This window comes from Puma concolor, chromosome A1, assembly GCF_028749965.1.
Source record: "Puma concolor isolate L17-30 chromosome A1, mPumCon1.1.hap2, whole genome shotgun sequence".
NCBI lineage: Eukaryota > Metazoa > Chordata > Mammalia > Carnivora > Felidae > Puma > Puma concolor.
In genome coordinates this window covers 140,857,943-140,930,031 of record NC_141667.1, presented here as the reverse complement: position 1 = coordinate 140,930,031, position 72,089 = coordinate 140,857,943, and the positions used below count along the sequence as shown (strand labels likewise).

Here is a 72,089-nt window from a genome sequence, read left to right as displayed (position 1 = left end):
CCCTCCTTTCAAAAAAGAAATCATTCTGAAAACAATCTTGGTTTCCTAAATTCCCTAGTAAGCCAAATAACAGAATTTTCAGAGAAATCTCCAAATCTTCCTGTTTGAAGTATATATTTAAAAATAAATAATTGATAAAATATACAAATGAGCTCAACATTCATGGTAGAAAGCTATTTTCTGCACTGCTATAGATATATAGCACACTCAATACCTGTAATGATTTCAAAAAGGTCTTGGTAAAGATTTGCACTAATTATTGATTCATTTCTGTGCAGGCGCTTTTATATGGATGAAGGTTGCAGTTAGCCCAGTTTTTTATACTTTGAGGAAAGGATTCAACAAACCTGCTGAGTAGCAGCTACCACTGTTTTAAAAACACACATATCTAAACATATCTATGGATCAAAGAATCATAGAAAGGACCGACAAAGAGAAAGTATTCAATTAATTAATTAAACAACAATTCTTTCTGTGAAATCTGAGACAGGTAATCATGTATTCACTCCTGTCCACCTAAACTCTTTTTGTGAAGGGAAATTCATCAAGCTGTGTATTTCACTTTTCAACAGTTCTACTTATTAAAAAGGTTTCTCTTTTATTCTGTGCATTTTTAATCTGGGGTCCATGCAAACTCCTTCCCCATTGTAGTTGATCTATGGGGCTGAAATCCTAAGCAAACATTTGCATACCGTTGGTGTATATCTTCCATCAACTCAGTGACTCAAAACAGGTGCAGAACCATTGATTTACATCATGAATTCCATCCTCATGCAAAAAATCCTTCCTCCTACTTAAGCCATTGGGAATTTTATAGCCTCAAAGTTTGCTACTGCTTCAATATATCAGCTTTCCCATTACTTTGAAAGAAGTAATCCTGTCCTCCCCCAATTGACTGGTCTTCTCTTTCATACATTCAACATTTCCAGTTTTCTCCACCATTCCAGTCTGATGTGCTTTCTGGATACTTGCAATTTTTCTCTCCTCCAGGATTGCTAAATATTTATTTTGAGGCATATTAGTAACCATCACATTTTTATGTGATTGAATTTGTGCAATTAATTTTTTCTCAATGTACATCATACCAAACATAAACTAAAATGCAATCTATTGTTCTGCCATCATTTATGATAAATGAAGATAGCACTTTGAAGGGTAAAATTTTGTATATTTCCTAACGTTAGCACTACTTTCTTTGGTCTAATGCTTAATTTCATGCTGGAAAAACAAATCTTTCAACAATTCCAAAAATATTTCACATTTTCACTTGCTCTGTGTTAACATACTTGTTTCTAAACTCCACATTGTGCTGTGAGGTTTAGTACAACAACACACATGAAGGAAATGAAAATATAAGAGTGCCCAGGGATGACATATATATTGTAAGAACAGATACAAATAAAGGGAAACAAAGAGACTCTAACAACAGAGAGGAGAGCAAATAACCACGTGGACTACAAATCATACTGTTTTCAGGGATACTGATTACAGCGCATTGCCCTCTGGAGAACTATGTGTAAGACATTTATTATTTTTCATATTATTTAAAGGTACTAAAAGGTTGTCTGACATGAAAAAATAATCAGAAAAACCTAAATAAAAATATGTTTAGGTTAACAGTCAATCAGAATTACCCATGAATTTCTCATCATATTCATCTATTTGCTCACTTGGCTAAGGTTGAAAGGAATTCCAAATAGAAGTGAATTTTATTGAGAAAAACTAAAGAGCACAAAAGTAAAATGTGTGATGATGGATCAAATGAAGAATTTTGGCCTGGATTTGCCACCTTTATAAGATTCATGATAATACTAATCATAATTTTACTAAATACCGTAACACCTTTACTGAGGACTCAACAATGTGACAATGAATGTGCTTAGTATATTCAACCAATTACCTCATTTACACTTCATAACCACTGGATAGGTCAGGAGTTGCCAAACTAAAGGCTGGGGGACAAATCTGACCACCAAACTGTTTTTGTAAATTAAGTTTTATTAGAATGCAGTTACTGCTCATTCATTTACATAGTGCCTGTGGCTGCTTTCACCCCACAAAGGCAGAGTTAGGTAGTTGCAGCAGACCATACATTGGGTAAACCTAAAATATTTGCTTATATGGCCCGCTGCAGGAAAAGCCTGCCAATTCCTGAAATAGATGTTATCGATTTTACTTTTATTTTCAGTTGAAAAAACTAAGATAGCCTATTTGACAGGTGATGTTCTGTAATTATCCTTGAATGACAATAAAAATCTAGTGAGTTAAATTCCAAGCCTATCATGAATGACCTTCTCCATGAGAAAGATGTATAGTTCTTATCCTATGGCCCGCATCCTATAGCCAACAGTGAAGTCACAATATGTGAATTTTAGAAAGCTTAAATTAATTGATGAAACTTGGACTTTGGTATGTATTATTTCAAACTGAAGAATAAGAAAAATAAAAGGGACAGAGTATATTTACCTTAAATATCTGCTCCGCAGAGAAGCCTTCCCTGATAGTGTTCTTGGAAGAACTATTGCAATCAATTCCTAGTCCCTGTCTATTACGTCACCCTGGTTATTAAATTAATAGCATTTTCCACAAGTTTCAGCTGTCATGTTTGTTAGCTTGTTGTGTATCTTCTTCCACATAGATGTGAGTTTCATGAGGACAAGGATTCTGTCTTGTTCATCTCTGTATCTACAATGCCTAGTACTATTAGTGCTCAAGTATTTGAAGAATGACAGGCAGTGAAAGAGGGGGGTGAAGGAGACCAAATAGAATAAATTGTATTTTCAAGAGATAAAGAACTGAAAGAAAAGCCTTTTGGGCATAAAAAAAGGAATGCATGTAGCAAAGAAAATGCTTGCTTCGCTCTTCCATTGTTTATTGCTATAAATAGAATAAGTAGAAATAAAATGAGATATCCCCAAAGAAAGAATACAGAAGGAATATTTTTTGAGGAGTTTCATTCTTCTAAATATTGATCAACTTCTTTCACTTAAATCAGTCATTTATGAACAAATTGTAGCATAAAACTATTTTACAATGGAGGGGGAAAAATAAATATGGTCTTAAACCTATAATTCCTGAACATTAGGATTTCAAGGCGCTGGCAGGAATAGATTTCCACTAAGAGCAAACTAAAATTGAACTACTAAATAGGGTTTGGGTCTAAAACTTAGCAGGAGTAAAATGGTTTAATGAGTCATGAAATTTTATGAAACTGGTAAAAATACTCTATCTAAATAGCAGTCTCTGAATCCAAAATGATGTTATCTTGTTTTCAGAAATAATCCAGTTATCTTTGGACATCATCAAAAGTTGCAAGGACAACTTTTGCCTGATAAAGTAATGAAAAGTTTTAAGTGTTTTGAGATTAGAGTCCATGTATGCTACCCCTTGATGTCCTACTACTAACACAGTGCTAATAGAGGTCACCCACTCAACAAATAAATGGATAAGTATTTCTCAGAAATACTACTCTATATGTAGCAAATGCTGTCATACATTGTAAGGCACACCTCCTTCTAGGGTATCTCACTCTCATGGGGAAGGCAGGTAAGCAAACACACTATTTCTCTAATGTAAGAACCAATACAGAAATAATCTCAGAGTGCTAAGAGAGGAAAGCCTTAATAAATATAGACAAGTTAGTTAGCTCTGTGCAACCCATGACAAGCAATGTCTATTTACTCAGTGTACTGCAACCACGGAGTTAACCACCATCACTCATGTTTGGCAGAAACTCAAAGGCAAGAAGAAAAAAAAATAGCTTTATGGTGGAAAAAAATTGAAGGCTTTAGGCCTCCCCATGAAGTTATGGTCATGGGGAATTTGTAGATGGGCTAACTACAAGTGGGCATCCTATGTGATTGGTTAGACATTGCATAGTTGGCTCTTTCCAGTTGGTCCCAGGGTGGAAGCAGGGGCAAAAATAAGGAAAGCTGTCAGTTACATGCGGAACTGGTCACTTTGTGCTGGTTACTACAGGGGTCATTGCTTGTGTACTGTTTGCTGCTGGACTGACTCCGTTGGGTCAAAGTGCTATTTTTATATATCGTGTGGCCATTGCTAGTTGCATATTCAGTCTCTCGAATGCATATTGATGGTGATGAAGAATTTAATTAAAAAGTTAGCTTCACATTCCAACCAATTTGCCCCCTATTTTTTTTTCTTCTCTTATAAGCTGAATGTAACCTACATTTTTAAACATTCATAAAAAGAAGTCATTTGCTAAAGAAAGCTTGTTTGATTTCCAAAAAAGACAGAGTCATAATGTAGAAAAGATTAGTGCTACTGCAGAGAGAATTATAAAATCAACAGATCGGACAGTTCAGATGCTTATAATAAAATTACTTTTCTCAAAATTGTATTTTAATTCAAGTTAGTCAACATGCAGTGTAATATTGCTTTTAGGAGTAGAATTTAGTGATTCCTCACTTACATATAACACACAATGCTCAACACAACAAGTGCCCTCCTTAATACCCATCACCCATTTCGTTTACCCCCTGCCTACCTCCCCTCCAGCAACCCTCAGTTTATTCTCTATAATTAAGAGTTTCTTATGGTTTGCTTCACTCTCCTTTTTGTTCTCTTCCCCTATGTTCACCTGTTTTGTTTCCTAAATTCCACACATGAATGAAATCATATGATATTTGTCTTTCTCTGACTTATTTTGCTTAGCATAATACTCTCTATCTACCTTGTTGCAAATGGCAAGATTTCATTCTTTTTCATGGCTGAGTAGTATCCCATTGTATTAATATAACACACCTTCTTTATCCATTCATCAGTCAATGGACATTTGGGCTCTTTCCATAATTTGGCTATTGTTGATAATGCTGCTATAAACATCGGGGTGCACATGTTCCTTCGAATCAGTATTATTGTATCCTTTGGGTAAATACCTAGTAGTACAATTATTGAGTCATAGGGTAGCTCTTTTTTTAACTTTCAGGAACTCCCATACTGTTTTCCAGAGTGGCTGCGCCGGTTTGCAATCCCACCAACAGTGTAAGAGGGTTCCACTTTCTCCACGTCCTCACCAACATCTCTTATTTCCTGTGTTGTTAATTTTTGCCATTGTGACAAATGTGAGGTGGTATCTCATCATGGTTTTGATTTGTATTTCCCTGATGCTGAATGATGATGAGCATCTTTTCATGTGTCTGTTGGACATCTGGGTGTCTTCTTTGGAAAAAGGCCTGTTGATGTCTTCTGCCCATTTCTTAACTGGATTATTTGTTTTTTGGATGTTGAGTTTCATAATGTCTATACTACCCAAATCAATCTACACATTTAATGTAAACCCTATCAAAATCCCACCAGCATTTTGCACAGAGCCATAATAAACAATCCTAAAATTTGTATGGAATCAGAAAAGACCCTGAATAGTCTTAAATAAGAAAAACAAAGCTGGAGCAATCACAGATTAAATTATTATTTTTTTAATTAAATAAACATGACAGTTCAATTCACAATTGAAGTAGTGGCTGTACTACTACATTAAATGATAACCTTTTAAATTAAAGAAAGTGTTTTCAATTAAGAAAGTAAGAGGTGCCACTAATGCCCAACTAGTCATATTCTTCGTATGTCCCGTTTGTTCCCATAATTTCCCCTTGTATTTTCTAGTGTGGAAAGCCTGTGTTTTAGATGCATAATTCTACCATGTCTTTTTTTATCTTCAGTTGTTTATCTTAATTCTCAAAGACACGATGGTTTACAAAAAAACGAATAAAAAACAGCAGAACAAAAGCCTAGTCAACCACCTAAAAACCACTTACGTCCAGATGGTATAACACGTAGGGTGTGGGGGAAAAACAGTTCTATGTTCCACACACCCTGTTACTTGCCTCAAGAATACTTAAAATGGCAGATTTTTTGCATTCTTGGTATTGAAGATGGCGCCAAAGGCTGATTTAAAAGTGACAAAAAATAATGTCCAAATGTGTTCATAGTGTGCCTTTATGCATGTGTCTCCCTCACCACATATATTTTCTTCCCACTGCTCACGGTTTGAAAATGTAGAACACAATTTAATATAAATTTAATGGATCCTATTCAGTATAGTTGCCCGATTTTATATATGAATTGTGCCAGTTTTTGCTGTCTTGCCTCATAGAGACTCCAGGAAATGTGTGACTTGCCACAGCTCAAGAACTTAAATAAAAGCAAATGTGGTTTCTGATGTAAAGTCCTATACTTCTCAAGTGATTACAAATTCAGAAGAAAATGATTACTTCTGCTATTTAACAAGTTTTAGAGGCATGTCAACTTGCTAGCAAACTCTTTTCAATGTAGGCTGATAAACAATTCTGACTCTAGATCAAAGTCCTCTTCCCTTAGACAAAATTGACCAACTGCCACAAAATATGCCAGCTCATATTCAATGAACTGGGCTTCTCTTTGCAATAACCTTAGGATTTCTGTAGCAGTGGGTATTCGCAGTATGTGATAACTCTCATTATCTCATTTGTTCATAGCTCTCCCAAACAAGGACTGTTAACTTCAAGTTCATAGATATCTTGGAAGGAATCCATTAACTCTGAAATTTTTCAGAAGGGCATATTTTTTTTTCATGGAAAGACGATGCCCATCTATAAATAGATTCCAAAAAGGTATCAGTGACACCCAATTGGTTAAGATATTGGGATATATCTAAATCATAAACAAATACCTTTGGGATTTATACTAGATAACCAACGTATAGAAAAAAAATGGCTTTAGTGGTCTTTGAAAGATGTCACTAAGTAGTTTTCTCATACATCTGGTAGTGACATTTCTTCTCTCTCTGTACATTTTATTTAAGATTTAAACACATTGGTCATTTCAAATAATATTCTATTACTATATTCAACGTTTAAAGTCACCAAAATATTTTGCTTTAATGTTAACATGATTTAACATTTATCTTATGCTTTAATTTGATGTTCCAGTTTTAAGTAAGGTCACAGATTATTTTCAATTATATATTCTTTCATTTACTTATTATCACTACTATATAGATAGGGTTCTTTGTTCCTAACAACAGAATCCCTGCTAAGCAGAAAAGGATGTATTAAGGGCATTAGGTAGCTTAACAAATTTCTATCTCAGCCAAAGAGCCAAACTTGGATGTTAGACAGCAGGAAAACTGCATCCAGAACAGAACTTTGGTCCTGTTCTAGTGAAAACACCACTATGGCTTCTGCTCACCACTTACTCTGCTATGAATCAAATATTTGACAACTACGATGAACCTGAACCACATATTGGCCATTTGATCTTCCATATCTACTCTCAACCCTTTTCTGCTTTGCTCTCTGCTCCAAACGGCTGATCTACCCGATTCTACTAACAAGGTAATGACCCATATGGATTCTCTTTGGATGGACCAGTGGGGATACTGCAAAAAAATTGGAGGGAAGAGAGTGAGTTTATGACATTTATTGATTTAGGTCCCTCCCTAAATCTGTTAGGTTCTGTTAGATTGCCTCAGGATGGCCGTGTTCCTGGAGGCAACTTGCCCTGCATAATTCTCTCTCCCTCTCTACTCCAGTTGAATATCCATTTCTCACTCCTTTGGGATAGGGTTAGAGGGCATCCCTACTGCTGTGAGACCAGGGAAATTGTGGTATTCATTAAGATGGCCTACATACCATGCAGACCTTTACCAATGGTGCCTTTATAAATAGACAGTGTGTCCTTTGTTTCCTGTTGAGACTCAAACTTAACAAAACAATATTTGCATTTTTGTTGCTGAAGACCTGTTTTATAGCTATTCCAGGAAAATCAAAATTCTCCCCTACAGGATGCTCTCTCCCTGTACTCGACTACACAAATGTAACTTAATTCCACCTTACAAATCTCAGCTGTAGATCTCAGATAGTATGAAGAACATTAGATGCGAGGATTTGGGGAAATTTAGTTTTATCTTTTAGGCCTCCACAATTCAAGAAGGTACACCAAAAGGGACAAAGTAGATGTTGCACGAGGCAGCATACCATTACCTGCTTCAAACACTGATATTTACAGATAAAAAATCTATAAAAAGTTGACCTGCTATGAAGTGAGTAGTAGTGTTTTCTACAACTTTGTCATGTATCGACTTGGCCTATGTTGTTTTATACAAATATTTGGATTAGTAATCAAAGAGCACAGCTCGATATTAACCAAGAACATGCATGTATTAATTATCAATAGTACATAAAGCTTAAAAGGTCAGGTAAATATTGGCTTTGTTATGTGTATTCGGAATATATTTTTCATATATGCAATACATACACCAGAGGTTTATTCTATCACTCTACCAAATACATCCTCAAAAATGTAGCTATGACACAAGTATCATTTCCCTTGTGAATTCCATGGGTGCTGAAAATATTACACAGTGGATAGACTATGGTCATAAAGAGTATTTCCAGGATGTGGTAGACTTTTAAAAAAAATGTTTATGTATTTATTTTGAGAGAGAGAGGGAGGAAGAGAGAGGATCCCAAGAAGGCTCCTCACTGTCAGGACAGAGCCTGTCATGGGGCTCGATCCCACGAACCACAAGATCTCGACCTGAGCCAAAATCAAGGGTGAGATGCTTAACTGACTGAGCCACTCAGGCACCCCAAGATGCGGTAGATTTTTTAAATGACCACAGTCTTTCATTTCTCCAATGAAGAGTAAGTACCTATTTCCCCAGCTCTTGAAAATGGATGAGCTTTATGAACTCTTGGCCACAAGGATATAGGCAAAGTATGGCACAAGCAAAAATTTGAAAAGCATTTATACACTGGGACTTACCCATTTGCCATTCCTGGGATCTGTTGTTACCACCATGATATGAATAAGCCTTGGCAAGCCTGCTATATGACAAGAGACACGTGACTCAATTATACCATCTGTTCAGGTAACAGAAACCCAATCACCAGACAAGTTTGTGAGGCCATCCTGGAGAAGCCAGTCTCCAACCAACCTGCCAGCTAACAGCAGATACAAGAACTGGCCCAAATGAGATGAGCCTAGTGCACCTGGAACAAAAAAGCCAGCATTGAGCCCAGCCCAAATTGCAAACCCACAGAATTATGAGCTGAGAAAAAAAAAAAATAGGTTTTTTAAAGGTTTGTCAAGACACTAAGCTTTGTGGGGTTTTTTAAAACACAAACAAGTTAATGCATGTATAAAAAAAGATACCTAGAAGGAATATGCTGCTGTTGTCTAACTGAAAAATATATAGCATTGCATGTAGGACTGGGCAGTAAACTGAAGCTGGAAAAACAGTGAAGAAGCTTGCAAGGGCTGACCTGTGCTATGAAGTAAAGACTAAGTGGCAAAACCATCACCTGTGGCAACGAGGGAGACAAAGAATGTATCTGCTAAGCTTGTTGGGCGTTGACGAGATGGCTTTACAGCAGAATGTTTCAAGTGTCAGTCGGATTCTTTTAGTTTCTAAGAAAAAGTGTGGGAAGTGAGATATGCTAAAAATAAACTATTTTCAAACAGAATTTATTTTTTCAGACAGAATTTAAAAGGAAAATAAAAGAGTGAGACAAGTTGGACTGGAAAACAAAATTGTTTCTCATTTCCAGTACCTTCAACTAGAAAATTATCACTATTATTACTTAGTTTCAGGTGTAGGATTTAGTGATTCATCACTTATATACAACACCCAGTGCTCATCACAAATGCCCACCTTAATACCCCTCACCCAGTTAACCCATCTCCTGCCCATCTCTTCTCCAGCAACCCTAAGTTTGTTCTCTATAGTTAAGAGTATTATTTCTGGTTTGCCTCTCTTTTTCTCCCGCTGCTGTGTTAATCTTTCTTGTTTCTTAAATTCCACAGATGAGTGAAATCATATGGTATTTGTCTTTCTCTGACTTATTTTGCTAAGCACAATACACTTTAGTTCTATTAACATTGTTGCAAATGTCAAGATTTCATTCTTTTTCATGGCTGAGTAATATCCCATTGTGTGTGTGTGTGTGTGTGTGTGTGTGTGTGTGTGTGTGTGTGTGTGTGTGTGTGTATGCCACATTGCCACATATTTATCCATTCATCAGTCAATGGATTTGGGGCATTTTCTGTAATTTGGCTTGTAATCTAAGAAGCCTTAGATTAAAAGGAACTAAGCTGCTAAAATAAAAAAAAAAAAAAATCTTCTGTGTTTCAACTGTCTATGGGAAGAAGCAAGTTAAGAAAGCTACTCAGTTGCAATTAGAGGTAATTTTTGTGAAAAAAAATAACAAACATTTCAGAGACGTGAGCCATGAACTCAAAGGTTGGATTCAAGATCCATAGAAAATGGTGACCAAGTAACCACTCCCAAGGAAAATTTAAGAAGTTTTTACTGGGACCAGTTCTATGGAGAACTGGGACCAAATTAAGAAACATTCCCTGGTCCTAGAAGACATGACAGCATTGGCCCTGTGGGATTCCAGAATTGCATGTATTAGCCCCTGTGATCTGGCTCCTGTTCCTTCCTTTTTTAAATGGAAAAGTCCATTAGAATTATCCTATCCTTGGGACACCTGGGTGGCTCAGTCTGTTGAGTGCCGACTTTGGCTCAGGTCATGATCTCATGGTCTGTGAGTTCAAGCCCCGCATTGGGCTCTGTGCTGACAACTCAGAGCTTGGAGCCTGCTTCAGATCCTGTGTCTCCCTCTCTCTCTGCTCCTCCCTCACTCATGTTCTCTCTCTCAAAAATAAAACACTACAAAAAAATTAATTATCCTATCCTTGTCCCTCCACTGTAGGTGAGGCACACGTGTTTTTAATTCACTGTTTTCTTTAGTTCATGGGATCAAGAGGAACACAACCAAGGAGCAACATTCAGACCTTATTTAAGCAAGAGAAACACATTCAAGGATCTCTCTTTAAATCATGAGATCCTGGACTTCCAGCCGAAAACTGGAATGTAATGAGACTTCTGGGGAGTCTTGGAAGGAGATAAGGGTATTTTGAAAGTGAGAGGAGAGTGAATTAATTGGGATCAACCGACAAACTATAGTAGTTTATTAAAACACAATTATCCCTCTTTCATATAAAGGCTTTCCACTTTCCCACCCCTTGAATCGAGGTTGGCCGTGTAATTTGCCATGTAAATGAGACATTAACAAAAATGATACAAGCGCTTACCTACTTGCTGTTTCTGGGCCTTCTGCCACTGCCACCATGTGAATATGCCCAGATTAGCCTCCTGGTTGATGAGAGACATGCGGCTTAATTACATTTATACTCCATCTGAGAGTGTGACAACAATCAAACATGAACGAAGTTCTCGAGAGTCAGTCAGGCCCCAAGTGGCCTGCCAAGTATTAGAAAGCCCAGCTGAGTTCATCCAATTCCAACCTTAGGAAGAGCCGGCACAAACTGCCAAACTAAACAAAAGGTTGTTTTTTAAGCCACTCTCTTTGTTACACTAGCTTGTTACACAGCAAAGGCAAACCAATATACAAGAGTAATCTACTTCCATGTAAACATCTGGATGGAATCTCGAAAGAACAACATGAAAGTCTTCTATATCTCCTATTGAGAAGTCTGGGAATCTAGAATTACTGAAGATTAGATTTTTTGTTTGCTAAAAGGAAGAGTTGAACCCTCTTTTTAAACTAGGTCTGTACTACCCCTAGGAAGTACTGTCTTAAAAGCCGAAGACAGTACTTTACATTGGGGTAAAAAGAGGCTTCAAATTAGAGTTGAAAGATGTTGGGGGCAGGGGGGAGGGTCATGGAGGGAGCATGACCTCTGGTTGACCTGAGGGCTGGCCTGAGCAATCAGAGGCTCCTTGAAATGTACATTTTGCCCACTCTTCCCACAGTGGGAGCCATTTCCAAGGGTGCGGCCTTGCGAGAGCAGTATGTGGTTAGAACATCTACAGTGTTCATGACTTAACCCATTTAAGACCTTGTTAGATCTTGGGTGGCTGTGGAAATCTACTTGGTTTGCTGCAGCCTAAGACAAGCCTTGAGTAGTTTCCCTTGCTTATCCAACCTGCTGCCAACCCCTCTGGAGTGATCCATCTCTTTCCCTGATGTCTCCTTACCCTCAGATAAAGGGCCCAGTTCTCAAACTAACAAAAGATCTGTGTTACTTTTACCTAGTAACCATTAACTGAATAGTTACATACATATTTACATATACATATACATACATGTACACATACATATATACATATCTAGAGTACATAAGTGGACAGTTCTAGTCCTCTACTGAATAAGTAAAATACAGGGGGTTGGATGAGGTGATAGCTGAGTTTCCATCTAGCTTGAAAATATTTTGGTTTTCTGATTTCATTTCATATTTTGAGGCCAGTCTGACCATTAAACTAATGGTCCATTAAACTAATAACAATGTCTCCCATATATAACTATATTTTTAATCCAAGTGTTTACAGAAGATTTATATAGTTGAAGACAGAAAATAATCACATTCCTAGGTTGCTCGATCAATCTGTCTAGCTAACTAGAGAAATAGAGATTTTTATTTTCTAATATTGTAAAATTGAAAGTTTCACCAATTAGTCCATTTAAAAGTATTTTTTAAATACTAATTACATGTAAAGTATTGTGTTTTGACACCTTCCAGGACACAAGAGGTGTTGTATCTAGAAACTGCCCCCAAAGACCTTACTATTAATTGGAAAAGAAAGATATTTACTTATTAAAAAACAAATCGGGGGGCACCTGAATGGCTCATTGGTTGAGCATCCCACTTTGGCTCAGGTCATGATCTCACAGGTGGTGAGTTCCAGCCCCACATGGGGCTCACTGCTGTCAGCCTGTCAGCGCAGAGCCCAATTTGAATCCTCTGGTGCCCCTCCCCCACTTATGCACTTGCTCTCTCTCTCTCTCTCTCTCTCTCTCTCTCAAAACATAAGTAAAAAAAAGCATTAAAAAAAGAAGCAAATAACAAGCTAACCCATAACAATATATGACAAATACCAGAGACATCATGTAAGTCAAAGCTTAGTGGTGAAGAGGGTAGGCTTTGGAGCCAGATTGCTGGACTCTGATGCTAGCTCCATCACTTACCTGCTGTGCAGCCTGGACAGGTTTTTTTTTTTATTTTGTTTTTGTTTTTGTTTTTACCATCTCTGGGCCAACCCCTTAAATACATATGCACAAAATAGGTATATCAAAGATTGTACCTACCCCAGAGATTATTATAATTAATATATATGAAGTGCCTACAACAGTCTAAATGTTAATATATGCAAAGTGCTAAGCACATAGGAAATGTTATATAAGTGCTATTTATCTAAATGTAGATGGTAAATGGCTAGGAATAATTAGCTACTCCACATGAACTGCTCTAAGAGACAAACTCCAGCCACCTCTAGAAGAAAGGTCAGCCAACTTCCTGACTTCAATTTCATGTTCCATCTGTTTATCAGTTTTCAGAAGTGGACCATGTTTGTTAACATTTTGTTTCCTCACATACTCAAATTCAGTGTGCCAAAGTATCTTTTTACTATGGACAAATTCTAATGACAAGACATATGAAGGGCATGTTTTAATCATAACCCTCATGTTGAGTCTGCTCTGTTTTTCTTTTTAAAATTATTTAATATTTATTTATTTTTAAGAGTGAGAGACAGAGAGTGGGTGGGAAAGGGGCAGAGAAAGAGAGAGGAAGACACAGAATTCCAAACAGGCTCCAGGCTCTGAGCTGTCAGCACAGAGCCCAATGCTCGAACTCAGGAATGGCGAGATCATGACCTGAGCTGAAGTCAGATGCTTAACCGAATGAGCCACCCGGGCGCCCCAAGCCTGCTCTGATTTCAAATGGCTGTTAGAATCAATACAGCAATTGATGCATTCGCATGGAAATATACATGTAAACTCGGTATCTGTGCTGTGCACTAATGCACCTCTCCTAGGAGACTGGCACATAGTATGCATCCAGTGAATATTCTTGAAATAAATTAATGAATATGTTGAAGGTAATTTCAGAGGTAGAATACTAAAGGCAGTATCAAAAAAAAATGCAAAGCTCAGTCGGTACTATTGTTCAACTGAGTTTCCTTTTTTTTTTTTTTTTTTTTTTTGGACTACATGCACCTACACAAAGTTCTACAGGTAAAACAAAAAAACAATAACTCATCTCAAATTAATGTTAGAAAATGCATTTATGTACTAATAGATTTAGATTTCCAGAATTTTCCTTTTGAAGTTATTTGGAGCCTAACAGTTTACAATGCCATAAGAGCCACCTTAGACGTGATTTTCAGTGAAAGCGTTCAGCGCTAGGTGAGAAAGTGTGGTCTCCAAAGGGCTGCATCGGCATCACCTGCATGCTTGTTAGAGATGTAAATTCTCGGGCCCCATCCCTGACCTGGGGAAATTCTGGAAGTGAACACAGCAGTGTGTTTTAATGAAGTCTGCAGGTGTTTCTGTTGCATGCTAAATTGGGAGAACCCTGGCTTCCAGCAACTTTGTGGTCCTCACTGTCTTTTCTTACAGACTTCCAAAGGAATGATATTGTTCTGTCTTCAAAGAGATAGAGAATTCTTGGGTTATTTTAGGAACTGGTTCCAATATTACAAAAATCAAAATACAAAAAGGCAAGCTCACTCTTCTTTTTCTGAAAACAATGGAATGGAACTGTTCTACCGGGGAAATTTTTTCAAACACTTGGATAGGCCTTTTTTTTTTTAATATCTTTTACCACATAACTTATGCTAAGTGTATTTTTGTCCTTTCTTTTAGAAACTGTTGATTTAGTAAAGAGAACAAGAAATATCACATAGTACAAAGTGTAAAAGTCACCAAAGAAAAAAGCCAAAAACTAAAGGTTGAAGAAAAAGTTAATACTGAATTTCATTTCAAATAGATAAAAATTTACAAAGCCATGAAATTCATCTAATGAGAGGGAGCTTGCATAAAATAGAAATAATTTATATGTAAAATGGAAGAACTGATTTTCCCAGTTTGACTTCCATTCAGAGACACATTTGTAAATTATAAGTAGAGATGAGGGGAAAAAAGACAAAGGAATTTAGAATCACAGTCTTAAAATACTGCCAAGGCACTGCATAAACCATTTTTAACAGTAATTGAGTATGTGTATAGGGAATTGCACTGTATTAACCACTTTGGGAATTATAATTTAGTTGAATACAGCTCTTGTTTTCACAGAAGACACAATCTACTGGATAAAGTATCTACTTTGTGATGAAAGTACATGTTAAAAAGCACTAGGGAGAAAAGAGAAATTTCATTTTAACATGTAGAGTTATAAGACTGCGCTCTAAGAAAGAATTCTATAGCCAGTTTTTTAGATGGGCAACAAAAATTAGAGCTCCAGTAAGACAAAATGATGTTGGTACAGGTTTAGTACAGTCCCTCAGACATAGTAAGTAATCTGTAAACATTTGTTATTCAACTTTACAGTAAATTCTATTATCTTTACTTTCATAGTAGAAATATTGCCTCCTTAAATATCTGTATTAATGTACCAACTAGAAGGAGTTAATGAACAAGAAAGAGAGAAGACACAATTGTCAACTACAGCAAAGAGTTTATTTACATTATATGAGAATTTAAGAGACTCAATGAGAGACGAGAGACTATGAGACATATAATAATGAAACTATTAACATAAATCAATGTATCATGAGAACTTATTGAACTCCAACAGTGTGTAAGATACTCTAGAACATGTTATCATGCACTGTCAGGATACAAAAACCTGAAAAGCTTAGATTTCTTGTCTGCTGAATGAGAAGATAAGACATATCTGAGAAGTATATGGAAATGAATACAAGGTGATTAAGTGCCCATTTTATGAGGGACAGTGAAGGTTACAGGGCAATATCAATTAAACAAGAGTTTTATATTGGCAGGTGGTATTGAAGTTTTTAGGTTGGACTGTAATTCCTTGTTCTGCTGTGTTTTGGGTTTTTTTTTTAATTTTATTTATTTATTGAGAGAGAGAGAGAGAGAGAGAGAGAAAGAGTTGGGGCAGAGGGGGAAGAGAGAGACAGAGAGAGAGAGAGAGAGAGAGAGAGAGAGAATCCCAAGCAGGCTCCACGCTGTCAGCACAGAGCCTGATGCGGGGCTCAAATTCACAGACGCTGAGATCATGACCTAAGCTGAAACCAAGTTGGCCTCTTAACTGACTGAGCCACCCAGGCACTCCTGTTGTGCTGCGTTTTTAGGATAAAATCATTACCTCCCTTGCTTCTCCCAAGCAGATGGGGGTAGGGCTGGAGGGGGGGGGGAGGGAAGTAAGTATTCTTTACTCAGTATCAATGGTTCGTCAGAAAAACAAAATCCAAATCTACAAAACTAATGGTAATTGCCACCAAGTTTGCCAATGGAACTGTATTTTTTTTTTTTTACTAACTCACATTCACACGTTCTAAACGGTTTACAGAGTGACTTTGCACACATTCTATTATTAGTTGGCGCAGCAAATATGAGTAGAAACAGGTGCTCAGGAAGCTTGAAAGACTTGAGTAAAGGCTAACAGCTAGACATTGGATGCAGCCAGGACTCAGAGTCAAATACTCAAAATGGTATTGAATACTTTGAAATACTCAAAATGGTATTGAACACTTTGAAAGGCCAGAGATGAAGATGTTTCCTGGTCTAAATTTAATTCAATATCAAGGAAAAAAAACTTCCAACACAGGAGTAACTATCATTTGTTGAGCACAAACCGTGTGATCAGTGTTTTATATCTCTAACTGGGTGATCTCCTTGGCCCAGCCAGAGAATCTTAGAACCCATATATTAGTATATGGGATTTTGCTCATATAATCAATAGTCTCCACCTGTCAATAGTTCTAACTAATAGAAAGAGGAGGGAGTAATGTTCTGTGTCCTCCAAGGCTATTTCAGCTAAGAAAAAACAATACTGTTTCTCCTTCTCTCTCTGTTTCTCTCTGGCATCCCAACTCCTGTGCTCTAAGGAAATCAGGCCATATGTGGAAGCCATATATAATTGTTCGAGAAGGCAGTCCTAGTTGGCAACCCAGCCAACATCTAGCCTCATGACCAGACCTGTGAACAAGTCTTTGCCAGGCACTGACTGCAACATGATAGACCATGAGTGACAGTAGGCTAATTGAACTCAGTCAGCCCTGAGGGCCAAGGGAGACAAAAAGAGTGTTGCTTTAAATTATTAAGCTTTAAGGTAATTTGTTCTACAGCAAAATGACAACCAGAGCCTCATTTTTTTTTGTTTTTTTTTTTTGTTTTGTTTTGTTTTAACCTGGATTATTTCTTTAGAGAAGGCAATTAGTTCAATTTGTAGGCTTTCTGCGGAATCCCAGCCAGGTGATAAATATGTAGCACTTGGTCAGGTCTGAGACCTCATTCTGCAGAGACAGCTACATAAATTGTGGAACCCAGTGCCAAATGAAAATGTAGGGCCCCTTTTTCAGAAAGCAGGAAAAAAGTGTGGAGGCATATATATATATATATATATATATATATATATATATATATATGAAGCTTTTTCCTTTCTTTTATGGTGTCTCCACCTGTTTGTGTTTTGTTGTCTCATGCCATTCCCAGGGAAGCAAAATTTACATTTTAAATCATGAGCGCTTTTTGTGCTATTCGTCTTTATATTATGCAATGCAAGCTTCAAATGCAAATATCAAAACATTCAACTTACATGTGGAATCGCCAAAATTACACAATTCATATTACGTGACTCCTGTCCAAAGGGGACCACAAGCCCACCAAGGGAGAGAAGAAAGGAGAAAGAGAAAGGAGAAGGAGGAGAAAGAGAGAACCTATGTCTAGGGACGGAGCGAGCCTAGGGATTGTTCTGGGGCATAAGGATTGTGAGGAGAGTGCAGACCCTCACAGGTGGCACAAGTGTGGGGCCATCTAGGGATGCAAGGTGTACACATGCTCACTGAGCCTGCTGTCGATACAGGAGCCATGCCTCAGAGAGGGTGGGGTCTGGAGAAGTTCCCTGTCTCACTGGTCTGTGAACAACCCCTATGGATCTTTAAACCTTTGTACTGGGAGGCACTCAAACCTGGATGAAAGGTGGCCACCAAGCCAGATGCAGCATCAAGCAGATAGACCACAAGGTAGGTGTTGCCACTCTGGGGTGGGAGACTGTTAATGTCATAACATTCTAGGTTCTAGGATACCATGGAGTCCGCACGCCCACCCTGTCCCTTTCCTGCACCCGTGTCCAAATCCCTGTTGGGGACAGAGGCTGGCAAAGGCTGTGAGGTGAGGAGTGTGGAGAAGGAGGCTGGAGGGGCCCAGGATTCCAGGGAGTCAGGGAGCTGGGAAGCAGGGACAACCATCTGGGGAGGTTGCAGGGAAGCAGGATGGGTGGGAGGCTCCAGGGGTCCATGCTTGATCCATTGTCCCTTGAGACTTGCAAATCATAATAGCAACATGCAGTGCATGCCATTAGAAAGAGAAAGACTCGATAAGTAGTTACAAATGTAATTGAAATTCTAACAGAAGTCCAAGGTGCAATGGGAGCCAGTGAGGGTAGGAGGGGTCATCTTTGACGTATGTAGAAAGACTTCTCTTCTTTCAAATGACACTGGGAGGATGAGCAGGATTGTGTGTCTTTGTTTCCTCATTTGTGGGAAAGACTGGAACAGGGTTGAGCAGGGACACAGAAAAAGGACAAAAAAAGGGTAGGGCATTCCCAGCGGAAAGAAGAGCATGGACCACAGTGCTGTGTCTGGAACAGATACTAATTTTGTAGGTAATGCGAACCCACTGCTGACATACTAAGGGGACAAGAGAGCAGGTTCTGACAGACATGGGACATTAAAATGCAAACCAACAGCAAACCCTGCTGTCTCAGAAGCAGAGAGGAGCATACAGGGGACAAAACAAGTATTTTTTTTTTTCCCAAATTCAGAGCCTGAGATAGGATTCACATGCAACCAGTTCATTTTGGAAGCTACTGCAGAAAGCGCCACGAAGGAATAGGAATGTAGGACAGAGAAAGGAAGATAACTAATGAAGGCAGTGTTGCTCTGTGGATAACTGTTACTCCCACTGTGGGGCCCCCAGCCGGGAGAGATAGTACAGAAACTTCCCTCAGATTTGTCTCCTGTGGGATAAGGAAGCTAGGGTATTTTGACCAATTCCTCTCCATCACTGACGAGAGACTGCCCAAGGGAATCTAACTCCCTGGGGCTGCTGGTTTGGCCATGTGTGGCAATAGCATACTGCCAGGACCAGAGAATGCTTCAGGCAGAGACCACGGCTGTTACTGGCATTCTTGACAGTGGTGAACTTCAGGGCAGGCTGAGAGGTGTGGGCAGGGTACAGTGTTGGTCACAGCATCTGACTGAGTGGCTCACTGAGCTGAGGTAAGGAAATGGAAACGATAACAGAAGAAAATTCTAGAAAAGACCACGACCTAAGTAGGGAGATAAAATGGTAGCTAGTACTTCCTAGTTCTCCAATTAACTTAATCCATTCACAGAGTTTTGGCGCTCAGTGTTTCAACTGCCATCTTACATGACAAAACTGGGTTTTCCAAGAGCTAACTCACTTGTCCAAAGTTTAACAGCCACTAAGAGGATGAGCTTCATAGCATTGATTCCAATCTTTTTTCTACTATTACATACCTCTTTACTAACATGGCTTTCACCTTGAAAAGGAAAAAAAAAAAAAAAAAGAATAAATGGGATTGGCATAATCATCTTCATGCACCAGGACATAAGCAGCTTCTAGAAAGTGGATTTACAAGCGAAGTCAAAACAGCAGCCAGTATGAGAAGACTTCCACCTTATTGAAATGTATATAAAATTTTCCCCCAAGAACTCGCCCTTTCTTCATCTTCATATCCTCTACAGTTTTGGAGAAGAACAGAAAATTTTGCACAGAATATTGCTAACGTGCTCTATATGTGTATTAAGGTATATAATATGTATAAGTAAAAAAAACTAGATTTCCCCTGGTTTAGTAAAAAAGAGTAAGACTCAACTATTGAGGGTAGTCATGCATCAGTAATCATCCAAGGAATAAGTTAACATATACCAGAGGAACAAAATTCTACTAAGCTCAAATACATCACAGGCTTCTAAGAAACAACTTAAAGAGCTAAAAAGAAAAAATCAATATTAACACAATAAATTTAATCATTTATAGGAGGACAGTGTTCTTGGAACTGTACCTTAATAGCAGTCTAAAATTATATCCCCTACTATAAGAACATGGCTTTAGCCACTGGAGTGATTCAGCTGGCACAGTGATTTATTCAGGGTATAAAAATATTTGAAATATTAAAACCTTAAATTTGAAAGGTTATCTTCTCTGCCTGGACAATAGCTACATATAAGGGTAAAAATATGATGTAACTAATAATAGGACACTTAGAAATGAACGATGCCTTTGAAGGTGAACAAAAATTTTAAAATAAGGTGAATAGAATTTTTCATTAAAAATATTTGACATACTGAATATGTATTTGAGGCCAAATGCAGGAATAAGTCACTGTCATCACTGCCATGAGCAATTTTAAAAATCAAAATGCTACAGGGAAGTTATTTTAATGATAGTTAAATCTTCTAGAGACCCAGGTGAGCTTTTGACATAAATCTCAACTGTCCCTAAAAATCTTCCCAAAATGATACACGATGCCCCAATCTTTCCATTCAAACAGCTTCAAAAGATCAGAGTCTCACACAGCTCATACGTTTTTTAATTCAACTTTTGTCAAATTGATTTATGATCTCAAATTGGACTTATGTCAATTTGATTTATGTTCCTGCTCTCGGTCGATGCCATGCGTACTTACCATGACGGAGTTGTCACAGAGGGAAGGGGACCCACAGGGAGAGAGATGATACACCTCCCAAGGGGCCATTAACTGGAAAGAACAGAGCAAGCCTTGCCCTTTGCTCTCAATGGTCCATGAGCTTCAAGAAGCATGTGTCTTGCACTTCCAGGCACAGATTAGAAGCCGGGACTCCACTGAGATAAGCAAACAGATATAATCCAGTGCTTTCTGGGAAAGTAACATCTCCCATAAAGTTCTTTTGTACTTTTAAAGATTAGCTGAGTTAGGAAACCGTTTAAAACTCGTTACCTATGACCATTAGGTGATAATACATTTCTGTTCAACTTGTCTTGCTACAGAAGGAAAGCCTATGTGGTTGTCTCAATTTTTCCCACCTTAATATAGACATTTTGCCTGTCCCAGGGAGAAACGGGTTTCAAGGTTTGGTGAAGAAAAAAAGATGTGTGAAATAATATTGCACCTCACCATTCACACAAAATAAAGTTCCTAGCCAACACACTTAAGGACTTAATGGTTAATTATCTGCCCTTTTAGGCACAAGATTGTGATTTCGCTATTAACACCTATTGGCCAAGATATATGGTCCTATTTTCTCCACGTGTGGTCTGCCATTAGCACACGTATTCTTCAAAACTTCTGATGTCACTGCTAGGTATAATTTAACTCTCTTCTTTTTATTGGTAGTATGGTAACGACCATATTTGACTTCTATAAATCTAAACTAAAAAGTGAAGTATAGAGTAGGTGTCTATCAAGCATGTCAATATTTTCTTAGATCACCACCAAACAGTGCAGTGATAAAATTCCCAAAATGACCTTTTGCTTAACCTTGATTTGCAGAAAACATTCTCTCTTTAACAATTGGGGCATAATTTCCACAAATTGCCACTGTAACTACTTCCCAGGAAATCACCAAAAGTTAGTTTGAAAAATATGTTTTGAAAACATTTGAGAAGAATATTGTTTCTACTGAATATCTGCAGAGAACAGAATATACCGTGATTTCAAGGCCATGTCAAGGCCAGAAAATGTACTTGTCTAAGTAGATCCTCAGGTACAAAACAAGACCATTAAGAGGCACCTAGGTGGCTCAGTCGGTTAAATGTCCAACTTCAGCTCAGGCCATAATCTCACAGTTCATGGGGCTCAGTTCATGGGTTTGAGTCCCACGTCGGGCTCTGTGCTGATAGCTCAGAGCCTGGAGCCTGCTTCAGATTCTGGGTCTACTTCTCTCTCTGCCCCTCTCCCACTCACGCTCTGTCTCTCTCAAAAACAAATAAACATGAAAAATAAAAGACCATTAAAATTTTACATTTTCTGTAAGCTTTAAGTTGTGACCACCAACAACTCTCTGGCCACTTTCTTCCCTCCCTGTAGCAGCATTCAAATAATAGGGTATTCAGAGAGTTATGGAAGTTTACTCTTCATAGATCTTCAGTCAAGAAAACACCCATGTCTTTCACCAGTTTATGAACAGTACTCTAGTTGAAGAGAATGTTCCAAACCAGTCACGGAGATCTAATCTATCCCTAGTATTTTATATAGATTAGATGTCCATTCTATTGATCTTAGAAGATTTCAGGCAGCCTTGAACTCTACGTGTTAGTAAGCCTCTGATGCTATGTAATTAATCTGAGGAACTTTGTATTTCTTCAAATTAGCAAATACCATAGCACCTCAAAGCAATACTGAATTCTAGTAAGGACTGATGAAACTCTCTTAAACTGAAGGTAAGAAAAACTAGGCAAGGCCCCCACAGAAAAGCCAGGGGACTCCTTCTCCACATCTAACATCCTGAGCACACGACTCAAATTTGTGTCTTCATAGGGTGACAAATTATGACAGGTTATAGACAATGTTGTTGGCGCAACAAGTGCCAAAGTTCTCTTGTGATACCTCTCCTGTATCCATGGCTTCGAGCACTGTGCTATTCTCTGTCCCATCAGTGAGATAATAGAGAAGGCCACAAATAGCCTTGGAGGAAAGCAATGATTAAATACAGAATATTGTGACTGTTCCATTTTATTTCATGTTATATCAAGAAATTAATCAGCTATTTAGCTGTTTCTTTCAAGACTGCTTCCTCTGACCTTTTCATAGCTCATGCAGGGCACTGAGAGAGAAGAATAAGAATTCATTGCAGATTCTTCCACACTCTTGCAGTATATCAGGTGTCACAGTGAAAGCTGATTAGCCTGGTTAGGAAAATGTTTTTTCAAAGGAGTGGAAGTGCTCACACTCTGCATGGTGCTTTTCTTTCTCATTAAGCCTGACATTTCAGTGCTTTGTTACAAATCAAAACCCACAACTGCACTAGACCGTCAGTATGAAATTTTGCCTGCTACACAGAACACAGTACATGGAAAGAAACGAGAGGGAAGCAAGAGAAAGAGTTCCTGATACATATTTTGTAGCTATGGTCACTTGATGACCGTTACCAAGCGGCAGCAGTAGCTGAGCCAGTTTACAGACAGCCATGGACAGCTATTAGAATACTGACTACCACAGCAGCCTACACAATTGACAAATCAGAGGGGACTTCAACTGGAAATCCAAGCACATTTGCTTTGTCTACTCTTCATCCCAAATTAGCCTGCCTTTTCCATAGGCAAAGGTTTTGTCGGAATTCCTTGATTTATATTTTGAACTCGATCTCAGTTAAGCATCTGCCTCACTTTTACAAGTGGGAATCTAACCAGAGAGTACTGGCAGCAACAGAGAAACAGAGCAACAGGCTATCAGGGGTGGGATGACTGTTGTATCCAGCTCAACTATCATTATGATCTAAGGCTTGGGTTTTCTCTCTAAGTTGAGAGGTTGCAATTATATGCATAAGTCACTGTGACCTCTTCATACTATGTATACTCTTTGTTTTACTGATAGAAGTTTAAAATTCATGCGCATTTTTTTTTTGTAAAAAGAACAGTTGTTGCCCTATTTAGGAACTGCACCAGAAATGGAAATTCTACTCTGAAAAAAAGACTGAGATCACTTGTGGAAATTAGCGTAATCAATTTGTCACCATCAGTATATTTACATACATAATAAGTTTCCCTTAAGTATACTGATATACATTTATTTATATATATATACAAATGTATAATACTATCTATAACTGTTGATTTCTATAATTAAAACACAATTTTCTCATGTACAATACATATTTATCTCTAGCTTAAGCTCCTGGTAGAGCATACTAGGAAGTATATTTCTACTTTATTTACTTATTTACCTTTAGAAATAATGGGCATGGATTAAGTGAAGCAAGTTATGAGGGAAAGCCAGAAAAATCCTGTTCTGAATATAAACAGCATATCCAACTATATGCAGTAAATAGCTACACAAAATTAATTTTAGATAGATATACCAAGATGGCGTGATAGATACAATTTCTAATCATTTTACAATTAATGGATTTAATCTCATTTTTTATAATTTCTATTTCTATATATTTCCCCTTTCACCTGGATGTGAGTAGGCCTGGAATTTAGGAACCAAATATACGCTAACAAATATAAGACATTCCTATCCCTTTTTAAACATAATTTGTTTCTAAAAAATACCAATAACATGTAACATTAAAAAATGCAAATGTTGGGGCGCCTGGGTGGCGCAGTCGGTTAAGTGTCCGACTTCAGCCAGGTCACGATCTCGTGGTCCGTGAGTTCGAGCCCCGCGTCGGGCTCTGGGCTGATGGCTCAGAGCCTGGAGCCTGTTTCCAATTCTGTGTCTCCCTCTCTCTCTGCCCCTCCCCCGTTCATGCTCTGTCTCTCTCTGTCCCAAAAATAAATAAAGGTTGAAAAAAAAAAATTAAAAAAAAAAAAATGCAAATGCTATGTAGAATATTTGCATTATCTAATTCATGTTGTCTTTAGTAAGAAAGCATTTGAAATTATATCTACTAAAATAAAAGAGTAACAGATTAATAAGCTAATATCATTAGTTAAGGAATTAATAAACACCGTGTCTTGGTTATCTATTGCCACATAACAAAATTAGTGGATGAAAACCACAAGCCTCCCAATTTCTGTGGATGAGGACCTGCAGTTGCAGCTATGCTTGGTGCCTCTGGTCAGGGTCTTCTGTCAAATTACAGCCAAGTTGTTGCCTAGGGCCATGTTCTTACCACAAGACTGGACTGGGAGGGTGCCCTTCCAAGGTTGTTCCCGTGGCTGTTGGCAGAACTCAGAACACGTGCCATCTGTGTGCATTTGTCCCTCCCCACAGGTCTGCCTCACCACTCACCACATAGCAATGTGCCTCTGCACAGAGTAAATGACCCAAGAGAGAACAAGAGAGAACATCCAAGATGGAAGCCATAGCATATTCTCACCTGATCTTGGACATAACATCCCATATTGTTTATCACAATTGTTTATTGTTTTATTCATTAGAAAGTCAGTAAGTCCAGCTCACACTCAACGGAAGGGGACTATACAAGAGTGTGGATATGACAAGGTAGGGACCATCCAGGTAAAAGCAGAGGCTGCCTTTCACATATTGTGTTGAAACTCTCTTGGAAAATATCCCTTTAGGTCTCAGTTCTGTTTAATCAGCAGCTATTACTCATTTGTAATAATTTATTCAAATATTCTATATCAATATGATATCTGGCTAATTTGGTTCTTTGAACCTCTTGGACTGAAGGCTCCAATAAGCACATTTAAATATAATTTAGTCCTCCAAAAAGAATGTCTTCTGATATGGCCCATTTTAGACCCTGTAGGAAACCAATTTAAACTTTTTACACTATTTATAATTGCCTTCAAATGTTAATTTCTTTTTTTAAATTTATATTTTAGTTAATTAATATACAGTGCAATGTTGGTCTTAGAAGTAGAATTCAGTGATTCATCAATTACATACAACACCCAGTGCTAATCACAACTGCCCTTCTTAATACCCATCAAATGTAATTTCTAATTATCAAATAATTGTTAAATGCCATTAGATTGTTTGGAAATGAGATTATGAAATCCTCTGGTAAAGTATTAGTAAACTCCAATTTGAATCATAAATCAAATCTGATGAAGAATAACTTCTGCTTCAATTTGGCAAGAATATTTTTCTGGTTCAGCAGAAGGGGATTAAATTATGGACAGAAACAGACAAAAAATATAAAAGACTTGGAAAGCTTGATTCATTCCAGATCTACCATTGCCTCAGTTTTTTTTTTAATAAAAAAGGGAAAAACAAGAGCATCAATCAAAAATAGGTATAGCATCCATACCTGCCTTCATATAGCTATCATTCAATTCATTATTTGTCAAGGTAAAAAATGTTATTCAAATCTTGTTCCAAATTACTTATATTATTTTTATATAAGCATTATCAAGGATTAAATTTCAATTCCAATAATGAGTCACCATTTCTGTCCCTTCACCGTTTACTCAAGGATATTTTTTTATACATTCTGTATGAGGCTGTTACATTTTTGGCTCTCTTTCTCGAGACAGAAGTAAGGATATCAGATTATCAGGATCAGATTGGATCCTTATTGCTTATTACCTTTTTTTAACTAAGAAAGGGTCAGGCCAATCCTGTGACCCATTCATATTCTAGAGGATGTCATGGTGAAGAACTAAATCCTTTCAGAGCATCCGTCTCCCTGACCTGGCTCTTGCCCATGGTTGGCCCTAAATCGAAACATTTGGATGTGACAAAAGACAGATGCCAATGATCATGCATATCTGCAAAAATCACACCTCATAGTACAATAGTCTTCTCAAGGCTTTCAGAATACCCTCCCCGTCAATGTGATTCATCACTTTCAAGAATGCCATTTTAAAATATTTCTGGCAATCACATAAGGCACGTGCCGAGAATGACATGAATTAGATCATTTTAAATACATAGAGGTAACTTTATTTCCCTAACTGCCTCCATTATGTAAGTAGAAGATATTACTCCCAATTTAGAGGTTATTCATTAATGACAATGCAAGTTCACATAAGAAATGCCCACAGAGGGGCGCCTGGGTGGCGCAGTCGGTTAAGCGTCCGACTTCAGCCAGGTCACGATCTCGCGGTCCGGGAGTTCGAGCCCCGCGTCAGGCTCTGGGCTGATGGCTCAGAGCCTGGAGCCTGTTTCCGATTCTGTGTCTCCCTCTCTCTCTGCCCCTCCCCCATTCATGCTCTGTCTCTCTCTGTCCCAAAAATAAATAAAACGTTGAAAAAAAAAATTAAAAAAAAAAAAAAAAAAGAAATGCCCACAGAAAGACACACACACACACACACACACACACAAATACACACACACATACACACATGGTATATTCAGGCTCTCACATACTATGAATAATGAAACAACTTGCTATCTAAAATGATGCTAAAATATAGTTTTACCAAAGCATAAAGGGCACTTGTATGAATATATATGCATCAAACTGCTAAGATGTACAAGCTAAGCAATTTTAAAAGGGAATTGAGTACTAAGAACTAGTTTTCATTTAAAAACTCAAGTTCCACAGGCCAAAGGAAAAAAATCTGAGTACCAACAAAGTGACATAAACCTCTATTTTAATTCCTACTAGGAAATAATTCTTTTAACTATTATTTTAATCCATAAGCCTTACATTTCATTTTAATATGGCTGTCCTTTTCTCTGCATATGCTTTCTCAATGTGAAAACAAAGTCTTATTCAAGATCTTTACAAATACAGAAGATATTAGCTTGCCCTGTCATTTAGAAGGCCTACGTTTTGAGAAAGAGTATCATACTAAAAAGATGCCCTTGTGATTTAGCAGTTCTTTATAAGCTCCCCACAAAATAACAACTTTCACATATGAGACCCTATATCACCCAAAGATAAAAGTATCCAGTGAACTTTCTGTTGGACTACCTACTCCCTGTTTTTCTCCATCTTGCCCTTTTGTGTGTCTTGCCTTAACAATATGACTCAGCCATTATTCCCCTTTGACATAAAATAGCACTTAGTGATTTTTCTTATCATAACCAAACTCAGAAAAATGCATACATCAGAAAGTTTTCGAGATACTCTGACATCTTATTTCTATGAAGGTCCTTACATGGCTTTGATGTGTCCATGTTTCAATCATTATCTGTTTCAGTCTCCACAGAGCTCTTGGGAAGGTAAGAGCTTGATGGTAAAAAGGACTACTAGCTGTTTTAGTCAGCTTGGTCTGCCATAACAAAAATGTCAAAGACTGGGTGGTGTAAACAACAGAAATTTATTTTCTCATAGTTCTGGAGAGCAGAAGTCTAAGATCAAGGTACTAGCATGGCTGGCTTCTAATGAGAACTCTCTCCTCGGCTTACAGATGGCCATCTGCTATCTGTGTCCTCACATGCCTTTTCTTCTGGGCAGCACACTCCTGGTGTTTCTCATTGAAACACCAACATTTTAAGACATAATTTACCTAATTAATCCCTGAAAAGGCCTATCGTCAAATATAGTCACATTGGGAGTTAGGACTTCAACATATGGATTTGAGGGGTGGGGGGAAACAATTGAGTCCATAACACTTGCCAGTATGCTGGGATCTTAAATGATGTCTTTAGGGTCCCACAGGAAACTCTATGGTTCATCCAGGGGTCATTCAGCTCTAGAAGGTCTGTGACATTCCATTTGCTAGTCCCATCACAGATTATGAGCTTCCTCTGGATTTGTGTCTCAGTATATAGAACAAGTATTTATGGAGTTGTGTCTGCAGTATTGGAGCAGCCAATGGCAACTCTAAAGGAAACTCTTCTAAACTTTCCTTTACATATTAGGAAATAAAGCAAACCATTGATCAATGACTCACAGTGATCCAGGTGACTGTCTTATAAAGGTGCCATTCTCATGACCTAAATCTCTGTCCTTTTCAGATAGTATTGATCATGACTTAGAGCCATCTGAGAGAATCAATCCTTCTTCATTAATTTATTCATTCATTCATTCATCAACTATTTATCGTTTGAACGTGCTGGTCAATATCCAACACACTGGGATTCAGCAATAAGGAAGACAAGGTCCCAACTCATAGTTGAGAACTGAACTTGAACTTTTAAAATGTGGACCTTTGGACCTAAGTTTGGAGGACATAATCACTATCCTGGTTTCAGTATCATAAAAAAGTGGATCAAAATTAAAATGCTTTCAGGTCGGGACCGCTGCTAGGCCACACAATGCCTTTGTGCAAGTTAAAAAATGGCAGCTTCTCTATGCCCAGATTGGCACATGAACAACACCAGTGTACAACAAGCATCCCTTTCTTCAATGGACACAGGCTAAGCACGATGCACAGGCAGGACTGTGGCCACCTACAGACTCTTCGGTTGTATCCATTTGTCCAAAGAACACAAACTGCACCATTATAAGTGGCAGTTGTCTCGCAGATGGTGGGATTCAGAATATATTGGGGAGCAACACAGGCCGCCAGCAAACATTCCAATTGAACACCACCTCATACACCAAACAGTTAACCTGAGAAGATTAAGTAAGGTCTAGGAGATTTCAAGGCCAATCCAGAGATTCAAGGAGGCTAGTAAGTAGAATCCCAGATCCAAAAAAATGTGAATATATAAATTCCACAACAATGAAATTCCAGAGATCTTTGTGACTGATTTTATCCCCAGGAACTCTTTGATCTTCTAGAGAAAGCAAGAAAGGTAGACTACCTTCATGTCATGCTTGTTCTAGCCATCTATTTTCTGAATTATATTACAAATCAACTATGAATAGGGACCTAAGCTGTGAATGCCATGTACTTTAGAAGTACTTATGAAATGCAAAGCAACACAATCCTATTTTCAACAGAAGTAAAAAAAAAAAAAAAAAAAAAAAAAAAAGGAAAGAAAGAGAGATTGAAAAAAATCAGTTATGTAGGAATGACTAATTTCTAGTTACAGAAATGATTATTGGGTGAAGAGGAACAGTCTCAAGTGTCCTGCATACACTATCCTAAAATATCTTCATATTTCATTTATTTTAGTTAGTGTTTTTCCAGTAGGCATGCATGAATGCATACCATCAATTCAGTGACTGAGAAGTTTGATAACACCATTTTTCTATATCATGAAGATAAATATACAACTTAGCTTTAGGCTTATAATTAAATGAACCACAAAACTCTGATTTATTAAAACTCTTTGCAGATTTTTGGACAGAAATTTATTCATGTTCAAAGGTAACAATAAATTATTATAAACGTTTCTGAACTGAAATTTGTGTTTTTCTGGCCTACAGAAAAGATGTAAGTAAACCCTTTATTCCCTTAATTATATTATAAGTCATACTTAGGTGGACCAAATTAATAATAAGATTGATAGAAGACATTGTTGGCATATATGCTGATAAAATGTAAACAGCATTTTTATTTTTTCTTTGTAAAAAATTTTATTACTGAAATCTAGCTGATAAACAATGTGTATGAGTTTCAGGTGTACAACATAGTGATATGTGGTTTAATCTCAAAACGAGTGCAATGCCTATGACCACACAACAGTCCTAGATTCTAGGGCTATCATCTAGAATCTATATTCTAGATGATCACAAACTGTCATTTCTCCTTTCCTCAAGCACATGTGCTTTTAATTTTTATCAAACCTATTCTATCTTAATTCTGTACTAATATTTCCTAACCTATATTGCCATCTCCATTTGTCCCATGAGGTTTGAAAATTGTTATTTCTTGGGGTGCCTGGTCGCTCAGTTGGTTAAGTATCTGACTCTTGATTTCAGCTCAGGTCATGATCTCATGGTTTGTGGGATGGAGCCCCACATAGGTCTCTGTGCTGATAGCGTGGAGCCTGCTTGGGATTCTCTCTCTCTCTCTCTCTCTCTCTCTCTCTCTCTCTCTCTCTCCCCCTTCCACCACTTGTGCACTCTCTCTCTCTCTCAAAATAAATAAATAAACTTAAAAAAAAGAAATTGTTAGTTCTTATGATCACTCCCACATTTCTCCCACTGTGCCACTGCACTAGCCACTTTCAACAGATGATGACTAGGCTATAGTCATTTCCCTGGTTTAGAGTCTTCTTTATGTACATTTCCTGTCCTCTCTGATTATCCGGCCTCTTCAAAAGCCTCCTTTTATACTTTTTAATTAAAGAAATACTGAAATAGAAATTAAGTAAAATCAGCCATAATCACGTTACTTTAAAATGTATAAAAAGTTAATGTATAAAAAACTAAATCCACACCTTCCTCTTTCCCAATCTATCCAATTGCAAAGGTCAGAAGTTATGGTTAATAGCTCAGTGCCCACCTCTTCTGACACTTTTCTATTTTTATACAGATGTCTTTCTCTCTCTCTTTCATATGTTTGTGTGTGTGTGTGTGTGTTAACACTTAAATGTACACTGTTTTATTCCCTCCAAATATGGGAATGTGCGCACACACACACATTGCTTTTTCCACAGAAAATATCTTATGGATATCTCTCTACATTATAAAGAGAACTACTTTATTTTACTAAAGGGCTGTATGATATCCCATTGTATGACTCCCCTGTAATTTGTCAAAGACAGTTTAGATACAGCTTTTTATTTTTATGTGTAACACTGCAATGAAATTAACATACATCTCTATGTACTCTTTAAGCACTATATTTTTTTCCATGTAATTAATTTCTCAAAGTGAGATGGTGAGATCAAAAGGTTATTCTTTGATGAGATTCTTGAGAATAGGATCCATTTGTAGAATCCCACAGGATTTATATAACACTCCAAGATACAGTGGTCACTAACTGGTGTTAGCAGACTCTAGTTAATTGAGTGGTTGACTCTTCTAAAAATAGAACTGACCTTTGTAAATACCTGAACAAGTACAAGTGATTGACTCTTTCACTTTTTCCTACAGAATAGATTCTACACAGCCATCCAAAGCATCAGTTGAAGAGGTTATGGTGATAGGCAAGTCTTTATTCACAAGAAATTTTTTTTATTGTGTGACTTTGATGCAAATGAAAGCCAACCCACCATTGTCATTGAGAAAGCATTAGCATCTCTCGGTTTTGCTTCTTTCTTTCTTTCTTCCTTCCTTTCTTTCTTTCTTTCTTTCTTTCTTTCTTTCTTTCTTTCTTTATTTATTTATTTTAGAAAGAGAGAAAAAGAGAGTTTAAGCAGAGGAGAGGGGCAGAGGGAGAGAGAGAGAGAATCTCAAGCAGGTTCCATGCTCAGGGTTCAGTATGGGGCACCAAGTAGGCCTGACCCAGGCCCCATGTGGGGATCAATCCCATGATCCTGGAATCATGACATGAGCCAAAATCAAGAGTCAGATGCTCAACCGACTGAGCCACCCAGGTGCCCCAGTTTTACTGCATTCTAATATACTAATCATTACTGGGAAAATACACCATGTATTAGGTTGGTGTAGTATACTTTAAAGACCACTGTCCAAAGGCTGGCCTGTTGCTATCAAAATTTGTAACTGTGTCAATACCCTCTAGCATACAGCTTCTGCATTTGTAAAATAAGATAAATAAAATAGACAAACTCCATGTTCCTTTCTGGTTCTAAATTCTCTACTATAATCCCTGCCAATAAAGACAGCAGTGCCATATTATTTAACTTTCAAAATATTCCTCCCACTTTGATTGAAAATGGAATTATTAGAAACATTTTTCCTAGGTCCGTTGAAATTGTATAAAACTGGAGAAATGTGTTCATATAGCTTCGAATTTGCCAACAAAGTGGACGTACTGATTCCTACTGTACAATGTTTTTTGTGAAAATTCAGTGATCAAATACTCTTAGAATACTTTGTATAGTGCTTAGCATATATGAGTACTCAGTGGCTACTACTTTTTTTCATTATGATCACTGGAGAAGGTTTAGAGCTTGTGTTTAAATGCTATATCATTATATCCTGTTTTAAATCATGAAATTGCTTAAAATAGCAGAATTAAGTAATCATTATCAAAATTTTTTTACACAAATTGGGGAGTGTCTTAGCTTCTTTAATAAAGAATAATTGCAAACATATTTACTCCTGAACTAATATTGAAGGGGCTAAAATATAAAACATAACAAGCAGAAGAGATTACCAAGAACATACTCAATAATCGTCAATCACCATCAGTTGATCCAAGTCCAGCCCATGAACTGAAAGAACCCTCTGTTATGTAACTTGAGTAATGATGGCAAACCACATCCTTCGTGGAAGCAGCATCCCAGGGTTCTAGCACTGAAAATAGCTACTTCTAGCATATATAAAGGCCAGCATATGTATACTTTATGCACTTTATTATTTCATAAAAGTTTAGGCTACAATGTATAACAGCAAGAAAGGACATATGCAATCATTAAATCCTTTAGAGCTAGAAAGAAGGCTCCAAACCTTGACCTTATTCAAGTCAATTCTGTCCTAATGTGCATTACACATACTATCCGTACTCCAAACAAACACCAACAAAGTTTTGCCTACAGCCTCTCTGCTCCAAATTCAACTCCATCCTCCCACCTTTGGAGGTGTTGTTGTTGTTGTTGTTGTTGTTGTTGTTGTTGTTGTTGTTGTTTTCTGCACAGAATCCTTATCCCAAACATCTTTTAAGACCACAGTCAAGCTGACCTTCTGTGCAAGGCACACCATAATCCTCCTGTACTTGGTTTGAGGTCAGATTCAACCTTCTATGATTCAGTGTGGCTCTACCTCTTGATTTCGAATCCACAGAGGCCCTAAAATCCAGGTGTCTTTTACTTTTTCATAGTATGAAGGGCTTCTTACTCATCTGGCATCAGCTGCTCAAAACGTATATTTAGAATTTACTTGAATCAAATCAAATTGAATTGAAGAGGACGGTCGATTCAACCGTTAAGAACATAAGGCTCAAAATTAATATACGTTTACTGGGTTCCACTAGTAGCAGAGATAGAAAAAATAAGCCATTAAATGCACTGCAGCTAAACCATTAAACCGACTACAGTTCCCCTCATCTTTGTTGCTTAAGTGTTATTTAGAACCAGCAAAGTTTGGGGATGTGAAGGAATTTTACTCCCTAGTTAGCTTTATTAACAGTGCTCCTTGGGTGCAATGGATCAGGTGCCATCTAAATGCTAGATACACAAGGGTGAAAAAAGATGGACAAGAATTTTTCAGTTTAGTGGGGTAATAGGCTAAGTAAATAATTAGAAGTTCATCTCCACACCAGGGTAAGTAGAGAAGCGTGGGACTCCTTGAAGGCCTCTAAGAACCATCTAAGATATGATGAGAACAGTGGAAGTGAGTGAGCTGACAAAGATACAAAAGGAGGGGGTGCTAGACACAGCTACATGGCTGTGGAAAAGCAGGTGCACTGGGGTGGGGTGTCAAAAGATAAATCCATGTTAATTTGCTCATTCTTTGTAGCAACCACCAAAGGGCCTTCATGAATGAACTAAACATTCATACCTACAAGCCTGGCATCATGCCACTCAGGATTAAAATAGAAACCACGGTTTACTGGCACAGTAGTATCAAGCATCCTGTTAAGATCCCCATAAAATGGGTAGGAGAGATGCCCTGGCTAAAAAGCCTCATGTCCACAAGAACAAATACCTTTTGTAACAATGCCACAGCTTCCAAAAATCCCAGTAAAGGCGTGCTCAGAGACAAAGTTCATCATACTCAGAGAAGATTAATGTTAATTTGCCAATCAGGGATAATTTTCCCACCAGCAAGATGGCCTGGATGTGTACTCCACATCTGAGCAGAGGCAGACAGTTAACCAGTCGTCATCATCTCTTGCGGAAGGGGAAAGGGTTTGACAAGCATCTGCCCACACTGTCCTGTGGTTAGTTCTGAGTGGAGCAGTGTTCCAGGTAGTGGACACAGCATGTAGAAGCCTATGGGAAAGGAACAAATAGTACCTTCTGGTGCCTAAAGCAAAGTTCATAAAAAGACTGAAGCATACTGGGAGCTGAGAGAGAGTAAGAAGCGCTGGAAATGGCAAGGAAAAGTCACAGAAGCCCGGGAGAATATATTTTACAGGGCTGTGGTTTAATGTGGGACTACTTGACGGTTCAATGCAAGTGGATAATTTAATCATATTTGCTTTTTAGATAGCTGTCTGGGGCTATTCTATGCACAGGAGATTAGAAGAGCACAAAACGGTCTGATGTCTATGTCTGCCTCTACATACCCACCCTGCAAATTTCCTGGCCCTGTTCTCTCCCCAGGGGTCAGTCTGAATGCACTACAGCAATGAGTTCCCTAGCTTCTGACTTTCTGTTAGGGTCAACCTATGCAGAGCCCTAGCAAAAGACCCAAAGGAAGGCAGAGAATGAGGTCATATAATCATTCCCCTGGATTCTTCCCTTCAAGGTTCCTTCCCTGAGATTGGCCATGTCCTTCCACCAGGTGTCATTGCTCCTTTTCAGGTTGCTCTCAGAATAGTTCACTGTCACCTGGGTTCTGATAGCCAGCCACTCCTCTTGAGATCAGCTCCAGGAGTACTGAACTAACTACAACTATTCTTATTTTGAAGTGTTCTATCTATTGTCTCCTAGGTCCTGGTCTGATCACAATAAGACATTAGGTTAGGCAACCAGTTAGGAGTTGTTGGGATCCTGCCCAAGATCTCCTTGGAAACCTTTCACCATGTGTGTGCCCTCTGCCCTGACCCAACCTTCTGTGTGCTCCTTCTAACAAGAGAATCTGTAACACTGGTAGGAAGATGATGGTCAGGACCGGAACTGCTTTTCCAGGACATGCAGACAAGCAGAGAACTTGAGTGTGTACATCTCCCTAGGGTAGGCCTCATAGGCTGTGACTGGCTGGTGCAGGGCTATAAAAGCCCAGCTCCTTGTCCCAGCTCCATTTCTGAGGCATGCCTATCCTCCAGGGGATCCAGAGGTCCCCTGTGGGATCAGTTCAAGTTATCCCATATTCAGGGCCCAGTGAAAATGGTAGCCCATCTTGATGAAAATGCAGGGGAAAGTGATATTAAAGGCACTAAATAATAAAACGTTTTAATCTCCTCTGTGGTCTCTCTTGACTTGTCATGGCATTTTGACCTTCTATTTAATGTCATTTTAAGAAAGAAAAATGCTTAACATCTTACACTGTAAGCCTCAGTTTCACTGTTCACGTTTAGATTTTAGATTGTGCAATGCCTGCTTTAAGTATAAATATAAGAGCAATTTATTGATATAAAAAGTCACTGAAATTACACAATTCATATTTTGTGGCTTGAACATGCATAGGTATTTCATTGTTACCAGAACAGGGGAAATGCTACACAAAAGTAACTGAATTGTTTTTATTTCGTTTTTTGAATGGGCACACGTTCTATTAACACTCCATCTTTAGCTTACTGATAAAGGAAGGACCAAAAGGAAAATGAACTATGGGTTAGTTTACTTCCTAGATTCCATCCGTGTCACCATTTTTAGCATAAATGACTTGCTAAGACAGTGAAGTCTGACACTAGCAAGAAAAGATCTAGTAAGTTTCCTTAGTCCTTCCTGTTTGTTCCTTGGAATGTCAGGGACTTCTTTCTGCATTCCCCGCACATTCTGTTTCAAAAGCAAAGGGCAGCTTGAAAAGCAAATGGGCACCCCAGCTTCCTTGGTCACAGATTCAACACCTCTACCTCCAACTTGCTTTCAGTGATGCTTATCTCCCACTCCTTATGGCTCCACCAAAATTCAACATTCAGGGAGCATTGTAAGCGCTATCTGTGAGCAGGGACGCAAGGGATGAGAAACACACAAATTACATGTGTCTGCTCACCTGTGCACTCCATTGTGCTCCCCCCCCCCACACCAACACACACACACCACAACCGACTGCTCTTAAAAGATACAGGTTCAGAAATCAGATTCTTAATGACTTTCAAGACCGCGGCGGCAGCAAAGCATTAAACCAAGCCCAGGGCTTGACTCAGTTCAGGACACTACCCGTTTGCACAGGCCTTTGAAGCTAGCCTTTTCTGTTCTCAATTTTGCTGAATCACAGCCTTTTATTGTTTCCCCCTTTACACTTCTACTTCCTTACTGGTTTCTCCTGGCGGCATTTCCTTGATAAATCACTTGCAAATGAGACATTTGCTGGAAGTTTGCTTAGGAAACCAACCTAAAAAAGGTTTTATTGGAAATGTTCCTAAGAGGCAAATCTAAGATGAGTTTCAGGAACTGATCACTGGCTGGACAAGTAACAACACGCACCCCACACCTACGTCCCGCAATACTGGTGGTGAGTGGAGGGTGATAGTTCCTGGGGTGTTCCAGCATTGCAGTTACTAAGATTTCCACTTATAGAACTGGGACAGACACAGATGGAAGGAGATGTCCTTATGTGTGCAGTCTCTCTCTTGGGTCAAGGCTGTGGTGGAAATGTGGAATTGACTGGGTTTGACTGAGCACCGCTGATGCGTAAAAAAGAGAAAATGACAGGGGCGCATCGGTGGCTCATTCAGTTAAATGTTGGACCCTTGATTATGGCTCAGGTCATGATCTCACAGTTCCTGGGTTCGAGCCCTGTGTTAGGCTCTATGGGGACAGTGTGGAGCCTGCTTGAGATTGTCTCTCTGCCCCTCCCCCACTCATGTGAGTGCCCTCACTTGCTCTCTTTGTCTCTCTCTCTCTCTCTCTCAAGATAAATAAGGCTTAAAAAAGAGAGAGAGAGAAAGAGAGAGAATGGCAGACTTGGCTGAGTTAATTACCAGAGTAATGAAGTGAATATCAGAAATGCTCCATGGCAGCGTATAAAGAGGTCCTCCTCTCCAGAGCAGGAGTCAGCAAACTCTTTGGGCCAAGTTTGATCCACTACTATCTTTGTAAATAAAGTTTAACTAGAACACGACCACACTTATTCATTACATGTACTCTATGACTGCTTATAGTACACCATAATAGCAGAGTTGAATAGATACCAAAGAGACCTTATGCCCCACCAAGACTAAAATATTGCTCTGGCTCAGTACAGAAAAAGTTTGCAAGTCCCTGACCTGGAGTCTGAGAGCAGCCTGAGCTGCTTGTCACATGGACTTCCTCCTTGTCTGTCTCTGTCTAATTTTTTGTCTCCTTGGAAGAACCCCAATCACTGAAATAGGATACACCTTAATCCAGTATGATCTCACTTTAACTTGGTGACATCTGCAAAGACCCTATTTCTGAATAAGGCCTATTCACAGATCCTGGGTGGACAAGAATTTTACTGGGATACTATTCACCTAGTATACCACGATATCAACAATTAGGTCCAAATCTCAGCATGGCGCAACTAGGGAAATGCTGGCTCTGCTAAGGGATGGAAGGATTATACTTAGAAGCCCAGGAGCTAAGATGTTCATACAGTTCTAGGAGTATAATGGTCTGAGGTATCCCAGACACCTCCTGAAGATAAAGTAGGAGTTACTGTACCTTGTGCCTCTGACCACAGAGGAAAAAAATTAACAAATGAAATGAATTAAAACAGAGTTTGCTAGACCTCTTCTAGTTTTAGAGGCAGCTTGCACTGCAGTTCTGACTCATTTATCGAGTGACCTGGGAGATTTCCCAGTTTTGAATAGATCTGAGAGTGAGGCAAGAACGTGTTCTGCAGCTGAGTGCAACCACTCCCTTTAGAATTTTCAGAGATTTCCTTGTGATAATACACCGAATCACAATACATTTTCCTTTTCCTAAGACAAAATCCTCTACTGTTCTCTGTTCAAAACCCTCGGATATTCCATTAACAGCAAGAACATAATCCAGAATCCAGAATCCATATTCCAGTGATCAGTGGACTTGTCTCCACCCTAGATTTGTCACATTTTGGACTTCTAACAGCAAGCAATTTTGAAAGGGCCAGTATCAGTAATAAAGATGAAGAATTGCTTGTGTGATTAACCATGTTTGAACATTAAAGAAAGAATGAAAAGAAAGAGAAAGAGACAAAGAAGAGAAAAGGAGAAAATATGTCTTCACTACAAGTATGTACAAGTATAAAGGAGTAGACTTACTTTTCATTTTTCCTTTTCCTCATTATTTATGACTCTGCTCCCATCTATTAACGTAAAACGATAGAGTGATGTTTAAATATTTTCCAAGACAGGTAAATTCTATTTTTTTTACATTTATTTAATTTTGATAGACATAGAGAGACAGAACACAACTGGGGGAGGGGCAGAGAGAAGGAGACACAGAATCCGAAGCGGGTTCCAGGCTCTGAGCTGTCAGCACAGAGCCCGACGCGGGGCTCGAACTCACAAACCGCGAGATCATGATCTGAGCCAAAGTCAGATGCTTAACAGACTGAACCACCAGGCGCTCCCCAAGGTAGGTAAATTCTAAAAAAATATTTAGTATTTAAAATCAAATGCTTTGAAGAAAATACCAAAACACAATTCAGTGAATTACAATCCACTTTCATATAGTTCCTAAATCTCCAAGTGGCAAAGCATTTTCACATATAATACAAATACTTTACCCAATACATCTATAAAGAAGAAAATAGAAGACATTGTTATTCCTTTAAAGGCTGAAATCAGCAAAGTACAGAGCTTTTCTAATAACTTAAAGTGAAGCCATCTCTCAATATACTTGACAAACACATGCTAGGCAAGCTGATATGCCATAGGAAATAAAAATCCCTATCCCCATTCTTCTGGGGGATAGAAGCATTGTGCCAAGACTAAAAATTTAAAACTGAGTAGGATGGGTAGCCAGAGGGCAGGAGGGGGGGGCAAAATGGGTGAAGGAGAGTGGGAGGCATAGGCTACCAATTATGGAATGAGTAAGTCATGGGAATGAAAAGTACATCACAGGGAATACAATAATTGTATTGTAATATTGTAATGGTGTTGTATGGTAACAGAAGGTAGCTACACTTGTGATCATAGCACAATTTATAGACTTATGGAATGCTGTGCACCTGAAACTAACATAACATTATGTGTCAACTACAATAAAAAAAATGAGGAGGATGAGAAGCTGTGCCCTTAAGGACACACACACACACACACACACACACACACACACACATATCAACATACATACAAGCATGCACATGTGCATGCCCATATACAACCATATGATATGATATACTCTCAGCATAAACAGTCTTCAACAACAACAACAAAGTAGTGATTAATTCCAAACGAAGTTATCTGAGACCTTACAGAGAAAGTAACATATTTGATGGGACCTAAAAAGATGAGATGGATTTCATGAGGAAGTAAAAGAGGAGAAGACAGCAAGGTGGGGAAGTAGAGGCAACACCAGAGAATCTCGAAAGCTTAGACAGGTGTTCAAGGAGGAGAAGAAGTCATTAAAATGGAGGAAGAAATGACTCGTGAGGAATGGTGGGCCATGATCTAGGTGTGTACTTTTGGTAGAAGACCATTAATTTTACTATGAATACTAGAAATAAAAATGTCCCTCAGATAAGAATCCTTGCATTTTCAAAGTCTAGCAAAATACATGACAAACTTTGTAAGGGAACAAGAAACATTTTTGACAAGTTAACACAGGACGTTTAAGTGTGTATTGTGTTTTATGGCCTTGTTTTGCATTACATTTCATGTACTGCATTTATTTTATATCTATGCTTTTTATTACTTTGGGGAGAAGCATTTATATGAAGAGCATCATTTCTACTAAAACACTGGTAGCAGCAGTTGGCATTTAACACCACTCTAAAGGATCATTTTCAGAACCTCTCTTTAGGGAACTACATTTTAGGAGAAAAAAAACTTTGAAGAAAATACAAGCAAAGATGGATATAGGAAAGCAAAAGTTAGTGGGAAATTTCTTGGTGAATATCAGTCAGATTCTGCCAGCAGAGTTTAAGTGCAGCTAGATCTTAGGTGTCCACCTTTATTTATCGTACACTTTAAGAAGTTCATCTGAGACCAAGGAGCTTCCTACCAAACTACACATTTGATGTGTCCAGATTATAAAAGAATTTCTACCTCACTATTCTTACATGATAACAATATAATGCGGATAAGCATACTTTACAAACTGTATAAGTTTTTCCATATGTAATAATAATAATTACTGCTTACTGAATAATTGAAAATGAATGATTTTGAATAATTAAATAGACACTATGCAACAAGAACTGTTAAAGAATATTTTGAGTGCTTATTCTGTGATAAGCACTGTGATAAGTACCCTGCATAATTATTTTATTGATTCCTTTCAGTAACCCAAAGGAAATAAGTAGGATCTTGGATTTATAACTGAGGAAATTGACCTAGAAAGGTAAAGTGATTTGCCCAAGGAAATATAGGAAAGTAATACAGAGATGGTAACATACAGATAACAGAAAGAAGACCTGAATATAAGCAGCACTAATATCAAAGATCCAGATATTAACCATAAGACATCAAACAATCCTAAGAAATGGCTGAACATGTAAAATGGGCAAAAGCTTTGAATATACACTTCACCAAAGATATATATATGGTTAGCAAAGAAGTATGACCAAATATACTCAGCATCATCAATTAAAATGGGAATTCAGATTAAAGATACAATGTCATACCAGTATACATCTACTAGAATGGCTAAATTTTAAGTTTAAAGTGAAATAAATGACAATACCAAGGGTTGCAAGGATATGAAGGAACTTGAACTCTCACATAGTGCTGATGGCCATATAAAAGGGCAAAACCACTTGGAAAAACAATTGGAAGTTCCTTAAAACGTTAAACCTACACTTACCATATGATCTACCCATTACGAGCAAAATATTCACCCAAGAGAAATAAGCTCATAAAATTACACAAAGACTTGTACAGGAATGTTCACAATAGCTTTACTTGAACAGCCAAAAGCTGTAAACAAGCAGAATATTCATGAGATGGTGACAGAATAAACAGATTGTGGTATCTCTACACAATGGAATATGATTCAACCGTAAAAACTATTAATACACATGACAATATGGATGGATCTCAAAACCACTGTGCTGAGTGATAGAAAACAGGCAGAAAGGTATACACACAGGTTCTATTTATATGAAATTCTGTAAAGTGCAAACCAACCTACGTAGTGAGGAAAAGCAGACCAGTGGATGGCTGGGATGAGGTGGGGCAGAGAGGCAGGAGGGAGTGATTACATAACGAGTTGGGGTACCTGTCAGGCTCAGTGGCAGAACATGCGACTCTTGATCTAGTGGTCATTCAAGCCCCACGTTGGGGGTGGAGTTTACTTAAATAAACAAATAAAAACAAAAATAAAAAATAAAAAAAATACATATAAACAAACCTGAGAGAACTTTGGGAGTTGATGAGTATGTTCATTACCTTGACTCTGATGATGGTTTCACAGACATACCTATGTCAAACCCTATCAACTTCTGTACTTGAAGTATCTGCAGTTTATTTTAGGTCAATCCTATCTCTTTAAAACTGTTAAAAATGTACATGTTAGTTGTTTTGTTTCTATGATTTTTTTAATGTTCCTCTTTTTTTTAATGTTTATTTAGTGTTTAGAGAGAGGGAGAGAGAGAATGAGTAGGGGAGGAACAGAGAGAGAGGCAGACACAGAATCTGAAGCAGGCTCCAGGCTCTGAGCTGTCAGCACAGAGCCTGATGCAGGGCTGGAACTCACAAATCATGAGATCACGATCTGAGCCAAAGTCCATTGCTTAGTGGACTGAGCCACCCAGGCACTCCTAATGTTCTTCTTTTAATCTGTGAGAATTACTATCAACATTTTAACGATGGTTTTTTTCTGGGAGAGAAAGATTAGGAATTTTCGGAATTTTCTTCTCTGAGTTAATACTCATTTTCTCAATACACTACAACAATTACAGATATTCTTTTAAAACCAAATACCAGTTTAAATGTAATTTTTTTTAAATAGTTATAAACAGAGAGGGAGGCAAAACATTAGAGATTCTTAAATACAGAGAACAAACTGAGGGTTGATTGGGGGGGTTGAGGAGAGGCGAAAATGGGTGGTGGGCATTGAGGAGGGCACTTGTTGGGATGGTCACTGGCTGTTATATATAAGTGATGAATCACGGGAATCTACTCCTGAAGCCAAAAGCACACTGTATGCACTGTATGTTAGCTAACTTGACAATACATTATATTTAAAGAAATAAATAAATTGAATTTTTAATTGTCCTTTTTATTTTTAATTTAGTATTTTTTATTTTAGTTGAGACACAATGTTACATCAGTTTCAGATGTACAACATAGTGATTCAACTTCTCTACAGCTTTGCTATGCTCACCACAAGTGTATGTATCTGCATTAACAAAAGACAGGAAAATAACATCAAGTTTAGAGCTAGTTCATTTATTCCTCCTACTTTTCTACAGTATCCTATTTTTCTTTGCAGTAAAGATAAATTTTACATTTAAAAATAAAATCTTTTTATTCTTTTTTAAGTTTTTATTGTTTTTTATTTATTACTTTTAATGTTTATTTATTTTTGAGAGAGAGAGCTGAGCAGGGGAGGGGCAGAGACAGACGGAGACGCAGAATCTGAAGCAGGCTCCAGGCTCCTAGCTGTCAGCACAGAGCCTGATCTGTCTGGGGCTGGAACCCACAAACCGTGAGCTCCTGACCTGAGCCTAAGTTCCACGCTTAACCCACTGAGCTACCCAGACGCCCCCAAAATAAAATGTCATTTTAAAAGAAGGCACTGTCTTCTTACAGACCCTTGGAAATGTGCCTATATACTACTCTGGCAATTATTTCCATACCTACATTTGTTAAAATAACCAGAAAGTCAATTTATAAAGACCCAATTTGGCTGTGGACCCCCGCGCCCAGATAAACGTCTGGTGACTTTTGTTTTCCTCTATGTCGCTGCCCTGCCTCCCCCAGGCCTTGGTCTTTCCACAGAAAGAGGTCACAAAGGGAGGGCAAGTACACTGGGCTTGTGCTTTCTTTTGCTAGTCCTAGTGCCTGCTTTTCTTTCTTTCTTTTTTTTTTTTTTTTAACAGCACTTTTAACTTAGATGAAATAAGTTACAAACGCCCAAGGGCAGAAATGGGGCAATGTTTCGTTAAATGGAGTTGTCAGGATTATCCGTCTGCGCCCAACCGCGACAGGCGCGCGCGCCCCCGCCTCCCTCCGCCTGGAACTCGGCGCCTCTCGAAGCGAAGGCGTGTGTGTGTGTGACGCAGTCGCCATCGCCTAGGGCTGCGTTCTGATGCAGAAGCCCGTGAAGCCTCTGAAGCCACTGGTGCCCGACCGCGCGGTGAGCCGCCTGGGCCTCAGTTTCCAGACTTCTAAAGAAGGGGAACCATGCCGCCCTGTTTCTTGTTCCTCTCTAAGCAGATCAGCAGTTCGCTGGTGTCCCTGCGCAGCGCTCGCCGAGGCTTCGCGCTCCGACCGCTCTGGGTCTCCTGGCGCCCCTCGGGTCCCCAGCCCGCCGCCCCCCGCCGCCCGCTGGCCGCAGCCACCTCCTCCCGGGACCCTGCCGGGCCCACCTCCGCCCCCTCCCGGGTGCGGCAGAACTTCCACCGGGACTCCGAGGCCGCCATCAACCGCCAGATCAACCTGGAGCTCTATGCGTCCTATGTGTACTTGTCTATGGCTTATTACTTCTCCCGAGATGACGTGGCCCTGAACAACTTCGCCAGATATTTCCTTCGTCAGTCTCGGGAGGAGACCCAGCACGCCGAGAAGCTGATGAGGCTGCAGAACCAGCGGGGAGGCCGGATCTGCCTGCAGGACATCAAGAAACCTGACCTGGACGACTGGGAGAGCGGGCTGAATGCCATGGAGTGTGCGCTGCTCTTGGAAAAGAATGTGAACCAGTCGTTGCTCGAATTGCACACTCTGGCCTCAGACAAAGGTGACCCCCATTTGTGCGACTTCCTGGAAACTCACTATTTGAATGAACAGGTGAAATCGATCAAAGAACTAGGTGACCACGTGCAAAACTTGGTTAAGATGGGGGCCCCGGCTTCTGGCCTGGCAGAGTACCTCTTTGACAAGCACACCCTTGGAAATGAAAACGATCACAACTAAGCCACAGGCTGCCTTCCTTGCTGCCCATGGTGTGTCAAGACCCAGAGTCAGCTGACTCCTGCTTTCTTCCCCTTAAAATGCACCTCCACCTTTATATCCTGTTAAACTGTCCCAATCAAGTGACTTGTGGAGAAAATGTATTTAGCCTCCAGTTAAGAAGGGCTTTTTTTTTCTTCCTGTCCAACATCAAGATAATTTTTCTAGCCTGTAAACTAGCCAGGATACTATGGTATAAAAAAAGACTGGGAAACAGCTACTGAAAAGTAGATACAAACTTTCTCCAGTTACCAAATATTATTCCAGACCATGAGCCTTCACTAAAATTCTGTGATTTTCTACTGAACAAGTGCCTGTTATTTTCAAGACTTTATGCTAAAGGCTAAAATTGGGAAGATGTGTAAGATAAATATACAAACAACTATAACAAGTTGAAGAATATATATAGTACTATAAAGTACTGTGAAAACCATACATGAAAAATTCTGTGACAACGTTTACCCTTTCCCAGTATTTTCCAAGAAAAAAATAATGTCTGGAGATGATCTGTTTCTAAAGGATTTTGTGATCAAATTCAAGGAAAGCTACACAAAGTGTCAATACTAGCCTTAGGAAGTTATGACACATATGAACATTTTAAGGGCTCTGGGAAGTCTGAGAATTAAAAACATCTTGGATTATTTTTGTTTAGCTCAGTGTTTTCCCAAACCTATCCAATCTCTGCTAATTTGTAGGTGTTTTAATTTTTTTTTAATGTTTATTTATTTTTGAGAGAGAGAGCGAGATAGAGTGAGAACAGCAGAGGGGCAGAGGGAGAGGGAGACCCAGAATCCGAAGCTGACTCTAGGCTCTGAGCTGTCAGCACAGAGCCCCACACCAGATTCGAACCCATGAACCACAAATCATGACCTGAGCCAAAGTGGGACGCTTAACGAACTTAGCCACCCAGGCGTACCTGTGTGTGTGTGTGTGTGTGTTTGTGTGTGTGAAATGATGATCTAGGTCTGTCTGATTACAAAGTATACACTTCACCATTGGGCTTTATAGCCTCCCTTTAACGTAACTAACTCCTTTTGACAAAAAGAGTGACTACACTGCAGAAAACACATTTCTGTGGCCTTTAAAATGGAGGGGGGTACGTGGAGGAAGTCACAAAGAAATCCAGAATGAAGGAGGCATCAGCTGAGCACATGTTTTCTTGGGGGCTGGGGGAAGGAGGCATGAGAAAATGAATGCGAGAATATTTGGTCAGCAGGCCCGGGGCTGGACTAAGAACACTGGGTGGTGTTTGGATAGATGGGCTGGAGCCAAATGTGGAGGGGGTAGGAGGGGCTTAAGCTTAATGTACTGAGCAATGGCAGTGCTTGAAGGGCTCTCAGCAAAAGAGTGCTGTGCTAAGAATTGAGCAATCACAAGTTTAGTGGTACAGAATACAAACCCGAGAACAACCTAAATGTCTGTGTTAGTTTGGGTCTTCTGAGAAACGTGCCAAGATGGGATTAAGTATATAAGAAATGTCTTAGGGGAGACCAAAAGGCCCTTGAGAGAAAATGGGAAAGGAGCTGGAGAAGCAGATACAGCCTCCAGACTCCATGCAAGTCTGATCCTGGCAGAAGGAAAAAAGAGATGTGGTGCATCGTTGTAAGCAATGTGCTACAAAGCTTTCTGGGAGACCATAGCTAGAGTCGCTCATCAGAGGAATCCCAGGTCTCCCAGAAATGGGCCTGCCTAAGAACATTTCCGGAACTCTGTTATTGACTGGGAAGTGCAGGCTTGCAACAAGCTAAGAGATGAATCGATTTTTCTGAGCAGAGCAGCAGGGTCCTTGGCAAATTGTGCTCCCTGTAGTCCCAGATCTGAGAGGCACATGCACATGACTGCACAAACTCAACAAAATGGTTTAGATTAAAATGCCATACGTGGAATGCCCTACAGCTATTAAATATGATTTTGCCAAGCACATAATGATGTGAGCAGAAATTCACAATGTGTTCTCTTAAAAACGAGAGTATTATGAAACAAGACTATATTATATAATTGTATATAGACAAGTACAGGGGAAATAATATATATGCATACAAAATGGAAGTAGATACACCAACAAAGGAAGCCAGACAGCCTCTTAGTGAGATTGTGTTTGATATCTTCTTTAGCTACTTGTCTTTTTAAAATAAATTTCTTCTTATGGACACCCATTGCACTACTCTCACAACAAGAAAAGTAAAAATATAAGGTAGAGAGAAAGCAATAGGGCCTGAACATGGCAAAATCAGTGGAAATAGAAACAGATGCTGACAGGAATTTACAGGCAGATTATTTACAATTTTGCAAATGAATGAATGGAGAGAGTTACAAAAATGGGGGAAGAAACGAGGGAATTAAAGTGACAGATCTCAGACCTATGTCACTGGAGAACAGAGGAGCCCAGAATAAAAAGGGATCTTGACAGGAGGAACTACTGGGGTGTGGGGAGTGCACAATGATTTGCTTTTGATTAAGCTGATGGGCCTCCCTTTACCTTCTAGACTTAAAGTTGGTTTATTTTGCTGCATATAATCTTATTACATGTCTTCAGAGAATTTCCTCTTCAGTTCTTCTGGATGAGTGTTTTCCAAACTACAGATTCCACCCCATCAGTGTCATGAAATTATTTCGTGACTCGCTAGCCACCATTTGTCATTAGAACAGATTTGAACAGAAGTGAAAGTAAGTTAAAAAGGGTACTGCCTCCTGAAATTCTTGTTTTGCAGTCTCTGTGTATGTGTGTGTGTTTGCATATTTACCTCCTCAGTAATGTTATTTCTTATTCTGTGTTGCTGTCAAAACATACAATAGCCATTGTCCCAACTCTTTTACACATTGTCATTGTGGATCTCTCAGTCTCCTCCTGCTCAGCGCTGTCTGTTGATAATCCCCTTATTTCACTAAGAATTTAGAAGGAATCCCAGGAGAACCTCACACTTCCTTGTCATGGAATTGATCACATGCTTGTAATTGTACAAAGCCTTCTGTTCTGCTACAGGGGTTGAAGCATCTATGCCACTTCCTAAAGCCAACCTCCCATGGTGCCCTGAGTCCCAACCCTTGAGCTTACGGAAGGACTCCAGGACATCACACCTCCAATTATTCTCTTGCTGGCATTATCCATTTTGCCCTTTCTACTGATTGGTTCCCAGGAGAAGCAAAGATGGTGTTATTTCTCCTCATCTTTTTTGGACTTACATTCCCTTCAGCAAACGCTAAGCTACCACCCCCTACTTAGTTCTTTTTTCATACTCTTTTACAACAAAACTTCTTAAAAAAGTTATTTCTGTTTCCCATCTCCACTTACCCTGTTCTCTCTTGATCCCCTGCAAGTAAGTCTGTGTACGGTGTTTACCCCCACGCCAACCTTTTTATTTTTCCATCAAGAGCATCAGTGACTTCCATGATGACAAACCTAGTGCTTCATTTCTCAGCCTTCCTCTCACTCACCCAGCTAGCAGGACTTGTCATTTCACTCCTCAAACACTTACTCACTGTCATTTGTCTCCCTTTCTAATTGCCCCTCAACTTGCTGAACTTAACACATTTAAAGTGTCCCAGAACTCTGTCCTCTGGATCTCTTCTCCTCTTTATCTACACTTGTTCTTTAAACATCTCCTCCAGTCCTGTAACTTCTTTTTAAATACCTACCTGTTGAGTTCTAGTCAAAGAAGGCAATGTAGGAAGACCCTGAACTCACCTCCTCCATGGAACTCACCAAATGACAGCTAATTATAGAACAATTCTTCCTGAAGAACTGACCCAAGAGCTAACTGAACAATTTTTGGACAAAGATAGACAGAATGGCAAGAGAACAGCAAGAGAGACAGAGACACAGTAACAAAGCGAATCCCCATTCAGGGACACTGAGAATGGCAGTGGGGAGGCATAGTACCAAGGGGCTGGGGACAGTACTTGGTTCTTGGGTACAGAAAAAAAAAAGCCTTGGTTTAAAAGAGTAACTAGCATATAAAAGAAACAACACTAGAATTCTACCAAATGGAGGAGTGACTGTGGGAGCACTCTCCAGGTTGGAGGGACTAGAGAGAGAAGCACATCCTGCTCCACCTTAAAAGCCTAGACTGGAGCGGGGTCTGGACACCATAACTGGTGGGCCAAGCCCATCATCACAGGGACCCTGAGTACAGCAACCTCAGCAAGCCCAGGATTCGCAAATCTACACCAGCCTGGGTCACCCTGGGACTCAGGAAAAAGCCTGCAGTTTAAAAGGGCCAAGGAGCTATGGGACACACTCTCCTCTTCCACTTTAAAAACCCAAGCCTGGCTCATAGTGAGCCTGCAACCTCAGACAGCCAAGGTCCACAAGCCCAAATCAGCCCCGCTGGTGCTGGGTTACAGAAAACAAGCCGAGTTTTAGATTTCTTTGCGGTTTTTTTTTTCAGTCTTTAAAAGTTTGTTTTATTTTTATTTTATTTTTAAAATTATTTTTTAAATTACTCTTGGTTTTGTTTTCATTTTTGTTCTTGTTATTTTTTCTTTTTGTTCTTTGTAGATTTTTTTCTTTTTTTCTTTTCCTTATCTTTTTTTTTCCCTTTTCTTTTTTCTTTTATTATTTTCTTTTTAATATTATTATTTTTCTTTTTATAAAAAGCCACAAATTAAAAGAGTAGCTAGCACACACAGCCACAGCTCCAGACAGCCAGCAAAAGTCACTAAGCACACACAGTCTACATAGGAGACACCATACACAAGATTATTCATTCAAATTGAGAAGAAGTAGCTGTTCTACCTAATCCATAGAATCAAACAGAAAGTCAAACAAAATAGGAAGATAGAGGAATGTGCTCCAAAAGAAAGGGAAAGAAAATGCCTCAGAAAAAGATCTAAATATAGATAAACAATATGCTTGACAAAGAATTTAAAGTAATGATCATAAAGATACACTGAGTTGGAGAAAAGAATGGAAGAACTCAGAGAGGTTTTCACTAAGCAGATAGAAAATATAAAAAAGAACTAATCAGAGTTTAAGAATACAACAAATGATATAAAAAAACATACTAGAGGGAATCAATAGTAGATCAGTGGATGCAGAAGAACATAGTGATCTGGAAGACAGGGTAACAAAAGCACACAGGCTGAACAGCAAAAAAATAAAAGAATTTTAAAATGAAAATAGGTTAAAAGATCTCTTAGACAACACTGGGCAGCATTTGCATTTGCATTACATTTGTATTACAGGGGTCCCAGAAGAAGAGAGAAAGAAAGGTACACAAAACTTATTTGAAGAAATAATAACTAAAAACCTCCCTAACCTAGGGAAGGAAATAGACATTCAAGTTCATGCAGCACAGAAAGTTCCAAACAAGATGAGCTGAGGAAGTCCACACCACAAAATGTGATAACTAAAATATCAAAGATAAAAGAGAAAGAGAAAATTTTAAAAGCAGCAAGAGAAGCAAAAGTTTATGTACGAGGGAAATCCCATAAGGCTATCAATTGATTTTTCGGCAGTAACTTTGTAGGCCAGAAGGGAATGGCATGATATATTCAAAGTGCTGAAGGGGGGGGGGGGGGTGGGAAACTACAACCAAAAAAACCACTACCTGGCAAGGGTATCATTCAGAATTGTATAGAAAAAATAGCTTCCCAGACAAACAAAAGTTAAAGGAGTTAATCACAACTAACCTCACAGAAAATGTTAAAGAGACATCTTGAAGTGAAAAAGAAATGGCCATAAGTAGACATAAGAAAGTTATGAATAAAAAGATGTAATATATGACAACATATACATAAAACATGGAGGAGGGAGTAAAAAGGAAAAGAAGAAAAAAGGAAAAAAAAAAACTTTTCCTGTCAACGCTTTTCTTTTTTTTTTAATGTTTTTTTTTTTTTTTTTTTAATCTATTTTTGAAGGAGAGAGAGACAGAGCATGACCGGGGCGGGGGTGGGGTGGGGGGGGGGAGCAGAAAGAGAGGGAGGGATAGCAGAAAGAGAGGGATAGAATTTGAAGCAGGCTCCAGGCTCTAAGCTGTCAGCACAGAGCCCGCTGTGGGGCTCGAACCCATCTGTGAGATCATAACCTGAGTCGAAGTTGGATGCTCAACTGACCAAGCCACCCAGGCGCCCCAATGCTTTTCTTTTTTTAAGAATGTGTTTGAACTTAAATCATCATCAAATTAATACAGGCTGCTATTTACTTTGGATGTTATATATAAAACTTATGGTAATCATAAACTCAAAACCTATGACAGACACACAGAAAATAGAGAAAGAAAGCCAAACTTAACACTATAGAAACTCACCAAACCCAGAGAAAGAAGAAACAAACAAGAACTGTAAGAAAAATCAGAAAACTAATTTTAAAATGGCACTAAGTACACACCTATCAATAATTACTTTATATGTAAAGGGCCTAAATGCTTCAATCAAAAGACACAGGGTGGCTGGTGGAATAGATTCAAAAATAATAATAACACACAAAAACACAAGACCCATCTATATGCTGCCTACAAGAAACTCACCTCAAACCAAAAGATACACACAGACTGAAAGTGAAAAGATTGAAAAATATTCACCATGCAAATGGAAGTGCAAAAAAAGCCATATAACAATACTCATATCACACAAATTAGACTTTAAAACAAAGACTGCAATAAGAGACAAAGAAGGGCATTACATAATGATAAAGGAATCAATCCCACAAGAGGATATAACAATTGTATACATCTATGCACCCAACACTGAAGCACTTAAATACATAAAGCAACTATTAACAGGCAAAAAGAGAGAAACTGATGGTAAGATAATAGTAGTAAGAGACTTTAACATCCCACTTAGGCCAATGGATGGATCATCCAGATGGAAAAATCAATAAAGAAACAATGTGATTGATTGACACATTAGGCCAAATGTACATAACAGATATGTACAGAACATTCCATCCGAAACTGACACAATATATATTCTTTTCAAGTGTACACTGAACATTTTTAAGAGTATATCATATATTAGGCCACAAATAACTCTCAATAAATTTAATCATATTGAAATCGTACTGTGCATCTTTTCCAACCACAACAGTATGAAACTATAAATAAATCACAAGAAAACACTGGAAAACACACAGACTTATAGAGACCATAGAACATGATACTACACAACCAATGGGTCAATGACACAATCAAAGAAGAAATTTAAAATACATGGAAACAAATGAAAAGAAAAACACAACAGTCTAAGATCTTTACGACACAGTGAAAGAAACTCTCAGAGGGAATACATACCAATACAGATCTAGTTCAGGAAATATGAAAAAGCTCAAATAAACAATCTTACCTTATACCTAAAGGAACTAGGGGGGAAAAAAGGCCAAGGTGAGTGGAAGAAATGAAATAATAATGATCAGAACAAAAATAAATGTCATGGATATTAAAACAATTGAAAAAGTCAATGAAACCAAGAGCTGGCTTTTTGAAAAGATAAACAAAATTGACAAATCCTTAGCCAGACTCATTAAGAAAAAAGATAAAGGACCCAAATAAATAAAATCAGAAATGAAATAGGAAAATCAACAACTGACATCACAAAAATACAAAGGATTATAAGAGAATACTATGAAAAATAATATGCCAACAAATTGGACAATCTAGAAGAAATGGATAAATTCCCCGAAGCACACAATATGCAAAACTGAACCAGGAAGATATGGAAAATCTGAACAGACTTATTAAAAGTAATGAAGCTGAATCTGTTGATTAAAAAAAACTACCAAAAATAAAAGTCAAGGGCCAGATGGATTCAAGAGTGATTCTACCAGACATTTAAAGAAGAGTTAATACCTATTTCTTCAAACTATTCCAAAAAATTGAAGAGGAAGGAAAGCTTCTAAATGCATTCTAGGATATTTTACCAAACACTACCTGATACCAACAACAGACAAAGACACCACAAAACAAACAAACACACAACAAACTACAAGCCAACATCCCTGATGAACATAGATGGAAAAGTCTTCAACAAAATATTAGCAAATCAGATAAAACAGTACATTAAAAATATCATTCACCACAATAAGGTGGAATTTATTCCCAAGATGCAAGGATGGTTCAATATTTGCAAATCAATCAGCATCATACACCACATCAACAAAACAAAAGATAAAAATCATAGATCATCTCAATAGATGCAGATAAAGCATTTAACAAAATTCAGCATCAGTCATTTTAAAAACTCTCAACAAAGTGTGGTTAGAGGGAATATACTTCAACATAATAAAGATCACATATGACAAACCCACAGCTAACAGCATACTCAATGGTGAGAAACTGAGAGCCTTCCGTCTAAGATCAGGAACAAGATAAGGATGTCCATTCTACTGGAAGCCCTAGCCACAGCAATCAGACAAGAAGAAATAAGAGGCATCCATTTCATTAAAGAAGAAGTTAAACTGACAGTATATGCAGATGGCATGATACTATACAGAGAAAATCCTAAAGACTCCACCAAAAAACTACTAGATACAGGGGAGAGTCTGGATGACTCAGTTGGTTAAGTGTCCAACTCTTGATTTTGGCTCAGGTCATGATCTTACCCTGCGTTGGGCTCTGCACTGCTGGCATGGGGCCTGCTTGGGTTTCTCTCTCTCCTTCTCTCTCTGTCTCTCCCTGACTTGTGCTTTCTCTCTCTCTCAAAACAAATAAATAAACAGTTTTAAAAAGCTCCTAGAAATAATCAGTGGATTCAGTAAAGTAATAGGATACCAAATTATTACCCAGAAGTTTGTAGCATTCCTATACACTAATAATGAAGTAGCACAAAGAGAAATTTTAAAAACATCACCATTTATAATTGCATCAAAAAGAATAAAATACCTATGAATAAAGTTAAACAAAAAGGTGAACACCTGTACCGCAAAAACTATAAAAAACTGATGAAACAAATTGAAGATGACACAAACAAATGTAAAGATATTCCATTCTCCTAGATTGAGAGAAGCAGTATTGTTAAAATGTCCATACTGCCCAAAGCAATCTAAAGATTCAACCAACATACCAACAGCATTGTTCACAAAAGTAGAACAAATAATTACTAAAATTTTTATGGAACCACAGAAGACCCAGATAGCTAAATCAATCCTGAAAAAAAAAGAACAAAGCTGGAGGTATCTTGAATCCCAGGTTTCAAGATATACAGCAAAGCTGTAGTAATCAAAACAGTTTGGTATTGGCACTGACAAAGGACATATAGATCAAAAGAACAGATTAGAGACTCCAAAAACAAACCCACATTTGTATGGCCAATTAATCTATGACAAAAGAGGCAAGAATATACAATGGAAAAAAGGCAGTCTCTGTAATAAATGGTGCTGTGGAAACTGGACAGCTACACATAAAAAAAAAAAAAATGGAGCACTTTCTTATACCATACACAAAAATAACCTCAAAATAGAATAAAGACCTAAATATGAAACCTGAAATAATAAAAATACTAGAAGAGAGCATAGGCAGTAATTGTCTCTGACATGAGTCATAGCAACATTTTTCTGGATATGTTTAATTTTAATTAATTAAAATGAATTAATTCATATTTAATTAATTAATATTTAATTATTTTGGGTGTTCAGTTTTACATATATATATGTATGTACATACATATATATATGTGTAACTGAACACCCAAAATACATATATGTATGTAAAATACATATATACATATAAAATACATATATATATGTAACTCAACACCCAAAAAAGTTAACAGATTATAAAATGGGCAGAACACCTGAATAGACATTTTACCAAAGAAGGTCTATAGACAGCCAGCAGACACATGAAAAGATGTTCCACATCACTAATCATCAAGGAAACATAAATCAAAACCACAATGAGATATCACATTATGACAGTTAGAATGGCTAAAATCAAAATGACAAAAATTACAAGTGTCACTGAGGAAGTGAAGAAAAAAGAACTCTCATGCACTGTTGCCGGGAATGCAAACTGGTGCAGCCACCGTGGAAAACAGTATGAAGATTCCTGAAAAATTAAAAATAGAAATACCATACGATCCAATAATTGCACTATTGGGTATTTACCCAAAGAAAATGAAAATACTAGTTCAAAAATATATATGCAATTGTATGTTTACTGTGACAGTATTTACAATAGTGAAGATATAGAAGCAACCTAAATATCCATCAATAGATGAATAGATAAGGAAAATGTGGTATACATGTATATAAATATATATACACATACATATACACAAATGTATGTATATACATATAAATGTATATATGTATGTATGAATATTAATGAATATTATGCAGCCATAAGAAAGGATAAGATTGTACTGCTTGAGACAATCTGGATGGACCTAGAGGATATTATGCTAAGTGAAATAAATCAGACCGAGAAAGACAAATACCATATGATTCCACTCATAAGTGGAATCTAAAGGCAAAACAAAATAAATGAATAAACAAATTAAAAGAGGAATCAGACCTGTAAATACAGAGAACAAACTGATGTTTGCCAGAGGGGAAGGGGTGGGAGGATGGGCAAAATGGGTGAAGTGGAGGGGTAGATAAATGCTTCCAGTTATGGTATGAGTAAGTCAGGAGAATAAAAGACACAGCATAAGAAATATAGTCAGTGATACTGTAATAGCGATGTGATGGGACAGAAGGTAGCTACATCAGTGGTGAAAGTAGCATAATGTATAAACCTGTCAAATCACTAAGTTTTACACCTGAAACTATTGTAACACTGTGTGTCTACTATATTCAAAATCATATATTTTGGATATATATATGTATCAATATTTAATCGATATTTCTTTTCAGATGTTTAACAGACATTTCATATTGACCATGTTCAAAAGCATATGCCTGATTTCACCACGCTCCACGACCTGTTCAACCCATTCTTTTGGGGTTTTTTTGGTTTTTGGTTTTAGGTTTTTTTCATAATAAATGGAAGGTCCAGTCTACCAATTTCTAAACCCAGTCATTCCTGACTACACTCTTACACTCACACCTTACACCAGAACCTTCAGCAAATCTTTTCTGGTCTTCCTTCAAAATAGATCCTTACTACTTCTAACAACTTTCATCATTGCCACCTTGGCATAAGCTTCCATCTTCTTTCCTGCATTACTACACTTTTATTTTTAATTTTTTTTTTAATTTCTATTTATTTTTGAGACAGAGAGCATGAACAGGGGAAGGTCAGAGAGAGAGGGAGACACAGAATCCGAAGCAGCTTCAGGCTCCGGGCTGTCAGCACAGAGCCGGATACAGGGCTCGAATTCATGGACCATAAGATCATGACCTAAGTCGAAGTTGGACGCTTAACCAACTGAGCCACCCAGGCGCCCCTGCATTACTATACTTTACTCTTGACTGGCCTACCTGCTTCCCGCCTTGGGCACACAGAATCATTTTCTCCACAAAGCAGGCAAGTATTTCTTTGTAAGTGTAAGTCAGATCTTGTTACTTCTCAGCTCAAAAACCTTCAGTGGCCTCTGCTCTCATCTGGAGTCAAAATCAGGGTCCTTACCATGTCCCACAATACAATTTGAGCCTCTGATAACATCTCTAGGTATATTATATATACATTAGTAGATAGATAGATACAGAGATAGAGATAGATATATGAGACATGTGTGAATGTGTGTGTAAGAGTGTAAGAAATGGTAAGATTATAAAATTTTACATAGATATAAATATATAAATAATGACATCAAAGAACTCTCTCTTTCTCTCTCTCCATAACAGATATCTCTATGCACATTATCAGAGAGTAGAAATAAAGATACACACACACACACACACACACACACACACACAGAGGGGGAGAGAGAGAGAGAGAGAGAGAGAGGACATTTTTCCTCACTATATTCCAGTCACGTTGCCTCTTTGTACACTTTGCCCCCAGATATGAATATGGTTCACACACTCATTTCCTTCAGATTTCTGTTCAAGGGGCATTTTACAAAGACCTTCCTGATTATTCGATCTAAATTAGTCACAACATTTCCCATCATTCTCACTCCTCTGATTTGATTTGTTTTCCTCCGTGGCACTTACCACCACCTGACACATTGTTTATTTGCTTGTGTTTATTTGCTTGGGTCACTAGGATGTGAGCTCTGTGGGGCAGGGACTTTGTCTTGTTCACTTCTGTCTCCACACTCTAGAGCAGTTCTTATCTTTTAGTCGCTTCTCTGTGAGCTTAAATGAGTGCGTGAAGATATCCAGAAGCCAGTTGGAAGTGCTGATCTGTAGCTTTCAAAAAATTAGTACCAGAAAAGTAAACTTGGAAGTTGTCCTTATGAACATGGTAAACGACAAATGTGAAAAGGCTGAAGCGACAAAGAAGAGAGGAGAGAAAAGAGAGATACAGGAGAGGGGTCCAAATATAGCAATGTGGGAAATTGGAGGAGCTCTATAATTAGGGGAAATTATATAAGGAACCCTTGATAAGCTACAGAAAAGGAACATAAAAATAGCAAGACAGAAAAAAAAAAAAAAAAACACTTATCTAGGAAGCCATGAGACAAGAGAGTTTCCATCAAATGCCGCAGAGCCTAATGAGGTTATGGGTTGAAAGGCCATCAGAGTGGGCAATCAGTAAGTGAGTGGTTATTTTGGAAAAATGGCTTTAGCAGAGGTGGAGATAGAAACCAGGTTCAAGGGAAACAAGGTGGAGAATACAGAAGGCTCTTTTGAAAACTTTTTCTTTTTTAAGTAATGGAAGGTACAAGAGGGTAGAGGGTGCCCATGAGTGTGTTAAAATGAGGAAAGGAGCTAGAAACAAACGAAAGACTTGAGAAGCAAGTGATAGAATGAGGTTCCAGGAGAGAACAGGGAACAAGAAGAAGAGCCTAAGTATATACAGCCTGGTAGGATATGTCCTCCCAAACCAGAATCAGACAGGAGGGAAGAAATGACATAGACTTTGAAGAAAGAAGAGGGCAAAGCGAGGAAGTTTATATTGGCTGAGCTCAAACTAGTTAAATAAAGTAGCAAATGACGTCATCAACTGAGACATAGCTGCCTCTATGTCAAAATATTTTAATTAACCTTATTTCTCAGATATGATTGCAAAAATAATAAATATAAGTTATTTTACAGATGGGATATAATCTTTACTCTTTGTCTAATATTTAAAACAAGACTGGAGCTTTCCCAAATCAAAAAGCAAGTTCCTGGAATTGAGCCAAGTGGGGGCCAGATTTCTAAACAAAAATGTAGTATACAGAAAGATATGGCTCCAAACCCCTAAATGTCTTGATGGATTGTATTACTCCTGAACACAAACACCCAGTGATGCCAAGATCCCAGGCCCTCAGACCTGCAGGAAAAGACAAAATATATCCCCTAACAGTAGCAGCTCTTGAAAATGATCATCTTTCATGTTCAACTGTTAATCAGATTTTGTATGGTTCATTCGAAAGGGTAAAGCTTCCTTAGAGAAGACTTAGCCTCCATGCCAAGATATCTCAGGACAGAGTGTCTGTGTGTGTGTGTGTGTGTGTGTGTGTGTGTGTGTGTGTGTGTGTACGTGTGTGCATGTGCGTGTACATCTTTTACTGAAATTTTGACCCAAAGTTCCTGAAGCCAAGAAAGTTCGCTTGACTTTTTAAAACTGTGAACTTCACCTTCAAACTTTCTGTTCTTGGATAAAAGGCAACAGAGAAAGCATTCAGCACCTCTAAGGTCAGAGAGGAAGGTAAGATGCATGTGTAGTGGAGAGAAGGGAGAACACAGATTCCTGCATGAGACACTCTACTTCCTCCAAGAGGGCACCAAGACGTACATTCAAGAAGCAGATGACTAGAAAACATGCACGATTGCTAAGCAGAACTGACAACAGCGGTGTCTCTGCTTACAACAGACTGTCAAATAGCACTCACTTTATTAAATCAGAAAGGCGCACAGGCTGTTGCTCTTATGTTGTTACCTTTTCTAAGCTTTATATTTCTATTATGCGAGATTAAGACTCTTGATAGATATAATTGTTTTTAAGTGAATAAGTGAACAAATATGGTATGTGCACGCACATGCACAAAGTCACACACACACACACACACACACACACACACACACACACACACTTGCTGAGTGTCAGACAGAATTCCAATGCCCACCAAGGACTGAGGCTGGCTGGCAGTCCAGGAGAACAGATCGTAGACATGCATTCAGGTTTGGGCTCCTTCCAAGTAACCTGGCCAATTCCCCAGTACAGATGGTGGCCAAACAATCTCCTGAGATAGATAGAGAGAGCTAATGCTTTTGGAAATACTTTAGTTTCTCTCAACCCCCCCTGAGTACCATATTATCGTAGGCTGAATTAGCACAAAGAATTTCTAGGACCATAAAAGGACTGTTAGACTACTAAAATCCTATTACATGACCTACACATGGAGCCTAAGAGCCTGCACTTGAGAATTCAGAATATCTGGGTGAGAATAGCTGCTTCACCACACAGCAGCTGCATGATTTGGGGTTAGAAGTTAAACTCTCAGGGTCAGAATTTCCTTTGTAGTAATGACAGCCTGCCTCAAAGGTTATTGGGGGATTAAATAAGACAATTCATATAAAGTTCAGCACATTGTCTGGCATACAGCAAATGCTCAATAAATATTAGTTGCTTAGAACTGGTGTTTTTTTTTTTAATTTTTTTTCAACGTTTTTATTTATTTTTGGGACAGAGAGAGACACAGCATGAACGGGGGAGGGTCAGAGAGAGAGGGAGACACAGAATCGGAAACAGGCTCCAGGCTCCGAGCCATCAGCCCAGAGCCTGACGCGGGGCTCGAACTCACGGACCGCGAGATCGTGACCTGGCTGAAGTCGGACGCTTAACCGACTGCGCCACCCAGGCGCCCCTTCTTTTATTTATTTTTTTTTTAATTTAGAACTGGTGTTTTAAAGGGGAAAAAATTATTTGTATTTGTGAACATGTTTGCTTACATATGCAGAGACTATTTCTGGAAGGGTAATGTCAATTGCACTCAATCAAAAGAAACTGGAAGCTGGGATAGGGGCTCTAGTAAGATCTTTCCATTGTACAGCCTTCTATATATCTTGAAATTTTAACCACTTGAAAATATCACCTTTGTAAAAAACCTAAAATTTAAATATAGTGAATAAATAGGAGCTGTTATTAATTTTCCTCACTTCTAAGCACTGCACATATGCTACATTTCTCTATAATGTGTTCTCTCATTAAATTAAGAAATAATCCAAATACAAGTTTGAGGAGGACTAATACTTCTCTTTTATCCAGCCTCAGGCATTTCCCAAAATCATTTGTTTTCTTTGCTCTCTCCTTAGCCATTGATCCAATATTCAGGCAGCTCTCGCATCACATTGTCCCAATATGCATGAATTTCAGTTACTATGGTTAGTTAAATAACAACAGTCCCCCAGCAACATGGTTCAAATTTCCATTTCCATGGTATATTTACTCTGAATAAACTGCATCAAGAACACACTTCACTTCTAACTCCTTCGCCCACAAATCACTATATAAAGAGCAGATGCCCATCACGATCAGTTACCAATAGTGTCACTTCTTTCCAAGTCCAATGGCAATCGGTCACTGTGCATCTGTTTTCCAATTTACGTTCAGATGGTAAAGCTTAAAGTTGTGTTGCCTCCCCGCCAGTCTCTCAGTGACAAACCCAGGTAACATGTGATAACATTGGATAATCCAAAGAGAGAAGGGGGCAGAGATGAAAGTGTAACAAGAACATAAAAACACAATATTGCTAGAAGCAAAATTGGATGTTCTTAAATTTATGGATCTCCATGGGTGGTTATGATGAAATTAATGAAGATATGCCAGAGAAGTGACACCAGAAAAAAAAAAAAAAAAAAAAAAAAAAAAAAGACTTCCATTAAAAGAACTCTTGGAGATATTTCACAACATTGAAAGTGCAAACGATGAAATTTTGGAAACGAATCCAAATTTTGAGAGAAGAATTGCAATTTATCAAGACGTTAAAAAAAAAGATGGTGGCTCCATATGCTAAGTTATATTAGAAGAAAAGGCAAACATTAATGAAACCACATGTGATATTTTCTTCAAAGAAATAAAACACTTTACTTCTCAGCATTCTAATGTTTTAAATTACAGTGCACTAAATACTGGTCTTAGTATTTTTTTAATTTCCCTTTATATTTACAACCAACAGTAAGACAGTGTTTATTGTTTTGACAACACAATGTTAAAGGTCACACAATAATCATAATTTTTCCCAGTGATTATTAAGACCACTTTGCATGGCCTTGGGGTCAGTTTTATAGCCTTGTCCAAACACACAAAACAAGAATTATCTGTATATTCAGTAAAATAGAAAACTGATTTCTCTGTTAAGAATATCATTCTAGGGGCGCCTGTGTGGCTCAGTCAGCTAAAGCTCAGGTCATGATCTCATAGTTCATGATTTCAAGTCCCACATCGGGCTCTGTGCTGACAGCTTGGAGCCTGGAGCCTGCTTCAGATTCTGTGTCTCCCTCTCTCTCTGTGCCTCCCCTGCTCACATTCTGCCTCTGTCACTCAAAAATAAATAAAAACATTTTTAAAAATTAAAGAATATTATTCTAAATGCTTTTTTTTTCTATTTGTCTGGCATTTCTTCAATCCAATTAAACATCTCTCAATTATTCCATGTAGTAATATAGGAATCAATTTATTGTGCAGGCAAGGAAACTAGAATTAGAGTCAATGTTCCCGTTTAAAATTCAATAACAAGTAATATTATCATCTTGGCGTACAATTTATAAAATATCTTTACAAACATTAACTGATTTATTTCTCACAACAACTCTACACTCTAGGTGCTTTTTCCATCGCACTTATGAAGAAACTGAGACTTGTAAGTCACACTGGTAGCCAGTGGTTAGGCCGGACTCAGATTCTGAAGTTTCAATTTCAGGTTATGGGCCTTTCCAGTCTATCATTTTGCCTTCTTCCTAGGAAAGGATGCAAAACCCTCATCTGAAGTGTTAAATAGAACACGCTTCTTTTCTACCAGAAAATGTGCACTTCAGGCTTAATTTTCAAGAATCAATGATTTATTAATCTACTATTGTCATTAATAGAATGTAATGATGTCACATCCTTAATTATTAGATGCATTTTCAGTCATGTTAATTGGCAGTGAAAATGTCACAAATGTCAGTAGTATCTGAGCTCAATTTCTTGGTTGTTAAGATTCCTCCGTCATTATTGATACACACACAAACACACACGCACGCATACACACTCTCTCTTGGGTTCATATAGTCATATGGGAAAGATAATTTTCCTTAAATTGAACAGGATCCACACAAAATAATTGAAGCTCCTTTATTTTCTCCTTTACTGACATGAGTTCAGGAGAGTCTCCCCAGTGTTGAAACAGGAAAATGTTTGATAGACTTATTTCAAACGTTTTCTTTTTAGACAAATACAAAATGTGTTTGAGGAATAACTTAACAGTTTTAAGATGAACCATGTTATTTCTGTGTACTCTGTGTTTTGAAATGCCTACACGCTCTATATTAGTAATCTTGAAAGGACAAAAGATGTGTCTTTGATAGCCAGGGAGTATTTATGAAGAAGATAACAAAAGCAAGATGGAAATACATGGGAACTGTAAGTGGGTAATTTCAAGGTCACAAACTTGAAGGAATTTTAATGACATCAAGCTTCTAGTTGGTAGCATGCTACTTCCACCCATTATAATTCTCACACGGGGCACATCCAGAGGAGGAAGTCAGGAACAAGTGAAATGCTTTGTGAAGGAACTAAGAGGAGGAAACTCATGGGTGAATTTCTGTGAAACATAATGATTTAGCAAGTAAGAAAGGGAGAGCAGCTCATCATGTAACACAGGGAAAGTAGTCAAGCATACATGAAGAAATGATCATTAAAACGAAAACTTGAGTGAAGAGCTAGTGGGAATACAGAGAAGAATAAGGACTACCAGGAAAAGAAAAGGGAATTTTTTTTCACCAAGTGTTTGCATTCTGGTCAGAAACCTTAGAATCATGTTTAACAATTCCTTTTATCTCGACCTCCGTGTCTAAACTATCACCCAGGTCCTAAGTATTTCTTGACTGTGTTCACCCTCTGCCTCCCACCAGTGGCACCCAACTGTAGGCCACCATGATGGCTCACCCAGACCACTGTTACCATCTTCCAAGCTGTCTTCCTACCCTGACCCAGTCTTCTCTCGGATAAGACAGTGATTTCCATAAAACAAAATCAGATGATGCTATGCATGATCAGACTCTTCTACGGTATTGCAATGTTCTTGGGAGTAAAGACAAAACTATTTAATTTGGCATGAATGCCCCTGTATGGTCTCTTTCATGGCACCTCTATAACATCATGTCTCATCTCTTTTCCCTCTCCATGCTCACTGCATGGGCATTATTTTAGTTTCTAGATTCACCCTCCTGCCACAGAATCTTGGCCACCCTGCTCTGATTGCGTGGAAATCACTTCCTTCCCTTGCGCATCTACTCACCTCCTCCTTATTCTTCAATTCTGCAACTGCCACCCACACAGGGAAGAGTTCTGTTTGCCTCACCAGAACCACTCTCTGCTCTTCTTGTCTTTCTCCATTCAAACAGACAAAGACCCATCAATGGGCTAGTCTGCCATGCGGTCCCATCAAGGCATCTGTTTACCAACTGACTACTTTCAATGTCACCATCGTTTGCTGCATCCCTCCTCAGAAACCAGCACTCCTGTGAGGAAAGCAGCTCCCTCCACTCAGTCCCTCTGTCCTCAAGTTCTAACAACCCCTCTAACTCTTGCTGCATTAGACCTGAGGTGGCAATGTCCAACCCTAGCCCCATTCCCCCACCACATCTTTGTAAATAGTTGCCTTATTATAGTCTCTTCAAATTATCCTACTTGATTGTGCGCTGTACTGCCTGCCAGGACTCCATGATCTTGTCCTTGCTTCTTTCTCCAGCATGATCTCCTGATACTCTTGCCTTCATCCCAAAACATGTGCCTTACAGTCTCCACCACAACATTTTGGACTATAATTACAGCAACCTGAATGTACCCTGATTGTACTCAGATCTTCTTCTTTATTACTCATCTGCCCCAATATCAACCCCACCATGCAGAAACTTTCTGTTCTGGGAAGCCCTGGCATGATCAACCTGCAACCTTCTGGTTTGTCCCTGGAGTTCCCACAGCACTCTGTCTATACCATAACTTTGTCATCCTGTGACTGTTCCTTGTTTCAACTGTCTCTCCTGCAAGGCTCTGAATCACTGTTTACTTTCCAGTCCTCAGGGCCTCGTAACCTACCCAGCATATGATAGCTATTCAGTAAATGAGTCAGATTACAAAGCTGTATGTATTGTCCAGCTAAAGTGGTTCAGAGCCTTACTATAATACAGTACAGTATATTATCAACATGTTTGTCTGTTTACTCGAGACAAAGGTTTTCTCCAAATACAGCACCTTAGTAAGAATGTCGCTACCACAGCCAAAATACTGCAATAGGTGTGTACAGAATGATGTAACTTCCTTCATCAGCCATTTGCTACTTCTAAAAATAAAATATTTAAGCTTGCTTCTCAATTTGCCTTTTACTGAGCTTTTATCCTTTCAATGTTGTCAAAAAAAATACGGTGCATTGAAAAGTTAGGATGACCCAGAAAATTGGGTCAAGAAAGGTTTTAGAAGGTTCTTCCAGGTAAAACATCATGAATTTTTCAGAGCATTGCAACTACTACAGCACTTTCAATATTGATGCACATTAACACTTGTTTAAATGCTTTTATTAAAATTATTTTTCTCTTTCCTTGTATGCTACCTCTTCCTCTCTCCTCCCACATTTCAACCATGTTATTCGTCAACCAGTTCTTTTTTTTTTTTTTTTTTTTAATTTTTTTTTTTCAACGTTTATTTATTTTTGGGACAGAGAGAGACAGAGCATGAACGGGGGAGGAGCAGAGAGAGAGGGAGACACAGAATCGAAAACAGGCTCCAGGCTCTGAGCCATCAGCCCAGAGCCTGATGCGGGGCTCGAACTCACGGACCGCGAGATCGTGACCTGGCTGAAGTCGGACGCTTAACCGACTGCGCCACCCAGGCGCCCCTCGTCAACCAGTTCTTTAGAGGATGTTATGGTGTGCCAACTAGATTTCCTTACCCCTTCAAGACTAAAGCAGTGGGAATGTTGACAGTTGATGGCTCACAGCTGAATCCTCCCCTCTGAGGATTAAGCCTCAGTTAATGAGAACTACAGCCACAGGTCACACGTCCTTACTGGAGGCAGTCCATACCCAATGACTAGTCAGTGAAGAGGGCAGAAAGGGAGAATACAGACAGAGAAGGTAGGGCAAATAGACCCCTGACTCCAGTTTGCAATGACCATGATGGAACATCCCAGCTCCAGAGATCCCTGGGATCCTCTGAGACGTTGCTGTGATTGTATCACAGTCCACCACCCCACCTTCCCTCCCTCCAGCCTAACTGGCTTTCCTTCATTTCCCTTCCATGGAGGATCAGAGAAGCACTTCTACATAGACTTCCTGCATGCCAATCTCTATCTCAGAGTGTGCTCTCCAAGGAACCTGACTATAAGAACCTTCAAGAAGGATCCCATATAAATAAACTAACATGAGGGTGCCTGGGTGGCTCAGTCAGTTAAGCGGCTGACTTCAGCTCAGGTCATGATCTCGCGGTCCGTGAGTTCGAGCCCCGCGTCGGGCTCTGTGCTGACGGCTCAGAGCCTGGAGCCTGTTTCAGATTCTGTGTCTCCCTCTCCATGACCCTCCCCCGTTCATGCTTTGTTTCTCTCTGTCTCAAAAATAAATAAACGTTAAAAAAAAATTTTTAAAAATAAATAAACTAACATGAATGCTTCCATGCTTTCTTCCATGTCTAATTAATCATGTACAAACATGTATTGACACACACACACATATATATATACACACACATTTGTATTGTAAATATATAATATTTTTTAATTAAAATGTAAATTGAGGCATAGTGGATATACAGTATTATAGTAGTTTCAGGTGTACCACATAATGATTTGACATTTATATACATTACAAAATATTCACCGTGATAAGTGTAGTTACTAAATGTCACCACACAAAGTTATTACTATATTATTGACTACATTCCCTATCTGCAAATGATAAAGCTAATCAGAAGTTAATATTCAAAATACAGAAAGAACTCATACAACTCAACACCAAAACACACAAACAACCTGAAAAATGGACAGAGGACCTAAAGAGACATCTTTCCAAAGAAGACATCCAGATGCCAACAGTCGCATGAAAAGATGCTCAACATCACTCATCATCAGAGAAATGCAAATCAAAACTACAATATCACCTTACACCTGTCAGAATGTCTAGTTTCTGTTATGTTTTTTTAATGGGATCTTATTATAAATCCCTTAATTTTCTCATTCATCAATATATAGTATAAATTCCTCTAGCCAATTTGTATAGCTTTGTAGCAATAGTTCATTCTTTTAGGAGATGAATAATATTTCACCATATATGTCACCAGTATAGACATATTATAATGTATTCAATCATCCATTTTTTGATAGGCCTCTACCTTGTTACAGAATTATTTTGTTTTTATTTTTGACTTCCAGGAACAAGGCTAAAGTAAAGATTATTGTATACTGTATATAACCTTACAGACTGGCATTTTCATTTCCATAGAATAGGTTTTAAAGACAGCACTAGGTTCAAGAGTGCATATATATATATTTTTTTCTTATTTAAAATTTTTTAATGTTTATTTTTGAGAGAGAGAGTGTGTGTGTGTGAGCAGGGGAGGGGCAGAGAGAAAGGGAGACACAGAATCTGAAGTAGGCTCCTGGCTCTGAGCTGTCAGCACAGAGCCCCATACAGGGCTGGAACTCACAAACCATGAGATCATAACCTGAGCCAAAGTCAAACGCTTAACCAACTGAATCACCCAGGCGCCCTTATGTTTTTTCTTATACTGTCAGATTTATTTCCGAAATTTCTATAAAATGCACATGTGTACCATTCATGGAGAGAATAACTTATGAAGTGATTCCAATATATATCATTGTGATACATTTCTTTCTTGCCCCCTGACATAGCCAAGTGATTTTATATGAACTTTCTTTTTCAGGATGAAAATATAGAATGGTCCCAAAACACTCTTTTTAACAACTCATGGCTGTGTAGATGTAAAGATAACACAAAAATGGAAAACATCTTTTCAAAGCAAAAGTTCCATTTTCGGGACACCTGGGTAGCTAAGTTAGTTAAGCATCAGCCTTCAGCTCAGGTCATGATCTCGTGGTCCGTGAGTTCAAGCCCCAAGTCGGGCTCTGTGCTGACAGCTCAGGGCCTGGAGCCTGCTTCAAATTCTGTGTCTCCCTCTCTCTCTGCCCCTCCCCGGCTCATGCTCTCTTTCAAAAATAAAATTAAAATATGTAAAAAAATCCACTTTCAATTGCAGGGAAAATCTAGCTTTCTTTCAAGCTAGGGTAAAAAATGGAGTTCTAGTGTACTTAGTTTTATCTGAAACAATTCCTTCTTTTATTCAGACTCTCTTAAAAGCAATAGAATGCATCCAACCTCTTTTCCCGCAGGATTTGACATTAGAAAGTCTCTTACATGTGTTCAGAAGTCTGTGATAACCAGTAAGAATTATTACGACCAGAGATTTCTCAGGATCCTTGGAAAAAATGTTGGTTTTTGAAAGCAATAAATTTGATTCAAAAATTCAATTCAAAAAACAACATCCAAAACTTACCATATTCAAATTTGAAAAAGTCAGTTTCAAGATAAACTGATGTTACCACTTCTGATTTCAAAACCAAACCTTTATGGAAATAAAATATAAGATAAAAAATCTTGAATTCTTATGTGTATTTCTCATGACATACATTGTACACCACACAAAGTTCAACTATTGTGCCACTTGAAAACTTGTTATGATGTGCAAGGAAAACAGTTTTCCTCTCTGTTTTGGCTAAATTAGAAGTTAATGAACTAGGTATTCCAGTGTGGCATTAATGTAAATAAATACAAATCTACAACAAAGAGAGTTAATCAAATTGAGTTTCACAATACAATTTCCCAAGTACATTTTGCACAAGAGTACAGACTAAGGAGTAATTATTTTTATGCATGGGCACTTGGCATTTTCAACTTGAGAAACATTTTTGCCAAGTGAAGTCAATTCTATTTATAAGCAAAACCCATTGGTTGCTAATGTTAGGACACCATCTTGTGGCTAAGACATCTAGTTTGAAAACCTGTCTTTTTTAAATTACTTACATAGCAAAAGATAAAATTTGTTTTAAGTATAACAGAAACTAATCAATAGCTTCACTTTTATTTTCTTATCAAGTAAACATAAGGTTAAGTTTAAGAAAAGAATACTGAATAATTTTTATCAAAAGAACCTTTTTCTCACTGTACATATATCAGCTACAAATCAAATGCTACATTCAAAAATTCCTATCTGTTTTAAAAGTATTTTAATGAAATTTTTCTAAAACAAAATTAATTAAATCTTACTAGTAAAGGTAACCTTTCATTTAACATGATAGCATAGTGCCAAACACTTTAAATAAGATGTAGATTGGCTATCTATTTTTATGAATATTGGACAATATTCATAAAAATATCTGAAGGATATGAGAACTTCAAATATCAAAAAGTATTAGTATTTAAAAAGTATTTAAAAAGTATTAGTATCTCCAGTAGCCTGCCTACATAGCTAAAATTAAAAAAAGGCCTTAACACTTACAGGAACACTGCTGTAATCAGACATTTTATTTTATTATTTTTAATACTTATTTATTTAATAATATAACACTTAAAATAAATAAATAAAATAATTTCATGCTTATTTATTTTAAAGCATGAGCAGGGGAGGGGCTGAGAGAGGGGAAAAGAAGATCCCAAGCAGGCTCTATGCTGACAGCAGCGAGCCCAATATGGGGCTTGAACTCATGAACCACAAGATTATGATCTGAAAGGAAGTTGGATGCTCAACTGACTGAGCCACTCAGGTGCCCCTGCAATTAGACATTTTAAAACACAAGTACATTAGCAGAGCATGGTACAAGAGGCTGAATGGGTGGTGTCTAATTCTACCTCTGTGACCAATCAGCCACCCATCGTGGACAAATCAATTCACTTATTATGTACTAATTATCATGGCTGTCAAAAGAAATAATAGCAGCTTATCCAGAGAATTTTTGCAAACATAAATAAATGGTATGCATAAAATTTCTGGGTTGACTGTAATACAGGAAATTAAGGAGAAATGGATATTATCTTTTTCCAGATCCTGGTTCCAATCCATGACCTCTGAAACAACTGTGATTTTTTTAGCAGTTTTGATAGATCATTCCTATACCCTTCCAACACATTTTTTTTCTTCTTTTTGTTTTTCTTTTAGTAAGCTATTTTAAGTCAGATTCTGTCACTTGAAATAAACCAGTTTGGTTAACACACCAATGACTTTGGGAAAGCAATTACCCCCACTTAATGGAGGAGGGATTAAAAATGCAGGGGTTGATCACAGGTATAGGTTTGAATTCTGACTTCTTCACTTGCCAGTTGTGTTACTTTTGGTGAGTTATTGAGCTTTCTCTGCCTTGATTTTCTCATTTTCCTTGAAGAATTATGTAGAGTGCTAAATTAAAGTTTGTAAGGCATTTATCACAGTGAATGGCTATGTTGAATGAAATGTGGCAAAAAATGGTAATTATCATAATTATTATAAGTTGATATTATTTTATTTGATGTCCTCTCAAACTTGAAAATAACCCATTGTGTGAAATATTCATCAGTCATAATACTTGTAAAGAAATAATGCTGTTCTGGGGTGCCTGGGTATCTCAGCCGGTTAAACATACAACTTAAGCTCAGGTCATGATCTTGTGGTTTGTGGGTTTGAGCTCCTCATCGGGCTCTGTGCTGAGAGCTCAGATCTTGGAGCCTGAGAGGGATTCTGTGTCTCTCTCCCTCTCTGCTCCATCCCTGCTCATGCTCTGTCTCTCTCCGTCTCACAAAATTAAATAAGTATTTTTAAAAAATTCTTCATTGATGCCCACAAAACATCCGGTCAGAGGATGCCTTAAATGATATTTTGATAGAGACAGAATTGATTTCCTCTAAATGGCCGAAGCTTTAAAACAACTGGTAATTTCCCACAAAACACAGAAAACAATACACGCAACCCTTTGAAAGATTTTGATCTTCGCAAATCATTAGTCTAAAATGAAAATAATTTATGAGAATATTTGACTTATAGAATTGACTTAACTTCCCTATAATAAATTTGAGGCTGCTTTAGTTAACGTGATGAGTCAAGATTCAGCAGACTATTCAAATAGCCTCATCACGAAATGATCAGGTATCTTGGAAAAATATAAGATAGCCCTTAGTCTCTTTTATCATTTGACTCATTCAAAAGTAAAAAATGCCAGTTCGGGGGTAATGGCGGACTAACTAGGAGGATCCTAAGCTCACCTTGTCCCATGGATACACATAAGTAACAGCCATATCAATGTAACTAACTCAGAAAATAAACCAAAAGGCTGGAAGAACAGAATTTCCACAGTTAATCATAGAAGGAAGACCACATCAAAAATGGCAGGATGGGCAGGGACCCAGTAGAGGACAAAACTAATCTGTGAGACTAACCACACATGGGAGGGACACCACAAGCATGGAGAAGGAAGAGGAATAGACTCCATACCAGGCACCACAGACATAAGGGATGTGCACTGATAAGATGAGTCCTCATAACCCTTGGCTTTGGAAATTACAGGGGCATAATTTCATGAGTTTTTACAATCAAAGGGGCTTAACACCAGGAACTTTAAAAATCAGTGGCTTCAGCTCTAGGAGAGCTCGCAGAAGATAGCAAACTGAGTCCCCACCCTTAAAGGACAAGCATAACAAATAACCCAACTGAAACACAGCAAAGAGGAGCAGTTTGAAAAACATATACATGAAGAAGACTTATTAATCTCAGAATATGCCCTGGAGGGACAAGGATCTTTAGAAGACTTCTCCAAGAACAAAAGTGCTGGGGAAAGATGGCTGTGTAGGAGTATGCTGGGCTCACCACGTCCTGCGGACCACTTAGATTCCACACACACCTGCCTAAATAACACAGCAAACTACCAGAAGACTAGCAGAACGGATTCTCTGGAGCCAAGCATGGACGAGAGGCCCACAGAAAAGGGTAGGAAGGGCAGAGAGGCGGTGCGCGCTACACGGACTGGCGGGAGGGAACCGGGGCATAGGGGCAGCCCACCGGCAAAGCAGAGCCCCCAAGTCCGGCTTGCAAAAGCAGAGGGGCTGGACGGACTGTGTTCTGACAGCAAGTGGGACTTAACATCTGGAAGGTTATAAGTTAACAGCTTTGCTCGGAGAGCGGGAGGGCTAGATGACAACGGGAGGGAGAGTTGTTAAGCCCCAGATGACACAGCGTGGCTTGGTGGGGAACAAAGGCTCTCGCCAGCACCATCTCCCTCGCCCATCCCCCAGCCAAAATCCCAAAGGGAACCAGTTCCTGTCAGAGAACTTGCTCGTACCCCGCAAACACCCAATGCTGTGCTTCTGCAGATCCATCCCTCCAATGGGTCTAACTCCATCCTGCTGCCGCAGGGCCCCTTCCAAAGCAGATCTCCTAAGGAAAAGTGAGCTGAGCCTGCCCCTCCCGCCCCTGTGCACCTTGCGGATCCACCCCAGCTAATACGCCACATCCCCAGCACCACAAGCCTGGCAGTGTGCAAGTAGCCCAGACGGGCCACGCCACCCCAAGTGAATCCCGCCCCTAGGAGAGGGGAAGAGAAGGCACACACCAGTCAGACTGTGGTCCCAGCAGTGGGATGGGGGCAGATTTCAGATCTGACTGCAGCTTCACCAATGCAAGTTATTCAAGACAGCACAGGGGAAGTGCCCTGCAGTTCCACACCACTCCAGGGACTATCCAAAATGACAAAACAGAAGAAGTCCCCTCAAAAAAACCCTCCAGGAAATAACGACAGCTAACGAACTGATCAAAAACGATGTAAACAATATAACAGAAAGTGAATTAGAATAATAGTCATAAAATTAATCGCTGGGCTTGAAAACAGTATAAAGGACAGCAGAGAATCTATTGCTATAGAGATCAAGGGACTGACTAAGGAATACCCAGGAGGAGCTATAAAATGCTATTAATGAGTTGCAAAATAAAATGGAGACGACCATTGATTGGTCGGATTGAAGAGGCAGAGGAAAGAATAGGTGAACTAGAAGATAACATTATGGAAAAAGAAGAAGCTGAGAAAAAGAGAGATAAAAAAATCCAGGAGTATGAGGGGAAAATCAGAGAACTAAGTGATGCACTAAAGAGAAATGACTACGCATAATTGGTATTCCAGAGGAGGAAGAGAGAGGGAAAGTGCTAAAGGTGTACTTGAGGAAATAATAGCGGAGAACTTCCCTGATCTGGAGAAGGAAAAAGGCATTGAAATCCAAGAGGCACAGAGAACTCCCTTCAG

General features: G+C 38.5%; 1 protein-coding gene across 1 annotated transcript; it reads left to right on the top strand.

The window, feature by feature from the left end:
• The first annotated feature begins 43,644 nt into the window (after positions 1-43,644).
• Positions 43,645-45,232, top strand: FTMT (ferritin mitochondrial). The gene has a single exon (XM_025924745.2). It carries the CDS (start codon positions 43,827-43,829, stop codon positions 44,553-44,555), a length of 729 nt encoding a protein of 242 aa, XP_025780530.1. The 5' UTR covers positions 43,645-43,826; the 3' UTR covers positions 44,556-45,232.
• Positions 45,233-72,089: the final 26,857 nt, after the last annotated feature.

Excerpts from the sequence above, each read along its gene's own strand:
- FTMT (XM_025924745.2), top strand. The coding sequence starts at position 43,827 with ATGCCGCCCTGTTTCTTGTTCCTCTCTAAGCAGATCAGCAGTTCGCTG.